A 72,089-nucleotide genomic window follows, 5' to 3' on the forward strand; every position below is an offset into this window, starting at 1 on the left:
CCAGAGTGAGGGATATCCTGAGTGAATGTGTATTATCCATAAGGACACAGGCATGACAAAGAGCCCTTGGAAACTGGCAAAGCCTTTCTTAGTTCATGCTTGAGATCGGCAAAACATTCTTCCTGTGGTCCAAGCATGAGCTTTTACAGATAATAGATCAGTGTGTGCATATAATAGCACTTCTGCTTCCTTCTTCTAGATGTTTACAATCCAAAGCTGCTTACCTACAGAGACCTCTGATTGAAACCAGCTGACTCCTCTCCCTGTGCTGTGCATCATAAATTCACTAAGGTTCCTGGTTGTGAGGATAGCATTTACCGTTCCATTAGAGCACACACAGCCCAATTGACCCCAACTTTTCCTTATGTGTGTGTCTGTCCTTTCTTCATTCCCTTGCTGCCCTTAGTGTTCTTCCTCCAACAAACCCCCCATTATTCTATGCTGTAGTGACAGCTGCACAGAACACAACAAGACACAACACCTTGCTCTTACCTTGGTGCTGGCGTCTGAACTCGGGACCACGTAATTGCAGAGGAGCTCTTTTACTCCCTGAGCCGTCTCTCAAGCTGAGAAACAGTTGGAACTATACAGTATGCAAAAGAGAGGCACACATGGAAGGAAAATTTAGCAGAGATTCTCACATGGAGTGCACAAAATAAAATTTTAACAGTAGTAGTTGAATAAAATGCATTTGGTGGAAAAGAGAGAAACACTTGTCTCAAGGTGGCTGTCAAATTCGGAGATCCAGGCACTAAAGGGAAGCCCATAGTTTTCCACAGTGTGCTTGACTTGAAGAATACATATTTTCACATATTCTAACAAGCTATAGTTTATATAAGACCCTTACAGTCCATTTAAAGATTATTTTTTCCCTATAAAGTATGGATAGTAAAATGAAGAAAACCTTGCTGGCATTTAAAGTTCGCTGTTATCTGTGACCAGTTTTGCTCCTCTCTTTACTTTCTTTCCTTGGTTTATTCCTTCCATCCTCTTGCTTTCAGTATCTGTGATAACTTTTTAGTAAAAGAAAACAAATGAATATTTTTCAGACCAGATTTCTCATTTACATACCGAATTTGCAAGCCCAAATTCATATTTAGCACCTTTTCATAAATGTCTCATTGCATGATTTACAAAGAGAGATCCCATGATTCTGCCACCATCAGGTCAGAACTGTTTCTTCTTATTCATTTCATTAAATTGTACCTTCATCCATCCCGTGGCAGGATGTAAATTTCTAAATTGTAGCAGGCTTTCTTGGACTGTCAGCCCCCAAATCATGGCATCAAGACTTATTACTAAGTTTGAATGCTTGACCTTGTTTCAAACTAGCTTTTTTTAAAAACTTAAATGAACACATTTTTATTAACTTATGTGCTGCCTGAGGCTCACACCTCATCTGCATACTACCCATCCTGCTTTTTCTGTGTCTGGTTAACTAGGGCTCTGGCTGGCTCCTGTTCTTCTCTCTGCCTGACAGACCTGCCTATCCCTCCTCTGCCTGGCTATTAGTTGTTCAGCTCTAAATTAGACCAATCAAGTGCCTTAGGCAGGCAAAGTGAAACAGAAACAGATCTTTACACAGTTAAACAAATGTAGCATAAACAAAAACAACACAGCTTTACATAGCTAATTATTCTGTACTATAATACTAAATTTCTATTTTGAACACTATATTAAATTCACCTTCAAACCACAATCCTAATATGGGCTACAGTAAACTCTTGATTTCCTCTGAGCACACTTCTTCCAAAATTTTCCTCAGCCCAAATGAACACACCTGTCTTAGTCACCTGTTTGTTCGCACAGGCTGAAAGCAATGAAGTCATGCTAGTTCCTCCTCTTTCTGAATGCTATTGATGCCATCCATTCTGCATGCTGCATGGTATCCTCTCAGAATACATGACAAATTAACTTATTCTTGTCCATCTCCAATCACTTCTGCCCTGCTCTGGAGATATGGACTCTAAACATCACACAGCATCTCTGTTTCAACCATGTAGTCTATTGTCCACGGAGTTAATGCAAACACGGCTGTCTGTGTGAATGTGAAATTCAAAATTCATTCAGTGGCTTACAAAGCATCTTTCAATACCTCTGTGTCTATTTCTCTTATCCTTTCTACTTACACACCTTCTTTCTTTCATCATTACTCAGTGACATTGGATCTAGAAGCTTCTTTACAATGTTTCCTCTTCTTTTCAACTTAAAACCTCCAACATCATTTTTGTTTCCTTACTCAGTTTTTCAAAAAAATTTTAATACCAGGCTGTCTATGAGTCTAAACCAAATTCCTCATTAAAATGCTTCCTTAATGTAGTATTTCCAAGTAATATCCTCACATATCAATGTGTAAAGTATAAAGTATATTCTACTCAGTTCTATTAATAAAAAGTTATACAGTGTAGACATCAATTTTATGTAATAATAACCTTTTAAGATATAATGCCACTAAACTATTAATATTAATATTGACATGGCTTATCGTATTCTATGAGATGGTTGCAGGTCTTCTAGTCAATGAAATATTTTAAGGTAATTTCCATGAGACTTGCACAATGCAAAATGATCATGACAATTTTCTGACATACACATTCCTTCAAGTAGGTTATAACATTATTTGAGTGTGTGTGTGGTTGCAAAGATTTCAAATTAAAATCATACAAGTGCTCGAGAATTGGTAGGCAACAAAAGCCTATTTTAGTAGTCAATGTAAATAGAAAAGAAAAACAGAAGCAAAAAGCAACAAAAAAGGTATTACTAACATTTTCCTACCTTAAAGTTCTCATCAATCATTTTAATAGGTGGAATTAAAAGAATTTAATGTTATTAAAATATGATAGGAGCATATTTAAAATTATAAGACCATTGTTTAAATATATCTTGTTTTCCTTATGATGTGTTGAGATTATGGGGACATTTTAATATATGTTTTTATATTTCTTATCTTTGAGCCCAGCGTCATTGTTCTATAAGTTCTATAAGCCCTTGTATAAAATTTACTATTCTATGTACTCCAATTAATATAAATATAGTTATCATAAATTATGCACTACTGATATTATGTAAAATAAACTAAAGCCATCTGTAATATTGCAGCAGTGCAATTTCTACTTAACTGTTGGTTTTATGGATGCTTTAAGTACAGTTTCCACAGATGAGGTGACTTCAAATGGTAAGTATGTGGTCATGAAAACCTAGTGGATTTCTCAAAAAACAAGGAAAAAATTCCAAATGATAAAAATACATAACAACTATGAAATTTTATAAGACTGGAGTTCCCTGGCTGCTGTAAGCAGCACAAACATTATCCCACTTAAGTTGAACAAAGAATTCACGAGGAATCCGAGGCTTCCCATACTAAGAAAGCTTAAGCTCTTTGGCAGGTGCCAAATGCCAATCTTCCTCTGCAGAGAAGCTTTGCCTGGTTCTCAGCACAGCATGTGGAATGAGTATGAGTCAAAATACCAATTTATGAAATGACAGACATTTTGCCCATCAAATACCTCAGATTCTAGGTTATCTCGTATTTCTTTCAAAGCTAGACCTACCTTTTTAGTCTTCTGCTTCTCAGGCCCTTTCATCTTTAAAATAGCATAGTATTTCTTCCATGTTATTGTGATAAGGACACGAGAGCACATGTATATGAATACAAGAACCACAAAAGACACTTGTGCCTTTGTTAGCAGCAGGAAGGAAAGACAGCCAGAATGCATGGTATTCTTCTCTCTCTCTCTCTCTCTCTCTCTCTCTCTCTCTCACACACACACACACACACACACACACACACACATAATGTACAAATTGTGCTAGGTGACCTATGTAAATTTTTAAATGTTGATTATACCTATGGGCTGGTCTTAGTAGGTACAGGCTACAGGTAAAGAATCGAAGCCCTATGAAAGGAAATGGTACATATAAATGCTGGAAAATTAATTGACTAAACAGTAAAGCAGAACGGAGATTCAACACAGACGGCTGCCTCCAAGCCTCAGGCGTGCCTCTAGCTGGTTTGTTGATTAAACTTGAAATAGTTTATTTTTACCAAAAGAATGTTAAAATATTTTCTTTCAGAGACAGCATGATGACAAGCCCTAAAAAATGGGTTATAATTAGAATGTTTACTTTTGTTCATGCATGTATCAGTACAATTACATACATGAGTATCCACACACCAGTCTTGCAAAATTTAAAAATGAAGAAACTTTAAGTTTCACATTATGCAATGTTTAAGTTTACATTCTGAACTTTTTTAAAATGAGTCAAGAACTGTCCCACTGCAGGGAAACGAAAGCCAAAGTCCTATTGTGTATATTACAGTCTTGCAAGGTTGCTACACAGGTGCTGGGATACTCCCTATGTACAGGTTAAGAAATGTTTTCCAAAGGACACAGGTTCAGTTCCCATCACCCATGTGACTGCAGTTCCAGGGGATCTAATGCCCGCTTCTGGCATTAGACGTTATCGGGTGTGCTTTTGCAGCTCAGACTTGCATGCAGGCAAAACACCCAAATACTAAAAATAATTTTTTTAAAAAAAATCTTAAAAACGACAAATAACATGGCTAGAAGGGATTGTGATGTTGCAAGTTTTTCAAGACATTTTGTAGAATGAAAACAAGGCTTGAGGATAGACGTACAGGTTGATGCCCATTGTAGATGCTGTGGACTTTGAAGCATGCTCAGGCTCTGATACTCCAGTTTAAATTGTAACTGGGCTGCAAGGCTGCACGATATTTGCCTGTGTGGTTGGGGGACTGCATTAGTCAGATTCTGCTGGGTTGTCCTGCATATACAAACAATTTTTTAAAAAAAATCTGTCGTGGTTGACAGCACATGTTTATTAGTCACATAAATAAAATTTTCACAGACACCAGCAGCTACAGATCCACTGTGGTCTTTGACTCTGGCTGAGTCAGATTTAAATCAGCCTCTCGTGGCTTTTTTGAGAATAAGGTGGTGATGATAGCCCTCACCTTGGACACAATGGATAGAACAGAAGCCACGGTGGTGGCAGACACATGTACTGCAGAAAACATGTACTTTTCCATGTTTCTGCTGCTGTGTCCGTGTTTGAGGTATGTGTCCCATCAACTCACATTCCACTGCTAAGACAGGTCACTAGTGAGAAAGGGGTATAGAATCCTTTTGTAAGGAAAGGAGGGCTAAAATTTTTTAACCCCCCCATAAGAAATTGGGAATGGTGAATTACTGCCACTTATACGCCCAAGCAGCAAGTGGGACTGAGTTTGCCATTCCTCACTCAACACTAGGGAGCAGGTTTGCAGGGGGTTAAAGAACACAATCTTCCTTCCACCACTGCAAAACCATTTCTTCCAGTATTGGATAAAGTGGGTGGGGTCTTCTCTTGCATTTCTTTAAGTGATTAACACCCTTGATTGTTTATGAGGTCCATTGCACTTTATGAAATGAGTCAATTCATCTATTTTTTTTTACTACTATTTTCTCTTTATCTTGAGTCCAGTAGGACTGAGGGCAAAGCTGCATGAGACAGAAACACTCGTGGCTTTCTCTCTTTCTATTGTAATATGTTCATTAACTCGAGAATTTCATAAAACATATTTTGATCATGTTCACCTCCCACTGCTCACAGCTCTTCCTAGATCCAGTCCTGCTTGCCCAAGCTTTTGTCTTTTTCCTTTCTTCAGTCATTGAATCAAGTCTGGGCTGCCCATCAGCTCATGGGTAGCAGGCCATGCACTAGAGTGTAGTTAACATATCAGGGCTCACACCCTTAAAAACGGATCTTACCCTCCCCCAGAAGCCATCAATAGCCCTTCAATTAGGAATGGGAGCTAGGGAGCCTTGTCCCCTCTATGGCAGAGTATTGACTGGCTTTATATAACGCAGGGCTTGTGAAGGTAGCCACAGCTTCTGTACATTCATAAGTGTAACCCTGTTATGTCTAGAGGACAGCTTTCACTTTGGTCCTCCTTGACCTCCGACTTTTACAATCTTTTTGTCTTTTCCTCCTTGAGCCTCAGTGATGCAGATGTCCCATCTGTGGCTGAGCACTTGGATGACACTTACTCTCTGCACTTTGATGCGTTGTAAGAATTTGCAAGGTAGACCACAAAGTAAGAGGAAGCTTCCCAGGCAGTACCAACTTGATTTCTCCATTTCCTGTGACCAAAGCTGTGGTGTTCTCAGCAGTGCGGTCTGTCATATCATTAAATTCTGGTGGCTAACCAAGAGCAATGGCAACATTATGTTTTGTTTTGATGGTCACCATGACACTCCTGACTAAAAACTCAAGAGGAGGTACCTTTCATGTGCCATCGGGCTTTTGATTTGGCAGCCTATAGTTTCTGGAAGCAGAAACTGTTTAACATATATGTCAGGGATGTGTGTTTATGGTGTGTGTATGTATAGTGTGTATGTGTTCATGCATGATATGGGATTTCCCTCTATATGCGGTGAATACCATTGGTTAATAAAGAGTCTGCTTTGGGCCTAGTATAGCACAGATTAGGGAAAGAGGAATTCCCAAAGATAGAGGAAGAGACAGTAGGCAGAGTCAGGGAGATGCCATGTAGCTGTGGAAGGAGACAGACGCCCAGAGACTTGCTGGTAAACTATGGGCCTTGTGGTAAAATATAAAATAATAGAAATGGGTTAATTTAAGATAGGAGAACTAGCTATAAATTGCCTTAGTTCTGTTTGGCCAAACAGAATTAGAATTAATATAGTTTCTGTGTGATTATTTTGGGTCTGGGTGGCCGGGAAACAAACAAGCAGTCTCTGCCTACAAATTGGTATGAAACATATAAAATAGCATGTTTTCAAGGACTTTTCAAACTCTCTCTTCTGTCTTGCCCCTTTATCCTTTCCTTATTTAAACATCTCTCCCTATTATTCCTACTCCCTCTTTCACATCACCTGTGATATGTGTTCTACTATATCCCCTCTTGTAATAAAAGTTTTCTTCACCCTCACCACCTATGGTTCCTGTCTAGCCCTAGTTCTATCAGTATTCCAAAATAGACACATAAACCTAAAGATATGAAGTTAAGATCCACATACAAGTGAAAATGTGTTATTTATCTTACTAGATCTGGGTTACCTTACTAGTATTAAGTTCCCAGTTCCATCCATTTGCTTACAACTCTCCTGATTGCATTTTTCTTTGTAACTGAATAGAATTTCATTGTGTCCTGCATTTTCAGTATCTACTTATCACTGTTCTTAGCTATTATGGAAATGCGAATTGAAGCTACTTAGAGATTTCACCTTCCTTCAGTCAGAAATTGGCAAAGATAAAGACAACAAATTTTGGCAAGGATGTGGTGAACAGGAAACCTTATTGTTCCAATGAAGTGAGTAGCATTGATGGAGCCATTATAGAAAACAGTGTGGTGGTTCCTACAAAAGCTAGAAATAGATCTACTGTATGGCGAAATATACCATTCCCAGGCATATATACCTCATGGATTCTATTTCCTACTATATATGTTCTTGCTTGTCCATGTTTATAGCTCATCTACACACAGAAGCTAGGACATGTAAACACTGCCTTTATTGAATGTGAAAGTAATACAATGTGAGAATAATGTAATGTGAAAATATTGCATTTTAAAAAATACATAATTTTGTTACTTTTCTCAAAATCTGGAATGTTCTCAGAAATTTATGTTAACTTAAGTCTGTTTGCAAATGTAAAGAATTTGGAAGGCTGCAGTCCATGTAAGCATTAGGGAGAAATGCTCAGACAAGAGCAAAATATACAATAATGGAGAGAGAATTGTGTTGTGGAACCCACTAATTTACAGATTTTTTTCTGATATCCTCTTCTGTGTGAATCCTTAAAGGGTTAATTTTTCCACTAATGGGTGATTAAATTTTTTTTAGATCTTTATAGATGTTGTAGTAGGCTGCTTGTTTGTCTCGGCCACCCAGAACTGATATAATCACACAGAAACTATATTATTTAAATCACTGTTTGGCCCATTAGCTCTAATGTCTTATTGCCAACTCATGTATTAATTTAACCCATCTTCATTAATCTGTGTATCGCCATATGGCTGTGGTTTACTGGCTAAAGTTCTGGCATCTGTCTCCTGTGGGGCCAATTAGCTCCTCTCTGACCCTGCCCTTCTTTCTTCCAGCATTCACTTTAGTTTTCTCCACATAGCTCTTTCTGCCCTGCTCTGCTATAGGCTCAAAGCAGTCCTTTATTAACCAATGGTATTCACAGCATACAGAGGGTAATCCCAAATCATATATATAAATGAAAGATTAATAACCAATAAAGGAGTCAGATGTTGATGTGGTGTAATCAATGTTGAAAGCAAAGTGGAAACTCGGGTGCTAATCATTGTCTTGTCACTAAGGTGACCTGGGTCAGTGGCTCCATTGTGCGATGTTTTAGTCAATTCCTTAATTTTTAAATTGAACGGATCACTTTTGGAATTACTCAGGGGTTACTGCAAAAAACATTGGTAAAACAGATGTTCTCCTTGTGTGTTTGAGTTATTTGTTTCTTTTGGTCTTTGTAGCACATATCTATTCTGTACTTGGAATGCATTTTCTTTTACTCTAGTCTCAGTTTCTTACTTTATACATATGCCACTTTTGTCTTTTTGTCTTGATTAAGAATCTGCCAAACCACTGTTCGCTATCTCAGGAAGAGAGTGACTATTCTGTTAGTATCGGTATAAGGTGGATATTTGGGAAGACACTGACATCCAAAATAAACACCAACCTGCTCTCATTCAGTGTGTTTCATTTTGTCCATACTGTGGCATAATTTTCCCAGAGTAATAGATAAATAGATGGATGAACATATAATTATCCACATAATTATCCATAGCCATACTTTGATCTGATGGTCATTAACTTATTCTGTCAAATAAAAATAAGAGGATTATTTCTAATAAATAAAAACTAGAGTAAAGATGAAAAGCCAAGACAAATCACTCTTTGAAGATCTGAAGAATTCAATCACAATTTTATACTGAAACAATAGAACCTGGGTTAGGTAATTTAAGGAAAAGGAATCATCAATAGAATAGCCTTAAATTATACTACTTACACATACCCTATAGCATCTACATGTGTCTAGTCTACTCCAGTCTTAGCCAGGGCTCTTCAGGGTAACAGAACTGATACAATGGATATGTTTTTATGCTTATAAGGCATCCTAAAGTAGGATTCACTCAATTAGCTTCCACAATACAGTCTGAACACTCCAGCAATGGCTATCTTCACCCTGGAGAGGTTTAGAACCTAGTAGCTGCTGAGTCCATAAGGCTACATACAAGGCCTGCTACACCCCTGGAAAGCTACTAGTCTTCAGTCTATGTCAATACCCAGAGATGCTAGATCATAACAGCAAAGACACACAGCAGCAATAGCAGCAACAACACAGAGATGAACTTGCCAATGAAATAAGAAGGTAATAAAGTTTTTTTTCCCTATACCTCCTTTTATTTGGTTGTCATCTGCGAAGGTGTCACCTATATTTAGGGTGGGTTTTCCTACTTCAAATAATCTAATCAGACTAATCCCTCACAGGTGTGCCCAACAGCTTATCTCTTAGGTGAGTGCAAATCCAATTAAATTGTTAGCCAAGACTAACCTGAACAACTTCCATCTTTCTCACTTTCTCTCTTGCCAGACCCTAAGTTAGCCTACTGTTGTTCACACCCTTCTAGACACTTTATACAGAGAAGGCACTTTCAGCTTTCCCCTACACACAGGGCATTCTTTTTATCTACAACATTGCAAATGCAACGAAATCCCTCACATCTTAAAATGTGCTGTGTAGCCAGTAATTGGCGGGCACCAGCCATCTATCCTTTAGTCTGGATTATGTCTACCAACCCCAAATACCCTTATCTAGTCTCTCTCAATGCATATGGCTTTTGTGACTGAACACAAAGGATTTTTCTCTTCCCTCACCAATGTTTTCTCAGTGGTTTTTAGGTGAGTGTTTAGATGCTCTGGTGTTAGAAGAGAGAACATTCAAACTGGACCCTCTGAATGTGGCTGACAATTGGGGCAGACTGAGAAGCCAATGATAATGGCACTGGGATTTGTCTCTACTGCATGTACTGCCTTTTTGGGATCCTAGTCTATTTGGATGCACACCTTCCTAAGCCTGGATGGAGGGGGGAGGGCCTTGGAATTCCCACAGGGCAGGTTACCTTGCCCTCTCTTAGGACTGGAGTGGGAGGGAGGAGGGGGAATAGGGGAGTGGGAGGAAATTGGAGGAGGGGAGGAAGTGGACATTTTGAATGAATGATATTATTTATAAAGCAATAAAAAAGAAAAAAAGAGAGAACACGAAATAATTTTTGCTGATAATCCAAAAGTTATTATGCTTTATTTTAACCCCCAAAACAAGTCAAATGTCATATGTATTTACTTATTATGGTGGTTTGAATAGCAATGGCTCCCTTAGACTTGTGTTTGAATGCTTGACCGGTAGGAAATGACACTTTAGGAGGTGTGGCTTTATTGGAGTGGGTATGGCCTTGTTGGAGGAAGTGTGTCACTATGGGGGCTGACTTTGAGGTCTTATATGCTCAAGCTATGACCTGTGTGGTAAACAGTCTCATTTTGCTATCTGAGGCTCAAGATGTAGAATTCTCAGCTCCTTCTCTAGAACCATGCTGCCACCATGTTGATAATGGACTAGACCTCTGAAACTATAAGCCAAACCAATTAAATGTTTTTCTTTATAAAAGTTGCCATGATCCTGGTGTCTCTTCACAGCAGAAATCCTAACTAAGATAGAAGTTGGTATCAGGGATTGGGTATTGCTGTGATAGACCTCACCATGTTTGGGGGAATTTGGGTTAGAAGGTGTGGAATGTTTTAAGCATTGCTTATGGGCCATACTAGTAAGAGCATGGAAGACAATGGTGCTGAGAGTGACTTGAACTGTAGGGCCTGGTTCAAGAAGTTTCAGAGGAGAGAAATGTTAGTATGTGGCTTAGAGAACAGTCCTGTGATATTTTGGTGAAGAATATGGCTGTAGTTTTTTTCTTTTTTGGCTCTTTTTCAAAACATCTGTTTGAAGCAAAAATGATTAGTTTTGGATTAATTCCAGGGGTAAAGGGAATCTCAAAACAGCCTAGTATTGACTATGTTGTATGGTTACTGGTGTTCACTCTTATGAGGTTTTATGGAAAGGAGGAAGCTGAACAAGTAAAAATACAAAATCTATAGATGGAGGAGAAAGGGGAAACCAAAGCAGAATGGAGCAAAGTCCCATATTCAAGGAGATAAACAGATTAAAGAAAAACTGGGTGTTAAATCGAGTAAAAGGAGTGGTGACTGCAGGGAAAAATCCTACCCAGCTAAGCATCCATTCTGTGAAAGGAATTAAAGAAAAGCTCAGAGCCAGGTGTTGTGGTGCACACTTTCAACCCCAGCACTCAGAAAGCAGAGGCTGGTGGATCTCTATGTTCAAAATCAGCCTCATCTACAGAGTGAGTTCTGTGACAGCCAAGTTTATAAAGTGAAATAAACCATCCAAAACAAAGTTTGTGAAAGTGTACTTGAACAAGGAAACCATGTTCCAGCCCCAGTCAAGAGAAGAACTTGGCAACTTTGGCCAGGTGGTTTTGACATTAGAGTCAAGGATAGAAGAAAGGGGTTATGACATCTCCTTCCATGGCTAAGGAAAGCTATGAAGGTCAGGCATGTGTCAGGGGAGTTCCTGAACGAAGGACTAGAGAGGCCATTGTGTGAAGCTGTGAAGTTGAAGCCTGGATTGCCTTGGAGTCTTCAAGATGCTGGAGATCACAGAGTCAGGAGATAAATGTCAAGGAAAGATTCTTACAGAGAATGGAACAAGTCCAAGAGAAAGAAGTGTGTTTTCGTCAACAAAGAAGTTGAAGATATGAAGAGAAGTTTGACATCAGACATGGAGGTGCAGAGTTTGGAGTTTGTCCAGCTAGTTTTTGCAGTATTTCCTTATTATCTTCCCTTCCCTCCACTTCAGAATGATGACATATATCCTGTGCAATTATATGTAGTAAGTTTATGGTCTGTTTTTTTGTTTTGATTTTATGAAAGATTACATTTAAGCGATTGAATTAATCTCAGAAGAGACTTTGAACTTTTAAACATTCTTGAGATTATGATAGATATGGGAACTTTTGAAGTTGGACTAAATAGATTGCACAGTATGTTATGGCTATGGGCCTTGGGGGGGCAGGTTTGAATATTTATGCCCCCCTTAGACTCATGTGTTTGAATGCTTGCCCTATAGGGAGTGGCGCTATTGTTGGAGTAGGTGTGTTCTTGTTAGAAAAGTGTGTCTTTGTGGGGGCAGACTTTGAGGTTATATTCTCAAGTTATATGCAGTATTGTGCACAGTTTCCTTCAGTTGCCTGCAGATCAAGCAGTAGAACTCTCAGCTCCTTCTCCAGCACCATGTCTACATGCATACCACCATGCTTCCTCCAGAATAATAATGGACTAAACCTCTGAAACTAGAAGCTACCTCCAATTAAATGTTTTTCTTTATAAGAGTTTCTGTGGCCATGGTGTCTCTTTGTAGTGATAGAAACTCTAACTAAGACACTTATGCATAAAGATATTTCACTCCTAAATTATTGGATGTAAAGTGTCATTGGAATAGTATATATGTTTTCAGTTCAGGGGATTGTACTCAGAATCTTGTGCACAGTAGGGTAGAACTCTACCACTAGGCCACATCTCTATTCTTTTTTTCAGCAGTCTTGAAATTTAGTTCAAGCTAGCCTTAAACTTATGGCTCTCTTGCCTCAGCTTCCCAAGCAGCTGAAATATGGGAATATGTCACTCTGCCCCACTTAAAATACATATTTTGACAGCTTACTTTGATCACTCCTCTTGGGAAAATAAAACTCAGCCTTAATAAAGCTATAGGCAATGGAAGGAAAATAAATTAATCAAACAAATGTACAAGTGCACCTCTTCAATTACATTCAGCGGTGGACACAACACTGTAGAAACGGTGTGGAGAAGGTTTAAGTAACCTTAATGGGAAGTTTGGTACAGACAAAAAAAAATCAATTTGATGCTATTTTTAGGATTTAATTTGCTAATCATTATTCCTTATGATTTTTAATTTAATTTTTCAATTTTATTTTATTCATAAATCTATCCAATTTTAGTAATCTTAAATAGAACATAATCAATGTTAATTTCATTTGTATTCTTAATTGATCCCATCTACATATTTTTAACTCTCTGTCGAAATTGATTATTCTACTTCCATTGAAATATTTAAACATATAAGCAACTACAAGCAAAATTGTCAAGACACTTGACGTGTTTAAATCAAACTAATGGAATCTATATTGAAGTGGGACATTTTTGTTAGTGTAAATATCAAATATAGACCTAATACATTTTAAGCCTGATACCATGAGTGTAAAATTAATATTCACTGCTATTTTTTAATTTGTTTTACCTATTATGTTACCTGTTATGCTAACATGGTCAGCATTTCATAGTACTTTAAATATATTAGAATACATATGGACCTTTATTTTCCTGTTTTATTGACAAAAATTAATGTGTTACATTATAACTATAGTTACCTATAGCCCTGCTGCTTAAAAGATATAAAAGTCATTTCTGAAAAATAATCAAATTCTTTAACTGCCAAAGCTAACAATTCATAATATAATCCCAATGCCTTTGGCTATCCACTGCTTGGTACTTTATAAACTGTAGACTACAAATCACAGAATCTATCCACATTTCCATCTTATCTATGTCATCTATATTTGAATAATTCATGAATTTCCATTTTTTCTTCCTCAAAATGTAGTGTAATATTGGCAATGATCACCTTGATAACTCTGCATGTATGTTAGAGAATATTGAGATAATATGTCAGCAGGATAAGAAAAATAATATGCTGGTAAATTAGATGGAAACTATAGGACAAATTTAAAAATAAGAAGAAGCTGATCAAAGAAAGTGAGCTAGGCATACGACCGTAGGCCTTACATAGTTTAGTTTAGACGCTAGGGCAGTGGGTCTCAGCCTTCCTAATATTGCAACCCTTTAATAAAGTTCCTCATGTGGTGACCCCCCCAACCGTAAAATCATTTTCATTGCTATTGCATAACTGTCATTTTGCTACTGTTATGAATCATAATGTAAATCTCTGTGTTTTCCGAGGGTCTTAGGTGACTCCTGTAAATGGGCCATTCAACCCCTAAAGGGATCCCAACCCACAGGTTGAGAATTGCTGCTCTGGAGAATGTGCAACAGACAGCCAGAAAGAGAGGTAAGAGTTGACCAGATTTTGATGTTTCACGGTCTTGAGGGATGTACAGTCTCCAGAAAGCTAGAACTGGTAGAAGGTACTTCAATATTGTATTTGCATGCTGTTTCATTCTAGAAATTTTCGTATTAGTTTTTAACTAGAAACCTATTAAAAACGAAAAAATCTTCAGAGGACTCAGGTCCTATTTGGCAACACAGTAGCTGCCTGCCAAAATGCAATTCAACCTATCTGTCCTCACCACCAACACCCCCCCCCAAGACAGGAAATGCTGGAATGGACTCTAAAACATCCCCTGAATATCAGAAGGACAACATTAGTGGAAATGGCAAGGTATTACAAAGTTTTGAATCCCTAAGAAAAGTGTCACGAAGAGGATGGATATAATAGAGACAAATTTGAAGATGAGAGCTATGGAAATCACAAAAGTAAATCAAGTAAAAATTCCAGAACTAGGAAGTATGATGACTGAAACAAAAGTCAGGCTGTTTAACAAAAGCTTGGCATTGGAGAAGGAAACCACGCTATTTGGAGCACAGTAGGAATCACTCAAATCACTTTAAATCCAGTGAGAATAAATAGCTAAAATAGTTATTTACTAATCTGCAGAATAAAAAGTAGTAATCTCACACATTGTATACATCGTATTCTTCCATGCATATGTGTGTGAGGAGGAACTGGGATTTGGGGGTATTTGAAATATTGCAAGCTGGGGGATAAGTTGCAATGAAATCACTTCCCGTATTCTCTCTTGTGTACTTTCCTTCTGGCCTGTGATCACCTTTTCTTACCTGTAGAATGCTCCCTCTTTGGTTATATGAATCAAAAATATTAGCACCCATAGAGGGAGAATTTCACTTTCTCTGTCTCCCTTTTATTTTTTGTCACCTAGATCCTTAGATGCAGCTCAGTTCATAATTTGTTCCCTTTTTGGTACATTTAAGTTCATGGTCTAGAATATCAAAGTAAACAACAGTCACCATCAGATTAACTTTAAAACAGTGTTCATAAATAATTTTCATTTCAAAAGACTTACGTGTCTTGAGCTCTTTGAATGGCAAACTCTACTGTGTTAAACCAGGAATTTTTGTCTGTGCCTTTTGTCTGGGGGGTCATTAATTTTGGTGAGACATCATACACACAGAGTTGTGCTTGATTTGATATTTCTATGAATAATATAGCAGTTTAAGTACACACACAAATACACACACACACACACACACACACACACACACACACGCATGCATATATATGCCCTTAATCTGTCAGTTCTGAAAAGCAACAAAAAAATTCTACTAATTGCTGAGAATACTTCATCTCCAAGCTCACGAATAGAGAACTGAACCTTAGAACGCATTTGCCATGATTTGAGTTTATTGGCTTTGGTTCAGACTCCAGATAATCCTCAGAAGCTCAACTCTGTAGCTGAGCGCAAACATTCACGATCCTCAGGAGTGAACAGTACCTCAGGTCCATGACCCACTAATTTCTGCCAACCCTAGGAATTTTCTTTGTTCTCAGTGTAGCATTGCCAGATAAATCAGTCCGGAGGATGCTTGAGGGACGATTCACTTAGATTATTGTTGCTTCTCTTCGAGTTACTTGATTTAAGTACCATTTTGTGAGCTAAGAATTGATGACAGGAAGGGGCCACAAAGTCCCCTACTTTGGTTCCTTTCTTGGGACTTTTAGCAGGTGCCTTTTTCCTTAGCGAGTGAAGGCAGATTGTAGTACACCCCCCCCCCCCCACACACACACACCTCTTTATAAACCCTGGAGACTTTGTAGGCAACTGTTGTTGTATGCCATTCTGACCAATCTGCTGAGTGGAACCACGATGCCGTTGTCCTCTCGAGCTCATCTTCAACGACTATCTCACCATTATCACGCAGCATTGCGGGCATCTCATGTTCTGGTTGAATCAACTATAGAATCCAGCAAAGGATTCTTAATCTCAATTCTTCAAAGAAAACAGCTGGCGCCTCTTCTCTCTGAAGATCTGCATAGGGGGTGGAGCCGAGAGGGGGTGGAGCCAAGGAGGCTTTTTGTTTGTTTGTTTCTTTTTGTGTGTGTTTTTTTTTTTTTTGTTTTTGTTTTCCCCCATCATTTAAGAGTGAAACCAACCAGCTGCGGAGGTGGTGCGCTCTTTTAATCGAAGCACTTGGGAGACAGAGACCGGTGGATCTCAGATCTCTGTGAGTTCGAGGCCAGCCTGGTCTATGAATTGAGATCCAGGACAGTCAAAATTGTTACACAGAGAAACCCTGTCCTCTCCACCCCACCCCTACCCCCGGCCCCAGAAAGAGAACGAAAGCACTAAAGCCTCTGGTTCCTTTTGAACATTGCTGCAATGAATGACCGATCTCCAGAATGCCTAGCATGATCTTCTAAATAAGACAAAATTAGCAAATAATCCAACCTCCTCACAGCTGTGCGACTGGATTCCTGGCAAGCACATCAAATGATACAGTCGGATTTAAAATTGCTCCTGCCTTCCCCATTCTCTCACCTCAGAGCTAATTCTTGCCTGCGTTCCCCAGAGACTTGCCTATATAGATCAGCAGAACCTTACATTTCTTTCCTAAAGGTCTGACACCGCCCATTAGACTGAGCAACTCCACATTTTCCCTTCTGTCTTAAAGTCACAATGTGTCAAAAATCTGCAGATTTACACAAATGTGCAGCTATAAATGGAAACTGTTTTTCTCACACGATTTTATGGGCTTGGTCTGGATATCCAAGGAATCAAATCATAATCACTGCCAAGTATGTGTTTGGTGCAACATTTATGGCTTCATTTTCACAGTTATTAATTGAATATTTGACCTTGACATTGCTACACATGTTAAGAGCTATTATTTTTCATTATGTAAACAATATAATCACCATTTATCAATTTTTCATGTTTTTATTTTTCCCTGTAGTAAAAAAAAGATTTACTAGCGAATGAAATTGTTCCAACGTTTTCTTGCTCAGATGACAAAGTTCATCTGAGGGGGAGAGGAAAGTTTCCCTTCCCCCACTCCCTAGTGCACCTTCCTGCCTTAGTCCAGAGGAAAAAATCTGAGCCTGCTTCAAATGCGATGTGGGTTACAGTGCTCCAATCCCACACTTTCCCAAACCTGTATCCCACCCCGTGTGGACACTCTGTTCTCATAGACAGAAGCATGCATTGTTCATAAAAAGCACCATTGTTTCCTGTTTCTTTCCCTTGCTGTATAATGTTACCGGGCTTTATACCACCATAGCAAATACTTGAGGTAATTAGCTTAGAAAATACTCAGCCGGCCTCATGGTTAGGGAGGGCCAGGCCTTGATTGATTGGCTTCATTTCTTCCAGATCCACACCAGGCAGCATGCCACTATGGGAATACACGGCAGAGAAAACCTGCTTACTCCTTGGGTAGGAAGCAAAGAAGGAGAGACGAAGAACAGGGTCTTGAGAGAACCCCTGAATCTCAAAATAGGCCACACCCCGTCAGTCAAGACCATTTCCCCAACATGTTAAACCAAAAGCCAAACCTTCAACTCCTAAGTCATTGGGGATAACAGTATCTACTACATGAGCACATATAATGCCAATCAATTTCTTCTGTGGGTGGTAGAACCTGTTCACCTCTAATGAGCTCACATTCAGACGTCTCATAACCAATAAGAGCGTCATAACACAGTTATTTTTGTGAGCACCCAAGTACAGCTTACTAGGGTCCTGCTCACCTACAGATCCTGAGATCTGCTTCCTTCTTGCTTCGGAAGCATAATTCACTGTGGCACATGGATACCACAGACCTCGTTAGGCTGAGGATTCTGCCTGGCCCATTGATTCCAGAGTCAGACTCCTCTTCTCTCTGCTCTACTTAGTGCTACAAGAAAGTAGCTCTGGTGGCTACACAGGAGCTTCCCTGATGCTCATCCTTGGACGTTTTCACCTGTGGAGGAGTTGGGGCGGTTTATAGAAGACTGGAGTGGAGGGCAGGGAGAGACCAGACTTTCTCTTGCCATGTTTCTGGGGATGGGCAGATGTGCCAGGTCTGCAACCCCTATCTTCTTGTCCCCACTTAGCACAGTGGAAGTCCCCAGGCTTTGGTAATACAACATCCCATCCTTAAGCATCTAAACCAGTGGTTCTCAACCTGTGTGGTATGACCATTTTGGGGTTGTCTAAGACCATCTGAAAACATAGGTATTAACGTTATGACTCATAATAGTAGCCAAATTACAGTTATGAAGTTGCAATGAAAATAATTTTATGGTTAGGGGCTACCATAACAGGAGAAATTGTATTAAGAGGTTGCAGCATTGGGAAGATTGAGAACCACTGCTCCAGGTCAAAAGGCAATGACATTTTCTCCCATTTGCGGATGTCTGTCTGCTTAAAAGTACCTGATTGGTTCATTCATCCTTCACAGGCCTCCACCAGTCTCTTACTCCTCCCATGGTGCTCTGGTTTTAGCATTCTCTTTCCGGATTGCCTTTGTTCTGCTCTGGTTTGAGGTCCAACTTCTACTGAAATGAACTTCCCGTGTAGCACTTTCCTAAGGAAGCGGCTTTAACCACTTAGCTCCTGGCTTCCACTATGGAGCAATTCTTAATTTATTATTTATTATTTAGCCTTTGGAGGAAGGCTAATAAAAAACGAAGCTGTGATCATTATAGCTTCCCTCAAAGTAAGAAGTTTTTCTCTTGACAAGCAAAATTATATGTGACTTCATTTTTCAAAATAACAACTCATAATTTTAACATATATCTTTACAAGCTTAATTTGTGTTTCATCAATTTAATTTTTTATCTTCCCAGTGTTGAATTATATGAAACTAGTCAAACTTTTAATGTTTTATTGAATTTGTTGATGATATTCTAAAGTTTACACCACTGAACTATATAAAACTTTCTTCTTCCTCATCCTCCCACTCCTTTTTTTTTTTTGCATGTGTGTGGGCACACACGTGTGTGTGTGTTCATGCATGTCGAGGTCAGGAGTCAACCTCAGGTGTCAGATGTCCTTGTTTCAGACAAAGTTTCTGGTGTTTGTTTTTGTTGTTGTCATTTTAGGGTTTTGTTTATTTATTTATTTAGGCATTTCCTCAAGCTGCTGCTTACACTAGGTTAGCTGGCCTGTGAGTTTCTGGAGACTAGTTCTCCTGTTTCTCTCTTTGATATTTCTCTAGGATTGCTACATAGCAAGGCACTATTTTCTAAAATGTGTGTGTGTGTTTGTGCGTTTATGATAAAATGTGAAGTCATTTTTCATATCAAATAAATAAATCAATTGTTCTGCATTGGTTGGCCATTAAATATATAAAAATAATTTTCACTATCTATAGCAGTTTAAGTGGAAATACATACGGTTACTGATTGAGTTTCAAAACTAGAGCAGTATCCCAAGACATATCAAAATCAAGTAAACATAGTATCAAAACATAAGGACAGATGTTGCCATATGATTGCACTCAACTGGAGTGTGGTTATTTGAATAGGAATGACCCCCTTAGGATCATGTGTTTGAGATGCTTGGCCCATAGGAACTGGCACTATTAGGAGGTGTGACCTTGTTGGAGGAAGTGTGTCACGGTGGGGCGGGCTTTGAGGTCTCATATGCTCAAGCTTGACCCCGTGTACACACAGTCTCTTTCTGCTGCCTGTGGATCAAGATGTCGGACCCTCAGATCCTTCTCTTGCACCATGTCTGCCTGTGTGCGGCCATGCTTTCCCCCATGACAACAATGGATTAAACCTCTGAAGCTGTAAGTCACCTCATTAAATGTTTTCATTTATAAGAGCTGCCATGGTCATGTGTCACTTTCACAGCAACAGAAACCTTAACCAAGACATGGAATCAATTGATCGTAACTCTTTGTCATCTTGCATAGTGTAAAGAGGAGCTGGATTCCTGCAGTGTGTGGTCAATAACTTATATGAAGAATGAAAAAAGAGAAATGTATACTAGCAAAAGAGGAGAACTATTTTAAACAAGAGATGCAGAAAGACCCCTCTGAAGAGCTGCCATTTTTGCTGAAATCTGGAGGAATGGCAGAAGCGGCCTTAACAGTGGTGCACAGGGCATTCTGTAAAGAATATCTGAATAAATAAATCACCACAGTGAAATTTGGGTTCCTTTGAGACTGGGATAGTATGGTTGGGCAGACAGCTTGAAGTAGGTGACTAACATTATGAAAAGGGAAATTGGGTCATAGCTTTGACCATTAGAGCCTTGACAGCCACGCATTTTATGTGCAGATATTTTATGTGGTTACGTATTGCTGACCATAATATTTGTCCTGCTTAAGTTATTTTTAACAGGTACATGCATGAGTCGCCCAGGTAGACCAGGAGAGGAAGCCAAGGCCCCTGGAACTGAATTTGTGGGAGGTCATGATCTGCCTGATATGTGTGCTGGGAATCAACCAAGCCTGGGTTCTCTGTTAGAGCAGCATTTGTTACTAACGACTCAGGCATCTCCCCAGCTTTTTGTCCTGTTCTTGCTCAGATGGAAAGACAGACCACTCTTCTCACGTTCTAAAGCAAGACAAGTGTCTCCTACTGTCAAACCTATGCCATGTGTTTTATCTCATTCCATTTTTCTCCACTACCTCTTCAAACTGTTTAGTCTGGCACCTTTACCATTAGAATTCTCTTGGAGACAGATCTGTTCACAAATGATGGTGCATAAAGTTCGGGGCCCAGTTCTGACCTTTTGCACAAATTTTGTTTCCTTCTTCCAGATTAAATTCCTTCATAGCGAAAAAGTACCTTATCCTTGTGTGCCTTTCCACGCGGCAGCCTCCATTGTCAGAGCTGTCCCTGACTACTCTTCAGTTGTTCTTATTCTTTTGGGTTACTTGAAATTCTACATTAAAAAAGTCTATCTTTTATTTCCAGCCAAGGTAATTCTTCTGAGTGCTGGGCTAATGTATCTTACTTTGACAAATCTTCATAAATACTGCATAAGCGTCTAAAATTTTGCATATTCGTGTTTGATCTTGCTTCTCCCCTAGCCCTCAACTTGACTTCTCTGAATTGCCTACCTCAGAAAAAGATGCTAGCACAGGCTGCTCTGTGCCAGGGCCGCTTGCAGCTGCTTTGCTCTAAGACAACCTGCTACTGTGTATTGTGTGTTTATGTGTGTGTGTGTGTGTGTGTGTGTGTGTGTGTGTGTGTGTGTGTGGTGTGTCTCTGTGTGTGAAATCTTAATTCTTCAGTGAGGCAGCATCCCAGGAAGCCTAGAAGGAAGCTTTGGGAGGCAAAACCCTCATGGAAAAGGTGGATGCCTTTCTCATAGAAATGAGCTGACGGTTGAGCAAGTAGGGTCCTTTCCTCTTCCTCCTGTGTGGCTTTTTTTTTTTTGCTTTTTCTGAGCTCCACTCCATTCTAAAGCAGCAAAGAGAACCTCACTAGAAAAGGCCTCTGGATCTTGGACCACCTAGGACACATCCCTTAAAGAGCATCTTAACTTGAATAATTTTCTCCTGCTTGCATGCTCAGTTAATGTCACCAGAAGCAGACAAGACACTCTCTAAGAAAGAAACAACTGGGACATTCCTTCAACACCGTCATCAGGCCTGACCCAGAAAGCCTCTGCTTTCTTCTCCTGTGTTGCTTTCCTCACAATCCTGCCTGCTTCTTCCTTCGCTACTATAATAAGTCACTAATTGATTCACCTGATTACAGAATCGCTTCCCTCCACTTCCCAGAAAGAAGAGAGCATATACCGCAGTGCCTTTTCTCTGGAGGCACCAGCAATCAAACACAGCAGGGTTTCTACTCACATGCAGCTCTTCTCTTTAGCTGATTCAAAATTTATTCAATCGCACAATTAATTCAAAGAGAAAGGCACCACAAGGCTGAAATTTCAGCTGAGAAGACAAGCATCCTGTGGTCCTGGAACCATGTAAACATTTCTACTCTTCTGGGTTTTTTTGGTTGTTGTTGATTTCCCCCCTTTGTTTTCTTGAGAGCTTGCAGCACTGTCTCAAACAGCTTTGAAAGAAAAGTATTCAAAAGGTTTGTAACTCAGCCTGGTGGTGGTGGTGCATGGCTTTAATCTCAGCACTGAGAAGGCAGAGGCAGATCTCTGTGAGTTCAAGGCCAGTCTGGTCTACAAAGAAGAAAAGGTTCCTAATTTATCCATTTCACTTTGATTCTGGAAACAATAAAATGTTTGGGGAGAAGAAAGTAACAAAGTTTTGTATTTCCATTTTTTCTTGTCATAAATTTTTACTCTGCTGTTTGTATATATAAAATTGTCAGGAAACAAGAAAGGAAAAACAAAGATCTTTTGCATGGGGCATCACTTATAAAATTAGAAAATTCAAGTGTATATTTCTTTGCTGCTAACCCATTATCTGGATCCAATACATTTAAAATCTTCACCACAACCAAATTGCAATAAATAAAAATTTCAAGGATGAAACCTTTAATCAGAATATAATATAAAAGGGTATGATGTTTTTTTAAAAATTTTATGTGCATGAGTGTTTCACCTGCATATACATCTATGCACTATGCATAGGCAGTGCCCATAGAGGCCAGAAGGGGGCATCATGTGCACTGGAGCTAGAGTCACAGATAGTCGTGCCTACCAAGTGGATGCTGGAAATTAAACCCAGGTGCTCTGGAAGAGCACCCAGTGATCTTAATCCCAGAGTCGTCTCTCCAGCCCAAGGATATGATTTGTGGAGATAAACTGATATGACTTTGAAGTTATCTTTCCCAGTGCAGGAAGTTTCATGTGATGGGAGACATAGCCTTGGCTTCTGTTTTGTGAAACTGTAAAAAGTGGTGTCTTATTGGCTCTCTAGTATCAGCTGACTGAGAACTCGTTACTTTTACAAGTATTAGAAGACTGCAAATATCACAAATGGTTTGAAAACAGATTCTGTTTAGACCAGTGACTTGGCCCATGGTATACCCGTAAGTCCCACATTCTAACCCGATTTCCTCTTAGAGTTAAGCTACAGCAAGGTAGAAAGAAATCTATCATTCTATGCCCCAAGGACAAGCTTGTGTGTCGCCGTAGATTATGAGGTACTTTCCTCTTTGTATCATTCATCTCTCTCCAACCTTCTCGAAAAATCTTTCTCAGCTAATATTTTGAATTCACATCAACGTTTCCGGGCTGTAGCTTCTAGAACCCTTTTCACTATTTGCCCTCCACGAAATGTCGTATGATGGACAGTTTTCCCTCTGTTTGGAAACATCGCTGCCCTCCTGAAATCCTTCCCGAGTTTCTGGTGCCATGCTCCAAGAGATATTTTGGTATGTTTATGGATAATTCTTTTGATCCTAAAAGTTTGAATTTGGTTAAAGCAGAAATAATTCCTTTCTGCATTGTCATAATACTTTGCAAACTCCAATTCCCTTTTACCGAAACCATCGGCCTTTTCTGGACGGAAGATAGACTGAAATGATGAGCTTCAAAAGAAAACCCAAAAAGAATACAGACTTCCATCAAACTCCCTCTCCAAGTGCTTTGGAGCAGTTGAAATTCAATGTATGAAAACTACCTATGGGCTTTGCTGACTTTTTCTTCATGAAAATTATGCAGCAATAGTAGACAACTCTAAGTTAAGCCCATAAATATTACGGTATACTTTTCAGCTTTTTAAAAGTCACAAACGTCTGATTTTATAGGATACATAACCGTATTTTCAAGAATGCAGCATTAACAGAGAGAGAGAGAGAGAGAAAGAGAGAGAGAGAGAGAGCACAAACGCTGTGGGATACACATTAATCAGTAATTTGTGATTCTTTCCCATCCCCCACACAATGAAAACCTGAGATTTATTTCCCTCCTTGCTTGGGAGAGGTGAGGGATGTGGCGCCTCAGCAGGGCAGGCTGGGGGTGAATGTTTCCTTTCACTGCTTAGTAAAGCTACATATTAAATTTAACCACCTCATCTTCTTGCTACAGTTGCTACATGATAGAGTTTCAACAGCTTTTTTTTCCCTTCTCCTGCTCATTATGGAACAGATATTATAAGGGCTAAAAGGGGTCGTACATTAACTGGATGAGATCCAATTATGGGAAAAACCAGAGCAGTACTCCTGGGCAATCTGGAAGCTGCACAGAAGTGATCACGTGACTGCACATTAAGAAGCCTGAACGTTCACTTTTTTCAAGGTAATTTAATATATATACATATTTCAGCAAATGAGTAATGAGTATCTATTTGATAGATGTAAATACAAAGTGACTAGACTTTGTGGAAAAAAGAAACAATTCCTGCCAGTCAGAAAGCCATTTCCTAATGGATATTTGCTACTGTGTCTTTACTTAAATCGCTTTAGAAGTGTGCAAGCGTGAAATGGAGAACTGAATTATTTATTTGAAAATAAAGAATGCTTTTGGCTTTCCTCTTACTTCTAAAATATGTTATTTTCAGTTAGTATTGCTAGAATGATAAGGCTGTGTTCTCATGTAAACTGTTCGACACCCTGAATTCACAGTTTTCAAATACAGAAACCATGCATCTTTCTAGGAAGGAGCATTAATGACATTTCTTATCTCTGTGGCCAAATATTTGACAAAAAAAACCTCAATATCTTAATAGAGAAGTTTGGGGTCCGTAGGGGCAGGGATGGGAATGAGATTGCAGGGGACTGGGACATTGCGTCTCCAGCCACAAAGTAAACAACTGCAGTTATGACCAGAATATCAGACCCAAGCTCTCCCCACCTTTCTCCAGGAAGGTTTGCCTCTTAAAGGTTCATCAGCTTTCAAAACACTACCACCTGATGCAACTAAGTGTTCCAATGCAGAAGCTGAGAGGGTTCGTATTTAAAGCACACAAGTATTAAGGGCTGTGCCCCAACTGGGGTTCAACTGGGGGGACAGTCAGACCATTGTTTAACTTTCGGTTTTGAAAGTAAATAGACATGGAACATATTATTTCAAATATACACTTTTGACATTAAATGATACTTTATACAAATCTCAGGAAGTCATAAGTTAAGTCTGCACAATACCACTGGAGCCCCTTTATTATCTTTAGAGGGTTTTTTTTCCTCCAGAATTTCATATTCTGATAAATAAAACAGTTGCAAGTGAATATTGCAGGGACACTGCACAGAAATTTATTTAAGCACTGTTTCTGTTATAAGTCAGAATACCATAAATACTACCAAATATCACAAACCTTACCTCCTAATTATTTCACTTGTTAGCTTTATGCACAGGGAAGTATTTCACCACATATCCAAATCTCTTGCAAATACTTAACGAGATAAGCAAAGATTCAGAGCCAGAGCCGGATCCAGTAAGCGACAGGAATGTAGAATACTTTTCACATGGATAGAATTGACAAATGGAACTCTCTCCTCACACTGAGGGAACCTGAAGCTAAACATGGCTCTACTGGATGTGTAGATGAACACAGACTCATCCCCCAGTAGTAAGACAGGCCAACACACGTGCCTACAAATGAAAACAAGGTTGTTCCGTCCTTCATTATGAGTCCAGTATTCAGTTGAGTGAATCCACGGTCAAAGATAGCATCTGTCCCACAAAAATAGAGGTCCAGTTCTTACTGAGTAGGTGAAGTAAATTGGGGGAAACAGTGAGAAAAAAGACAACACCTGCTTCAACATTTATTGTCAGCCAATCAGTCCTTATGATCTATATTAATTGCCCTCATTTGAGCTAAAATTAAACACATAAGCAGAGAATATTACAACATGATTGTTCCTCTCCCCAGCTTTATTAAGGTAAAAATGACAGAAATTATATATATATATTTAAAGTACAAACATGACATTTGATATAAGTAGGTACTATGAAATAATCAATAAAATCAAGCCAGTTAGCATACTATAACCTCAGATAGTCTGTGTTGGGGGAGGCATGTGTATACATGTGGTCAGAATACTAAAGACTCTCTTAATTTAATTTAATTTTGTTATATAATAGGTTGTTATTAAATACACTATTGGTGGAACTTACTCATCTATTCCTGAAATTCTTCTCATTTCCACACCTCCAACTCCTTAAAATTACTATCACATTTTGTCTCTGTAGCTTCAAGTTCCTGGATTCCATATATAAGTGATGCAAAGCAAGAATCATCATCCTACGTCTACCTTGCTTGACATAATTCTTCCTAGTTTACATGTTTGTGTGAGGACTTCTACTTGTGTGACAGAGGAACTTGGAAAGGAAAGGGTTCATTTCAAACCTGCAGTTCTACATCAAGATCCATGATTGAAGAAAGGCAGGGCAGGAAATCAGAAGCAGGTGCTGATGCAGAGGCCATGGAAGAGCGCTGCTTACTGACTTGCTCCTGGTGGCTTGTTCAGCCTGCTTTCTTATAGAACCCAGGACCACCAGCCCAGGCCTATAGTAAAGTGAACACTCAGATTTCAATTGAGGAAAGGCACCACAGATTCATCCACGGTCCAATCTAGCGGGGACAGTTTTTCCCATGTGAGGTTGCCTCTTTGCAAATGACTCTAGCTTGTTGACATAAAACCAGCCAGCACAATATCCTTGCAAATGTCAGGATAATGCATGTTGTGAATAGGCTGTGATGAACAGAGGGTAGGTATATCAAAGATACTAATTTCATCATAGATGCTTCTATGGATCCAGAAGAGAAGCTGTTGCTGTGTTTTTAATTTTAAAAGAACTACCATATTGTTTACCGCAATGGCAGTGCCCATTGGCATTCTCTTCAATGAAGCTCAAGAGTTCCCTTGCCACATACCCTCAGCAGGCACTGTCTTTCAGCAGCACACGCCGTAATGGTCACACTACTAGTAGTGACTTTCTGTCTCATTATGGCTGTGGTTTGCAGTTCTCCAACTGTCCTTGGCAGTGAATGCCTGGAGGAATGGGTGTCTGGGTCTTGGGGCAATTTTTAAATTAAGTTAGGATATTTTCTTAGTGTGAAATATGTCACTGATTTTTGCTTTTCAGTGGTGCTTGTGGAAGCTCTAACTTTATGAGCTTCACTGTTTTTCATCATTTTTGATGGATTTTTAGGTTTTCAATCTATAAAATCATATCATTTCCTAGCATGCATAAGTTTCATAGTTGATTAAATGTATGGCTTTATATACATTTAGCAAACGTTCAGATAGGTTCAAAATCAGTATTACTGGGCCAACAGCCAGCTGCATTAGGGTTTTCAGGAGGTTGTCTGATGCTGCTTCCTTGGCAACTGATGGTGATCCTTAACTTGTCACCAAGTCACTTCAGTCTCTACCCTGCCTGCATATTGTCTCCCCTTTGTGTGTATATGTTCTTCTGTGGTTTTCAAATACCCCTGTGATTGTCCTTGCTAGGGACACGTGATTACATTTGGACCCACCTGGATAATCAGGACTGCCTTCTTATCTCAAAACCCTACATCACATCTTTTCCTAGGCAAAGCTCTGTTCAAGGCATCCAGGTGCTATTGCTCACCCTCAGTCTAATGCATCACCCATCGCCTTTGCCCAAAGCCTAAATATTTGTAGAATCCCCTCTAAGGAAGACTAGGCATTTCAGTCTGCTTTTGTGACAGGAGCCAGGTCACCCAGTATCGCTCAGCAACACTCAGAGACAGCCACAGCCAAGTTCCAAGCAGTTGTCTTATTAATATTTATAGCTCAGCTCACTTCACTTATTTTTTAATTACATATGATGTTTCTGTTACTTTAAAGTTTGGTGTATACAAAATGCTTACTTTGTTCAAAACTATGGTACAATAATCAGGTTATTTTTTTTAAGAGTTAGACTATTCATTGATGCAACATTTTTTCCACTGTCCACTGTGAGTTAAGCACTTTTAAAGTTTCACGTGAATATTTTATAGCAGGTGTTCCTAATTATGGACATTTCCATAACTTCCAGCAAAAATGAATCAAATAGATTTACCCAAATTCCTTATGGCTATGGCTTGAATTAGCACATTCCGGCGAAAATGTTTTATAGAATGCTAAGTATGTTCTTAGTGTTTTACCATATTCTTTGAAAAATAGAAAGCATAAACTATTGTCAAGGAATTATAGAGTCTTAAGGAAACAGGAAAGTGATGCAGTATGAATAGACACAGAGTCTCGGGCAGCCCAGCAGGCGTAAAGCCAAGCATACGATCATGTGGTTCGCATTATTTCATCCCGCCTGCATTTCATTTCATACATGGAATTTAACATTCAATGGAGAAATTATTGCTATGAAGTATGGTGTTTCTTAGAGAGGTGGACACAAGGCCTTGGATTCTGCGGCCATTGGTTGCTTTCATGGCTCTAGCCTCTGTGTGAGTGAACAGGTCATTTGTACTCTGTGTTGGTGCCGAGATACAGTGAGCCTCTAGGTGTGTAAAAGCTACCATTAATACAGACAACTGAAGCAGGAAAATCAGAATAAAACCTAAGCTATGTGGCTATGTGTGCCACTGTGTGCAAGACATTTTTAAAGAAATACAAAGGCTATTTTGGAGATACTTAGAAACAAAGTCAGAAAGGCGGGCCTTCAGTCTTTAAGAAATGAAGAAACAGAAGAAATGAGTAGAAAAGTCGACACACAAACACCCACCCACATACATACATAGAGACATGCACACATACACACACATTCATACATGCACTACATGCATAGACACACACACACACTCAGTGGACAAGGATGTACGAGGGAAGAACTGGCCAAGGATACAGTGAGTGAAACTAGCATGATATTTTTTGTGTAACTGTGAGTCACCATCCTGGTTACATTAGAGAATGCTACATAAAACTGGAAAATAATGTTATGTGACTAGAGGAGGTACACAGAACTATAGGCATTGAAAAAATCAGATAAAAATGCTAAATTCAATATGACAAGAGATGGGAAATCACCGAAGTGCTTTGAGCAGAAGAAATGACATGATGGTGATAGATGGTAATTAGCATACATAGCATAAGATTTAAAGAATACTAATCAAATGAAATTGGAAACTGAGAAAAATATAGCTTCTGAAATAGACAATCTAATGGAAAATTGTGACAGTACCCAAACAAATAACATAACAAGAAAAAGGCTTTGCAGGATATTGATTGAATGCGTCACTTATGCAAGAGAATATCTCAAATGTGCATTATGCACGCTCTAGTTCTTTGTACCTTGGACAGCTTATCTATTTACCTCCCTCCAAAGAACAGACACACTTTTCTGCATGAATTGTTTGTTTATGATGTATAGACTTGAGCGGTATGATGAACTGCACCTCAAAGGAATGTGGCACCTTTAGAAGTTACTCCTTCTTCACGACACATGGCTTAGAATATCATGAATAGAAATGACTAAAATTAAACTTGGACCAGCAGTAGATAACTGCCATCATCACCATTTGTTGAAAACTTATCGCTGACAAAGAAATCCCTTCAGTATGCACAAAAGTTTGTAAATTGCAATTTGACCCCATTGTATAAATTTCAATAGTCATCTGAAACATTGAAAGAACCCATTCAAAATAATTATGTGGATTCTGAATTGTGTACTCAAATGCTGCATTCAGTTTAGTCTGGGCACAGGACAAGAATATATGCCATAAAAACAAGAAGAAAAGTTGAAGATAGCTATCAAGAAAATGGTTAATTTGAAGATATAGGTAAAGAAATTTTACCTCTTTGAACATAGTAAAAATATTTTAAAGACAAAAAATGGTGTGATTATATCCATATATCATGTGTAAAATTAGACTTCATTGTATGGAAAGCTGTGTAGAAATCTTTGAAGATAGAGAAATAAATGTCACTCCACATTAAAATGAAGTAAATGCCTTATTTGGGCAAGACAGCATGCATAATTTAATTAGATGCCCTAATATTCTGGAAAATGTCAGGAAAAGACTGCTTAGATATGTGTAACAAGTCCGAGTTTCAGAGGCATTCTAGCTAAATAGTGTCTGCTCTTGCAGCACGTGTTGCAATCCCTCAACATGGCTGCAAAGTCTGCGCAAATTTCTAATCCTTTAAAGCTACAAAACACAGCAGGCACAGGGTGGCTGTGTATGAAAGCTGAGAGGCAGGGAACAAGTTGGGTGAACTTCCTAATGGTGATCTGAGCACACCAGGGTTTGCAGTGATCTGGAAATGCTAAGGGCTGCAAAGGCAGTGACTTTGAGGCATTGCGATGGAAGGGGAACCGTCCTTGCAACTGAGATTTTCCATGGGGATGTGATGTTTGATCTCACTGCTTCCTTCATGGATGTTAGCGAATAAGAAGAGTGGCCTCTCTTTCTTTGCAAAGCTCTGTATACTTATGCAAAGCCCCTTTTTAGGTGGAAGTTAGAATCTATTGAAGAACAATAGTACACTTGAGCTGCCCTCTCCTCTTAGGGAGTTGTTATGACTTTAAATCAAAGAGACAATCTGGATGGGAAATGATAAACGATATAGACAGATTGAAAACACTGATTGAAAGGCTGATCTAAGGACCTTAATAAACATCAGACAATTCACAGGCACTAGGGAACATAAAACATCAAAGGGACACAGTCATAAGAAATATACTCAGAGCAATATTCTAGACAGCTGGGGTATTATGTTCAATGAAGTTTTTTCCTTCTAAATATGAGAGGTTGTTTCCTTTATTATAGCCTCATATACCCAGTATTTTAAACAGAGTAATTACATATATGCACATACATATATTTACACTTTAATATAATATATTAAATCCGAGGAATTAATAATGTTTGTCATTTTACATGCATTGCTTCTGTGTTTAGTCACACAACCTCATCTCTTCCTATAACATCAGAAAAGAACGTTATTCTCATTTTTGTTTTTTTCATTGATGATACCAGTAAATTGTACATTATCAAACTATGTGTGGACTGACTGGTTCTATCTCACTATTCATACTACAGATAAAATTATTTAGAACTCATATGGTACCTTTGACCAAAATGAGACATGTTTCAGTTCTCTCAGGAAGCTGGGCTGACACTGAAGGAAGATTGTCTTTCTCTATTAAATACCACACGCTAACTATTTGAGGGAGGCACTGGGCCCCTTTTACTCATGGTGTGAAGGAGGGGGTAGAAAAGTAGTCTGGATGTCTATTTCTGTATCCAGCAGGTGTCCGTTCTAAATCCATAGGACTGATTTCTTTGGGGCTTGAGAAACAGCTGTCAGGACATACAAGATCCAAAACATAATTTGTCATTAAACCAATATCCGAAGGTATCACCACAGACAACTGGAGAGTTATCATTTGTATATCTCTGCGTTCCGCATCACTTTCTTTTTGCTGAAGACTGACATAGATTTTACTCCATTCTTATGGAGCATAACATGGACTTTCCTTCCTCTTCAGTCTGTACTCTGAACCCACCCTCTTAGTTATAACTTGCCATTTCTAAGACAGGAATTGGATGAACTGACTTTTGGCCGAGGACAAAACCTGGATCATGGAAGACTGGATCTTGCACGGCCTGGGAAATGCTTCAGGGGGATTTCCCATAAGACAGATCTCTAGGGATCTGAAAGGACCACAGCATCCGCCAATGTTGAGCTGATCGCACAAGCAGTGACCCAAATGAGAGGATACTGACATGCTCTTCCGTGTTTCAGTGCCTGTAGCTTTCCGGATGCCCTTCATGAGACTGAACGGTGGGCTTCTATTTCTCTCACACATTTTATCTTAAAGGGTAGTCCTATGAGCTCACCGCTCAACTTTCAATCAACCCGTGTTTGTTTTTATTTTTCTCCCATCCAGACCTGAACCTCGGGTTCCATCATCCTTCAAACCAGATTGTGTCCGCTGAGGTTCTTTTCATAGTTTTTCATGATGGGGACCAGTGGTTAGACAAGCACAACAATCATCTCCTGAGGCAGCCAATTAGTGGTAGAGTTTTCATTGCCTCCCCCTCCACTGCTTTTGACTAAGGCACATGGGAAAAAAAAAAAACAGTTTGGGTTTGTATATGTGGAGGGCCATGGGCATGATTCTACCTTTTGAAACCTTTGAGGTAAGGTTTTCATTTCTCCCTTTGTGTAGCACTCTGAAAAATCCTAACTGGGAATTTTCTCCCCTGCTCCTGAGACCAATGTTAAACTACTATATCCTACACCACTTTTTTCCCATCTCCTATTTGCACTGCTTACACTAAAGCTTTAAAATTTTAAACTTTACTGGTGGAACTTTCTACTTAAATTATTAATCCAATTTAATTTAAATTTTCATAAGTTATTAAAGTAGATTCCATGTGAATAGCTGATTTTCAGATTTGGCGAGTCCTAATTCAAGACAGAGCTAATGCGCAGCCTTTGGGTATTAGCTTTCCTTAAGTAATGGATAAAATAATTTCTCTCATCCAAGACGAAATGTGAATAGCAGATGCTTTTCCTGGGGTTTAATTAATTATCTCAACATTAGACCACCCAGGAGCTGGAAGTGAAGTTGGAGTTGATTATATAGATGATTCTCAGACGTGTATTGCTATCTGCTAAGCTGAATACTTTTCATAATCTAAACTTTGACAAATACTTACTGTGTCCACAATGCCATGGGCATATCCAGGTTAAGAAGTTAGAGTTTCAGAATAAAACACTGTGGCTTATGTCTTCTGCAGTTTTACTTATTTTCGGAGTCAGCAACTAATGTCTTAAAGTTTGTAGACTGTTAGATGCTGGCTACCATTAAAAAACTTCAAGTCGGTTGTTATCATAACCTCAGGAATGTTTCCTAAGACAAATAAGAAACACAAAAGAGCTCCCAATAGAACAGCTCCACTGTCTCAGTGGGTGGGTGCACCCCTCGTGGTCCTGACTTCTTTGCTCATGTTCTCCCTCCTTCTGCTCCTCATTGGGACCTTGGGAGCTCAGTCCAGTGCTCCAGTGTGGGTCTCTGTCTCCATCCATCACCAGATGAAGGTTCTATGGTGATATGCAAGATATTCATCAATATGGCTATAGGATAGGGTCATTTCAGGTTCCCTATCCTCAGCTGCCCCAAGAACTAACTGGGGACATCGCCTAGGGCTCCTGAGAGCCACTCTAGGTTCAAGTCTCTTGCCAACCCTAAGGTGACTCCCTTAACTAAGAATTGTGCTTCCGTGCTCCCCTATCCAACCTTCCTTTATCCCAATCACCCTTTTCCCCCAAGTTTCCCCCATTGCCAGCTGGACTGTGACTGAAAAAGCATGGGATAAAACCGGATGCTCTGAACATGACGAACAATGAGGGCTGATGAGAAGCCAAGGACAATGGCACGGGGTTTTGATCCTACTTAATGTGCTGGCTTTGTGGGAGCCTAGCCAGTTTGGAGGCTCACCTTCCTAGACATGGACGGAGAGGGGAGGACCTAGGACTTACCACAGGGCAGGGAACCCTGACTGCTCTTTGGACTGGAGAGGGAGGGGGAGAGGAGTGGGGAGAGGGGGAGAAGGGTGGGAGGAGGGGGAGAAGGGTGGGAGGAGGGGGAGAAGGGTGGGAGGAGGGGGAGGGAAATGGGAGGCTGGGAGGAGGTGGAAACTTGTTTTTTTTCTCAATAAAAAAAAGTGTAAAAAAATACCCTTTCAAAACAAAACAAACAAACAAAAAAAGAAACACAAAAGAAACCTTTGTCAAGTAAAAACCCTAAAAGTCTAAAACTGTTCATCTGAACTTTCCATAAATATACATAGCTTCCAAGCAGTGTTTCAAATATTTCAGCCTTAGCTGGGCAGTGGTGGTGCACGCCTTTAATACCAGCACTCAGGAGGCAGAGGCAGGCGGATCTCCGAGAGTTAGAGGCCAGCCTGGTGTACAAGATCTAGTTCCAGGACAGGTTCCAAAACTTCAGAAAAAAAAAAAACTGTCTCGAAAATCCAAAAAGAAATAAAGGAAATAAAGATTTCAGCTTTGCTATGTCATTGTATCAAAAACACATGAACATCCTTAGACACTGAAAATGTGGGCCATCAGAGTCAATCACACCTGTGGTGTCAGAAGAAAGGCGAATACCCAGAGCAGAAGGAAGTAATGAGGCATGCCGTGGCACTAAGTTGAGAAACAAAATGATTTTACTCTGATCAAAAATAACTTTTTTTCTCTCCAATGTCACATTGCCTACCATTTTCCCACTGGCTACACAAATGAGTAAATATTTTATCTGATTGTACTTACCTGAAAGGGTACTGTCTAGAAAGACAACACTTGTAGGGGTTGTTCTTGAACTCAACCAGTCTAGCAGAACACCACAGAAATATTTCAAAAGAGCAACAAATCCAGTTTTTGCAAAACAACAATATCACACCAAAAATTAAAAGCACACACAAATAAAGAAAGCCCCAAGTGCCAGTTATTGAGAAAGAAGAAACAAACAACTCAATATGTCATTTACTGTAGCCCCAGTTGAAGTTGTAAATCAAAACCAAGCAGGATGAGCAGAAGAGGACAAATAGAGTAGCTACTCTGAAAGCAGAGGTGCATGTTGGGGTAGTGTGTGGAGTGGGGGAGCTGAATTTTATTGACTCAATTTGCTGCTGTGTGAAGGATGAAGGGGTGAAGCTTTCTGGGACCTTTCCAAAGGTATCCCTTGAAGTTCAGCATGTGAATGAGACACATTGTATGCCATACTTTGAGAACAAGTTGTGGCACACAGCAAGGGGAAATGGCTACAGTTGGGAAAGGGGAACAGAAACAAACAGGAAGGCTAAGAAAGGTTCTGCTCTTAGGGTGACTATTACACCACCAGCAAGGTGCTGGTTTTTAATGTTATGACCTAATCGAAGAGTCAAGACTACGCATGAGGGAAGCCAGTTGACCAGAGGCATCAGCGGTACTCAGGCTTTTACTATGAACTGTCTAAGACCATACTTCAGAGCATCCTAAAAACAACCTGCATTTTAACAAGGCCTCAACACTTTCATACACTCAATGATTTGCATCATTTCTGTTTTGTGTGCAAATATCAAAGCATGATGTATTGAAAAGTGAAAAGCAAACTCTCAAAAAGTCATGGCTCTTTTGTTTAGCTATAAGTGTGTTATAATCTGACTAGGCAGCGATGTCACTTTGTGTTGGTCCACTTTATTCTAAACACAGAGGATCTGTCTATGTAACTGCTTTCCTACAATTAAAGGAAAACAGAGAATAAACTTTGTCTCTAAATTAGCTGATGGTTTGGAATTGAAAGATTAACATACCACTTGGTCATATTGCTGATTTTCCCATTTTTTACCTGATGCCAATCAGTCACATGAAAAATGAAAAATGAAAAATCAAAATATTGAGTTATTAGCTCTGCCCTGTATAAACCATGTGTATACTTGGCTAATTTTATTGTGTAAATTATTTATCTTTTGTTTACTTGTAAGAAATGTAGTTTTCACACTCTAGAGAAAATAATAATTAAAAAAATTAAAAGTATTTCAGCCATTTCAAGGTAAAAAAAAAAATCTAAGTTCCCCAGAAGATTAAAATTTGTCTTTCAGCATTTAGCAGAAATTAAGAGGGTTTGTCTGTGGTGTGTTTGGCTCATCTCTCTGTAATCTGGCCACACTTCCCAATGTGTGCTTATTGCAAATTCAGAATGGCTGAGAAACTTCCTGTTCAGATTGCTCATTTTCATCTGATCCCAATTTTCCCACCCAAGGCTCAGACCACCCATGGCAAATAAACACAATTACCACCAAGGGCTAATTTTGTAATGCAAACAACTTGAACACAAATGTGTGAAAGCAGAAACTTCTGTCAATCCTTTCCTTTCCAATGGAAGTTTGAGCCACGACTCAATTCCTAATCTAATCATTTGTTTGCATGTACAAGACGGAGATCATTGTGTCCTCACTGTAGCTCTAAATGTCGGGGGTGCAGAGATACAGAGCTGTTCCCGTTGTGATTTCTAGACATCATAGCATTTCCTGCGCTTCAGTCTTCTTGTGTTAATAGGGGAACACTTATCTCTCTTCTTGATTTCTTATATTATGAATATCGTTGATAAATATGATAAATAGAAAAGATTCTTGAGATGTGATCACTGTTGTATAAATATAATGGATTGTTATTGAAAATTGTGTGTTCTTGGAGGCATTTTGGGATTCATAGCTTGTTCTGTATCTGGACTTACCTAGGAGCATGCCACTTAGCATGTGCAATCCTGCCATCAGCAACTTTCATCTCCCAGGAGATTTCTTTCTGAGTGGTGAAAGCAGGAATTATTACTTTTTACTTCTAACCCAAACATCTTTACAGGACTAAGAGTTTTTGAAACGTTCAGCAGGGTACATTTTAAAGCATATCCATTGCAACTCTGAAAATTTGAGGAAAATACACCATCATTAAATGAATTTATTGATATTATTTCTATTTTCATTGCTACCAGGAGAAAAGGGAGTGGAGTTCCACAAGTCTTTGAATAAGAGAGAAGATCTAATCCTAAGTAGGATGTGCTAGTTCATCCTAGTTCAGAACACTCATCAGGAATGGAACAGAGGAAATCAAGAGTTGTGTGGGGTATTCTAATTATCTAGCTATAAAGGCCTCGGGAGAAGAAAGATTTTTATCTTTCTCCCGTATTTCCTTTGGTTTCTAGAAGACAGTGAAACGCTCAGTGAGTTATTGCACAGTGTGAGGAAGAAACAGTGACTTTGATATTGAAAGTGTTGTGTTTGGAGGACTGAGACTTCCAAAGTAAAAGGTGTTGTACAGTCTACAAGATACACAACTTTGGCATCCAGATGGGGTGGGGCAAATGGAAACAGATCTGCAGTATCCAGGTGTAATTGACACGGTGCAGAAGGGGAAGCAGAGCTGTCCCTCTAGGTCTTCGTCCTATTCTTGCCCTCAGTCTGCTTTAGTTCAGCATTCAGAAGTGTAATCTGCTCGCATATAAAATCTGTGGAGTAAAAAGTGAAGTCATATAGGATACTATAAAACACAGATCTGTAAAGAAACCTGAGGAAACACAGGACAAGAAATGAACAACAACAACAACAAAGCCCTGGAAAGGCAGGAAGAAAACTAAGAAAATAGAAGACCAAAAGGAGGCACACTTCCAAAACCAGGGAGCAGGAGCTTCACAAATAGTGCAGAGAAGCTGGCTTCTTTGGTGACTGAAATTTATAGGTAAGGTTTACTGGCACAGTGGCATTTAATTGTCATATTTAAAAGAGAACAAGGAAGGAAGGGCAGGATCCTGAATTTCCCAGATTGAGATGTACCAGACCCTTTGACCCTCATTTTGAAAGGTTCTAGATCTTGTTCTGCTAATTGATGAGTTTCAGAATTTGGACCAGTTCTAGTGCTTCTGATGCCCAAAATGACACTCTGGGAAATGTTCAAGCTCTTATGGCCATAAGATACAGTGTGAACCTGTTGGGGAACTCTGATGTAAATATGATTGCTCAGCTGTGCCTTAACTGTATTTTCAGTCTCTTACGGGCCACACTACACTCTATTCTGAATTTTAACCTAACATACACTGGGGATAGGAGTGAATAACCTATACCTAGGTCTCAATATCCAAATATGTTGCACCTGGAAGGGAATAATCAAGGTAAACGGTGCTTACGGACACCTCCTGAGAATTCTTGCGTTCTCTATGTAAAAAAGACGAGAGTTATACATGTGAATGAACAAGAATCACAGGGCACCAGCTCCCAGCTACAGGACCTTGAACATCTTGAACCTCATTTCCTCTTCTGTGAAGTGTGGGTAATAACAACAGCTGACAACTCCTGGGCACCCAGAAGTCAGTTGTTATTTTTCAGGGTGTGGCTGCCGGTAGGTCAGCTGCGCTGTAGTGGTTGTCCCCAGACCAGTGGGCAAATTGGACTAGATGGGCTATTTAAGGAGAAGGAAACAAAAGAGGATACAAATGGGGAGGGGAGTTGGAAGTAGATTTGTGGGGAGCAAGGTGGAGGAGCCAGAGTGTGAATATGACAAAACTATGTGCTAAGAATTTCTCAAAATATTAATAAGATATATTAAAATAAAGAAACACCTCAGTTACGGTCATAAGAATGATATGAAGATGTGTTCTTGATATATCCCTGGCATAAAGCACAGTATCCAGAAATACCCATAATTATGGGAGGCATGAAAAAGGAGGTATGAACAATGAGTTAAAAAATGAAAGGCAGCATTGTGGCAAAGTGTGAGCCTCTCCTGGAGAAATAAAAGTAATGAAACGGACCCCATGGGTCACCCTGAAGACTGAACAAACGAGAGTGGCTGGCTCCATAGAGGCTCTGTCAGCAAGGACAGGGTGCTGTTCTAGCAAGATGCCTTTCCTTTGACACAACTCTGCATTAGTGACATAAGGCAGCCATTTTTTTGGTCAGACACACCCAGATCACCTTCACTATGGGGAGGGTGGGATTTGATGATCTTTAAGGGACTTTAACCTTCAGATCTTGACAAATACCTCAGGTGTTTTAAGAAATCTGGTACACAAATGTTCCCAGACTACCTGGAAAACGCAGTCTCCGAGTCTCGTGGACATTTTATTTACTTAAAGAAGTCATTAAAGATGGGCTTTGAGTGGAAAGAATGCTTTTCCTCATTAACCCAGTTAGTTCGAGTCCCTGATTTAATTGCTTTGGCATTTTGCCTTTTGATATTTTCCAGCGTTATTTTTCCCTTGGTCTTCTCCCAAATGAAATGAAGATTCAAAAACTTAATTCTGTCGCTGGCGTCACTAATGAATAATTTAGCATGTTGGTTTAATAATGCACCTAAGTCTCCTTAGTGCTCAAAATAAAATTAGGGAACTCATCATTGGGAGACCTTGATTCTGGGCTCCCCTATATAAGGAATTCTGCAAAGGAATGTAAGGATAATTTGTTTCTGTCCTCTCTGAAGCTGAGGGAAGAGCAGCAACAACATTTCCTTAAAGGCAAATCACACACAAAATTTCAGGTCAAGGGGATGAAAAGGAAAAAAAAAATCTTGCAAAAGCTGAACTTCCCGCCCCCTCACACAGTTCCTGGGAGGGGTGACTTCGGTGGCTGCTAACTGATTCTGTCACTGTAAAATCCTAGTCATTCTTCCACACATAAAGGACAAATAGGCAGAAGAGGAGGACCTTGGTGCTTTCAGTTTTAACTCTTCACCAATAGTGGAAAAGGCAGAATGCCTAAGCCGTGGCTCTGTGACCAATAGGATGGCTGTGTGTCTCTCACATGACCGCCTGCCCCTGCCTTTCGCATGGGCTCTAATTTAGTTCAATTCAGAACTGCAGATAGTACGGTTTCCACAGGAGCAGGGATGCCTGAGCACAAGTGGCTGAGTTCCGAAGGACTTTAGGAAATGCTTCTCTGGCTTCCTGGGCGTGCAAACGGGACGCTGCACCTGTACCACAGCCAGTCTGGGGAGAAGCTCCTGCTCTGCCTGCGGGGACGAGGGACGACAGCAAGAAGCGGCTTTTGGAAATTGTAAGTATACATTTCTTTCCGTCAAGTGTGCTGATTAAAATAGTTTTCTGTCAGAAGCATAAAATATTCGAAGATTCGTCAAGGAACGCTTTTGTGTGTAGCTTGAAAGGTAGCCAAAGGGCAGGGAAGTATTCCAGGAGCATTTGTTGCATGCTTTCTTAAGTGAAAAGATAAAGAATTAAAGCAGAAAAGTCAGGCTTTCTGCAGAGTAGCTGCGGGAGGCTTCACTGGGACATCGCTTCAGCTTGCTGCTTTGTTCATAGGGGAAAATGAAGGCACACACATATGTACTTAGTTCTTCTTTTCCCTCTTTATGTCTAATCAGATTTGATCTGTCCCCAGGAACAATAAAAGACAAACTTTGCTGACTCCACTGACTAGGGCACCCCACACTTTCCAGACATCTGACAGTTAGTATAATTAGCCATGAAAGACTGCTAAAGACACTTGGAGGCAAATAGCTCTTAAATCGGAACAATGGCTTCAAGCCAGGGCTTTCTTTTGATTCATTTTTGAAGTGTTTTAAATTCTACAGTAATGACAAGAGATTGAACTAGGTTTTGGGTTTTGTCCACAAAATGTGAAATGAGGTCCGAGCCCGAGTGACGGCTGCTGGAAGTGGCCAGTGTGGAGAAGGAAAAGACAGCTTTCCGTCTTAGGAGCCCGGCCTCCATCGAAAGATTTTTTTTTTTTAAATTCCTAATAGGGTGGGGTGAGGATGTGGGGGTGGGGAGGAAGCATGCTGAAGCTTCTTCATAGAAGAATCTTCAAAGAATAAGCTAATTTAGGATGTCTTCCTACCGGAGGGGCAAAGCTTTAGCTAACATCTAAGTTGCATTTGTGCTAATTTTTTTTTTTTTTGGATGCAGTTTTAAAACAGAAGTGACATTCAAAGCAGTGTTTTTTTTAAAATTATACAATAATTGGAAACAAATGGTAGAAAACGTTCCTGTTAACTGCCTTCTTTTCATATTCAGCCAGAGTAATCCAGCAAATGCATTATGTCTTTCTTTCTAGAATCATCCAAATCCTTAAAAAGTTCTAAGTTTAGTCTCATAAGAAATGAAACTGCAAATCAAATCCGTGTGATCATGACTGATGAGGATTTGGAACAACAAAGCCTCTGCCCGAAAGAGAGTTTATAAGAACACCCTGCCCTCCCCATTTTGAAAAGAGAATATTAACTCCATCAATTATTGAAAGGAATTATTCAAAGGCTCCAGACATAACTAATTATGGCTTAGAGAGGTGCCAGAGCTGAGCCTGGGCTGTAATTACAAAAGTCCAAGACATTAGGAATCATCTTTTTTAAAGGAGGCTTGAGCACGAATTTGCACATAATCTTTTAAAAATACACCAGTTTTTCTTTGTCTGCTCTCACGTTATCTACACCTCCCCCACCGCCGCCCACTGTGTGCTGAGACACCTGAAGGCTAGACATAATGATCAACAGAGCTCCAGCCTGTCTGGACTCCAGCCAGGTTTTTTTTTTTGCCCTCCCCCCCCCCCCCACCCGCCCTTTCTACAATCAAGGAGCTTGCACGCAATGCATGCCGAGCCTATTCCACCGCTATGTGCAGATCCGGGATGGAAGTCGTACACATACTGCGGAAAGATTAAAGACAACAATATCCCCTTTCTCCTACCCTAGACAGACTCAATTTTTAACCCTTTCGTTACCTGTAAAACCAAGATGTCTCAAGCACTCGAAGGCAGGTCTCCGGGGACTCTGCAACTCCTGCACCATTTCACGTAGAAGCACACGCCTCATTTGGTGTGGAAATCCCAACTCCACGGCTCCTGGCAGAATGTTTGAGGATTCACAGTGTGTTAACTAAACGAAAAGGAATTTGCTTGTGCGGGGAAAGCATTTTTGAACAAACTTAAGCTCTATAAGATCGCGGGGTGGCGGGGGAGAAGGGGCAAAAGTCGGAGGTCTACGGGGAGGTTCGCAAGCTTTGTAGAGGGCTGCAGAGGGTTTCTGAGGGCGCTGTGCTATAATCATCCTTCTGTTTGCCTCGGTGCCTTCCTCTCATTCTCTCACACACACTTAAGACGTACAAGTCATCCAGACAAATACATGACTCTATCACAGCGAACCCAGGTTCGCTGGTGATGTCATCATAGATAAAATTTCGCCTTTGTGGGCAACATTTTCGATCACCTAGACGCCAGCGACTGCTGGGTGTGTGCCCATAGGAAGTTCAAGTGTTTGTGGGGTTAACCGACACCCACAGGAAAGCAGTCTTTTTATTCGGAGCTCTCTCTCTCTCTCTCTTGAAGATGTGTTTACGGGGCAGTATGGGTGTGCTTATGGTAATATATGCAGTCAGGCAGAGTTCTCTGGTTCTAGGACGCCTTATTAATAAGCTGACTGAACATGTCAGGGGTGACTGAATTTCAATATGAATAGGTGTAGACATAAAAAGCATTTTAAAATCATTTGACTCAAAATTTTACAGTAATAGTCGTTATGAATCAGTATTCGTCATTTGCTATTAATTCTGGTGACTTTTAAATGATTTTTACTATTAAAATTCCTCAAGGAAAGGTTAATTTATACAAATGATTCTGAAATGTTGTTCGTTCTTATGCCTTTGCGAGTAACACTGTGGATTAGATGAACCTTGCATGCAGTTTTTGTGCCAACGTTCACTTTATTTTTCAATTTGACTTTGTGGGTCTTGCCCCAGAGAACCACCCACCAAACATGTGCTCAGATCTTTAAGGTATACGATACTATTTTATTTTTCTTGTATCAAGTAGAAGAGAAATAATTACTTTTCCTACACTATATGACTGGATTTGAGATGCAAATGGAGAAAAATTATGGATATATACTCCACCTGAGCTATCAAGTTTTGAACTGTAACTTATGAGTGATATAGGATGGTGGGGTATTTGCCAGCTCAGATGGGTTTGGTGTTTGATATACAGTTTCGTAAGTTCTGAAATTCATTCTCTGTACTTCTAATTTAGAAAGGCTTTTGAAGCACATGTCTGTGAACGGTTCCACTAAAGCATCAGCACGTCAACAAATTGGTTTGCCAATGCATTACGCTATTGTTTCAAAAAAGGGACTTAAAAAATGATTGCTTCACTTGCTTTTTGTTCAGAAAAGCATATAGTTGAAAAACGGACACACTTTGTATTGAGAAAAAGCAATCTAGACAAGCTGAGTGATGTTCATGGTGCAGGGCTTCACTGTAAACAAGTAAACAGCTTTTTGTGAGGCATGACTTTCTAGTTTTACATAAACAATCCCTTCCAACACATACTGGCATTTAGGCTTGATGAAAAGAATAATTTAATTTCTTTATCAAAGAGAGAAAGTGAAGAAACAGTTTTATTTAGAGTCCACCTACTTTCTCAACGCCAGGCCCGCCATTGCCCTCTGGGGATACAGGTTACTAGAAAGGAATCTCTCAAAGACAAGAAGATACTGGGCTTGATTGAAATAGTTGGAGTACGTAAGACCAATTCAAGAATAAATGGTTTTTCAGAGCATAATAAAGAAAAAAAACAATATCTTATAGTTTATTCTCCTGCCACAATGGCAATGATTTATTGGAAATGGCAGAGCAAATAATAGATAGATGTACCCGAACACAAAACAGCCAGAGGTGTTTTGATGTATCAAGACTCGTGACTCACAGAGAATATTCTTTCTGGATATGCGCCTCAGCATTAGCTGGGGTTGTGACCGCATCCACATTATGTTTAACAGATGCATTGACATACAGTCTTCTGACCACAAATCACTCTTTTTGTTATTATATTTTATGAGTGTTTGAAATGTTGTAGAGTGTGATGTATTTCTATACAATAAGATTTGGTTACCAACACCAACTGGTTATGGTTTTTCTAAGTGGGAGTCATGCTCAGGTATTAAATAGAGGAGTTTATTGATGAAATCATTATTATGGGTACTTCACACACAAAAAAAAAAAAAACCCAACTTTGATCAACCCCAAAACTTTAGTCTTAATTTGATGAACAGAGCAAAAATTCCTACAAAACCAAACAGTTTTTGAGCACTTGGATGATTCCTAAAAGTAGACTCAGCTGTCATAATCTCTCTTCATGAAGAGAGAGAGTGGCGTTTTCAGCCTCGCGTGTGGACTGGAGGCCTGGCAAGATTGTGCACAGAAGCCCAAGCCCCGCTCAGAGAGCACACAGGAAACTCTGGCTGTGAGAAGCAAAGAAGGGAAGCTGGTCTGGCTGCTTTATGCTCCAAATTTTATTCCTCCAATCTGGGTGCGTGCTACACTCAAACTTAATGTGAGTGAAGACTATCAAAGTTATTCTTGTAACTTACAAAAGAGCCACTGTTTTGTTAGCTGCCCCATGAAGGAGGAGAGTTCGGAGGTGATTGACTAACCCTCTGCTTGCAACCCCACTCAGGCTCAGGGAGGCGCTGGGGTCAGATGGGCTCAAGAATCACAGATAGGAAATGAACCAAATGCATATTTGGAGGTTTTAAAAGAGATATTTGAGACATTTTTTTTCTTTTTTCTTTTTTTTTCTTCTGTAGACAGATTTTGGGTTGATTTTTGGCACATCTTTTAAAACACCAATTCTTATTTCAGCTGAAACAACTTTTTATACGTATAGCTAAGGCCAGATGGCCGCATGCTCCTTTCTTATTTAGATGAGATTCTTCCTTTCAATAACATCTTTCTTCCTGACCTGCTTAAAAATTCCAGCGAATGAAATCAGCACAGGATTTTCAATTCTAATTGACCATGTGCAGAGGAAGGGCCAGGACAGAAATCAGTGGAGGCATTGTAAGCCTCAGTTCTGTCTTTGTACTTTACCCTTACTAGCAATCTAAACTAACTGAAAACATATAAAAATTTTAACATTCTCCAGTGAGAATTATTTGATTGATATCATTCTCTCATTTCATCATAAAAACAAAAAAGTTATCAAGCACGTTCACAGTTTGATTTTCCTGGGTTAAAAAGTACATTAAAATATTAGCATGATAGTTGAACTGAGATGAAAGATTGGAATACTATATTTATTTTTCTCATCACTTAAATAAATCATTATTAGAACATATGTATGCATTTTCAATTTTCCATGGAAATGTCAATTGTCAATTTTTGGTTTATTATGTATATGAAAAAAAGAAAAATATTTTTCTGGAAGTTTATTCATACTTTTACTAGCAAATGTATTAGAAATAAAAGATGAGATGTATACATATATATGACATAACATGTAGTACAGTAAATTATGTACTTTATATATATATATATATAAATATGATATACAATTCAGTTAGCTATATATGCTTTGAAATGGACATCTACTTTGGTACGCATCCAATTTTGTTGTTACCATATTCATTTTAGGGTTGTGGCAGTGCTGAGATTTGAACTCAAAGCCCAGCATGTGTTAAACACCCCTTCTACCACTGAGCTGTATCTCAGGCCCTCTTTGGGATAAACTCTTAATTCACATCGTTATCTTTATATTTGTTTTTGCAGTTAGACACGCTCTGTTCTAAAAGTGTATTTTTGGAATGGCAAACCTGTGAGAATCTGACATTATTCTGACATACAAAATTACAAGGAGAGTTGAACAAACTTACAAGAAATGGTGCACATTTCAAAAACAGGGAGAAATAAAGAAAATCATGATCAATTATCAATGCCTGTGAGAAATCCTGAAGATGGCTTCCAGCAGTTCAGCCCCTGACTTCATGCTTACATCTCGTCTGAAGCAAGCACACCAAATGTTCCAAAGGACTTGCTTTATTGCAGGCACACTCAAGCAAATGTTTGAAAATATATCTCAGGATTGGAAACACACATTAGACTATTTTTCTGCATCAAAATTATACAAAACTTCAAGTAGACTGCCCATGGAATTTACAATTCTGAAGGTCATTCTCCAAGTCACTAATCCATTAAGTCAATTCTTTACAAAGCTTGGGGAAATTAAAGTTCTGAGATTTTATATATATATATATATATATATATATATATATATATATATATATACATATATATATATATACACACACACACACACATCTTTCTGAGTCAACTTCTTCTATGTGTTAGTGTGAGAACTGTCGTCATGTCTTTAAACATTTTCTTTAATTGCTATTCTCATATTAAATGATTTTTTTAACAACCTAGAATTTAAAAAGGCAATTACAAAAGTAAATTGATAGCTGTGATATAACCAAACCTTGTTTCCCCTAAGTTATTGTGTATAAAGTCCTAAGAGGTCAAAATTATGAACTGAATGACAATAAATTGGCATCTAAGATATTAATTTATAAGTAGGTAAACTCAGCTTAACCTTCAGAATCACAGAGTTTATATAGTCATGAATTGTAACTGGAATATAGAAGATGATGAGAAATGGAATCGTGAAAATTATTAAATTGAATTGGTATTGAAATTTTTGCTTGTTCTTACTAAATAATCAAAAATAGATTTAAATAAGAAGGATGACTCTAGGCCTCCTCCATTTTCTTCTTTTTTTGTGGTATGATTGGCAAGTCTTGACTCTGAGGGGTCAAGTCTGATCACAAATATTTAATATAACTCTAACTCTTTACACCTCCCTAAGTGAGTGTTAGAATGTTTCATTTCTGTAGGTTTGTGATTGGGATTCTTACTCTTTTTTGCTTCATGGATCCTAGTTTTCATTTAGGTAAAAAAAAAAATCCAGGAAAAATCACAATCAGTTATGAAATCTTTGCAGCTGTACAAAATGTCTGCCCTCACTGTGGCCCCTTTCCTGTCCTGTGAAAGTGTGGGAATGACTGAGATAGACAGCCATGGGGAACTCAGGCCCCCTTCTGCTCTCCCTGAACACCATTTGCAGTTTTCCTTTATTAGGACCATTCCCCAGCCTAAACTCTCCTGTCCAACAGTCAACACCTCCCATCCAGTGGGATGTGCACTCAGCCATTGGTGCTCAGGGAGCTTTTGCCTCATTCTCCATTGGGAGAGTCACGAATCACGCACACCTAGTATTCTCTTGTGCTGCTTTCTAATTTTGTATTCTTAACTGCACAGGAAACGGGTCTATCTGGATAGATGTGAGGATAAATATAGGGGCCCACACAGATGTCTTTGGCATTCTGAAAATCTGCAGTGTCGTAAATAACAAGCCACCAAATTTGCCTTGGCAGCTCTCACTCCTAGCTTCTGCAATGAGCCCACCTCCAAGGGGAAGGGTTCTCTCATTTAATAAGCTCAAGGTGGAGGCCCAGTTTATTTTTGTGTTCCCCGTACATAAGTACAGTTCCTGGAAGAAAAATGCTGTTTGAAAGGAGCAAATTGCATTTCTCTTTTTAGCAAAGGTTAAAGGAAAGAACCAAAAGACAAGTGTAGAAACAGAGATTATACCAATAAAACGATCAGAGGACAAATGGTGTCACTTAACCCGAAATTAGAAGAGTTTCAAAATTTGGACATTTTCAGCACTCATAGTCACATATAGAAACTCATATGTAAATTTAGCTTCTTTTTGATAGTAAGTGGGAGAGAGACGATTCCTTTTAAGGTTTGAAGTGTTCATTTAAGTCTACCACAGTGGAAATATTCATGAAAGAGACACGTTCTGCTGATAGTGTAGTTGTTTGATTGTCTTGATCTATTAGTCATTTACCAGAATTTTGTTGAAAACATTTTAGGAGAAAAGGAAGTCCTCAGCCAGTCCTCTGTCTTAGGAAACACTTGAAGTGTCTCTTGTCCTGGAAAGAGTCTTGTGTGTATGCGAAGAGTGGCAATCTTTGGTTAAGAAGGGGATGCGAAAGGGTTACATTTAAAAATCTTTGTGAAGAGGGAGCAGGGTGGAGACAGGGTTGAGGGAGTCTCTCGAAGATAAAAACTAAACCAAAACCAAAGCTAAGTTGCCTGTGATTTGGTTGTATTTATGGATTATATCACATGTTGACAAGAGAAAAATCCGACGTAAGAAAACACTGCAGGGGGTGTCTGGACTTTTCACTGATGATAAAGTCTGTTTAGTCAACGCCTATTAAGGCTTGATTTTGACCTTTGCCCTCTTCAGTCCTCCCTGTTCCAGGTGCAACATTTGTGCAAGTGTTTGGCCATTATTGGGTATTCTGAGCAGCCTTCCAGTCCTGAATGAACAGACTATGTTGAACATACAAAAACTGCATAGACTTTGTGTTGGGCACATTTTTTAAGGCTTCTGTGAATTAGGCCCATTTCCATTATAATTCATAAGCAGTGGATATGACTTTTCTTTAAGCTATAACTTACATCTAAAGCACATTAATATATTGATATTGTAATATTTCTGTGAGAATATCTAACATAGTTACTTCTACCCAAACTAAGTCTCTTTCTAGGGAGTGTATTTTTGCATAAATATTTCTTTCAAAACTTTGTACTTTATGTATATTCTAATTAAGTATACTCTTACATTACCCATTCTAAAAAGATTAATTCTATTTTATTAATGTAACTGAGCGAGAAAAGGACCAGAAACAATAGTATTTTCTAAAGCCTTTGGAAAACTTTTTGCAATGAGGTCTTATATATCATATTTGTGTATTTATATAGTAGTTTATAAGTGTTGGCAGTTTAAGTAAAGCAGCCAGACTCATGCCTGTAAAATCTGATGATAAATTGTGTACACAAAGCATGAGGAGGCAGAAAACCTTTGAACACAAGTGAGAGGGAAAGTTAGACAGTTACTAAACAACTCTAAAAAGACTGGGGATTTTTCTCTAATTTAAATGTGTTTCTGAATTTCAAGGAAAATTGAATCTCTGACTTTTGACCAAAAACACGATTTTAAAATTTCACTGGTGGAGTCATATACAAACACTTTTTTGTGACTAGAAAAATATAGAGAAAACTTTTTATTAATTTTAAACTATTTCAAACTATATAGAAAATTAAAGGCTAAATAATATTTTGATCCCTGTCTTTACTATCAAAATTTATAATTTTTAATATTTTGCTATATTTATTCCAAATAATTAAAAACAATTGAAATACAGCTAAAAACCCCCAAACTACTATGCCCTCATTTCCCTCTGACTATAAAATGAAGACCTGTCCTGTATTTGGTTGGTCATGTTTCATAGCTATAGTCTCACAGCTTGATATGTCAAAAACTATTAAAAATGAGAAATAAAGGGTAAAATTCCTAATTAGCTGACTTAAAACTCATCTTAAAACCAAGGAAGGGTGGGGTCAAAATGATTTCTATTAGCTCTTATTTACCTGTACAATTTGGTGGCTGTTGTGGCAATAAATGCAAAGACATTAAGAGAGGTTATTTTTTGAATGGCAGAAATTGAGAAAACCTATATCTAACTTCGCTTCATGCAGAGCCTTTACCACTCGGCCTCTTCAACTATGTTTTTGGGTTGCATAAGGCATGGATAAGCAGGCTACAACATCACACTTTAGCATTATACTTGTTTATCACATTCTTTTAAAGGGTCATGTATTCAAGTTATTTTCATGCGTCAATGCATTCACCTTCCTTACTCTCCTAGATGACTGTAAGGATGCTTTATTTTAAATTTTTCTGAAGAACTCCCAGAATTACATTCAACTTGGTTTGTGACGGATGACCGAAATTATGTAATATCTTACATAGTTATAGGAACATACACTGACATTGGGATACTATTTTGGCTTCTTCATTTGGAGTGAAATGTCCACCTTAAGAAGAAGAATGTAATGCGTTCTTGGAAAAGTGTCTTGTTTGTGTGTGTTGTCACTACAGATGGGCATTAGCCGTGTGGTGATGTCTTCTGATGCAGACTCGGTCAGGAATCTTTCTGCACCCGGGCATTAGAGTCTCTATCACCACTCTCTATCAACACTCCATGTATTATCTTAAACAAAATCTAAGAAAGAAAACTTTAATAAACATGGGTAAGATGAATGGCTTGACTTTATAGATTCCCTGGTAATTAAATTACTTGCACAAAGTCTAAGAAAAGACATCTGTAGTAATTTACAACCTAAGCCAAATACCATGTCACTTGAATGGAAGAGACCTAACTGAGGTCCCGGGATAAGATACTTAAAGGCAGGTATTCGTGTGAACTCTGTTTGCAAACTACATGTTATCTCAAGATTGGGTAATTAGAATCCAGTAATAAATGTTGACTCGAGACAATGACCTAACATGACCCAAAGATGATAACTGAGGAGTATAAAAGACTTCATTTCTTTTCCTATCTTCTGTTCAGAAGTTTATACCAAGCCTAAATAAAAATAAATACTGATCATTTTATTTTTGATGTATAAGAAAATTAGTATGATGGTTTCAACTGCAGTGTTTCCTTAAAAACATATTATTGTTGGCCAGCTAATTTTAGATTATTTTTCAGACATATTTTGTAGACAAAGCCATTTCTTCAGACATCATATTTTCATTATAGCGTCCATTAAAGAGTAGGACTTTCATCTTATGACTTTATCCTAAGAATTACAGACATATGTACTAGTATTTTAGTGAGTTTTTTTTCTTTGTTTTGCTATCTTTGGCAGTTTATATCCATTAACCTACCTATAGTCTGTCGCTTCAGGTAACAGTATAGTCAGCATCACACTCTTGGCCATTTTTCCATTGGCCAATTCATTAACAGTTGTTCAAAATCCTTATGCTTGCTTCTCCTTATGCTCATTCAACAAATAAGAAACACCTTGGTAAGGACCAAAAATGGATACCTCTCTGGAAATGTGATGACTCTCTATGGACCTGCAGTGTAATGATTCTCTAGGGACCTCAGGCTTCCTATCAGTGACTGACAAAGGTTGGTTTAAGGGGATCTCTGAGAAGGTGGGCATATCTCTATGCCAGCACAGTTAGACCATATTGACTTATGAATTCTGAGTTCTAAATTACTCTATATGTGATACAAGTATTTCATTCTTTTAAAATGTTGACTCAGCTTTATACAACATTCTCCTTTTTTATTTGTTTTTCTCTTTACAATGACACTGGGCCTGAATTTTTATTCCTGTGTGTCTCTTCTGGGGAGCAGCATTCACCTGACCCCACTGCTTTCCTGAGGAAAAGTGTCATCTGTGAAAGATCTCATACCAAAACGGGTCAGATAATTCTGGTGATAAACATGTGAAGTGAGGGAAGCTTACCATTCAGCCATAAAGATTCTCCTGAGTGAGAATCACTCTCCAAGACTCGGTGGTCTTCCTGGAATACTCAAAGCTTAGAAACAGGGGATAGGGCTCAACTGCTACCCTTGGAATGCCATGATTTGACCCAGGGATTCCCAGGCACTGACCTAGATGTTAATAGGAAGAACAAAATAATGGGCATTTTTGGTGTATTATGAAATGTACTAAGTTTTAATTTGACATTGTCACCATTTTTATTACAAGGAAATTAATACTTGAGAGAGTGTTGAGGACTTTATTAATGTTTCTACTCTGAATTTTAGCAATGCAAGCTTGCTCAGATTTCTTATTTGTGAACAACCTACCTTGTAAATTCTCCTACTAGTTCCAGACTCTGCTCCAGTTTAACCCAACTTACAACTGTAATGAAGAAATGCTTTCTCATACTAGGAATGACCATAGAGATTTGAACTTAGAGTTTCAAATGTCAGACAAAGAAATAATATCAAAAATCAGGACTTTAGCATAAGTAATGGGAACTTATGGAGGAAAATATTACATCAAATGATTTTAATAATAAGTGTCATATTCATTTCAGTAGTTATCAACATATAAAAGTTTTGACTTATGTTGAAATTATTTTTCTAGTGTGGTTCATATGAAAGATTTTACTTGTTCATTTAAGAAATGGTAATCAAACAACCATTCACAACATGCCATGAATCTGGCAGCAACAAATTTCTTAAATCTATTTGTGTGCCCAAACTATCTCTGTTTCTAAAGTAGTCTACAAACATAGAATAGATGCAAATTGAATGGCTTTTGTAAAATCGCAAATGCATACAATACATCGTTAATGATTGCGTTTGGACTTGAATCCCATTGCTTCTGTCACTTGTGAGTGTATAGGTCTTAATCCTCTTACAAGACAATTTTAAATGGAATGTTAAGCTAAAGAAAGAACTGAATTGGACTAGAAATTGTCAATGCCTACAAAATATGCATTAAATATAACATTTGGTTAATCAAAATAAGAGTTATTTTTTTAACTGAAGGTCAGTCGTTTAAAGGAAAAATTGAGTGCTCAAGAGACTTAGTAAGTGAAATGATGTAATATTATTTTTCATCAAAAAATTCAAGAGATTACAAGAGGATTAAAAAACTGAATACAAGCAGGGCAGTGGTGGCACATGCCTTTAACCCCAGTACTTGGAAGGTAAAGGGAGGCAGATCTGTGAGTTTAAGGACAGTCTAGTCTACTTAGTGAGTTCCACAACAGCCAGGGCTACCCATAGAAATAATGTCTCAAAAAAAAAACGATAAAAAAAATTGAATGTGAGGCAAAGAGATGGCTCAGGGGTTAAAAGCAGATACTGCTCTTGAGTAGGACCTGAGTTTGATTTTTTTTTTTTTTTTTTTTTGTATCATACACTTCCAGGATCCTCCCCAGAAAATCTCCAAGTCTCTGATATCAATTTGGGAAATTTCTAGGGTGCATGAAGAATCCGTCCGTCTGCCTCAAATTATCATTAAGGTGAATTGCAAATGAATAAAAGACAGAATAAAGCACTCCTCATGAGTAGAGTATACAAGGGGAAAGTAGAGGGACAGTGCTAGTGAAATTGGTAGAATACAGGAGTGTAACGACAAAAGCAATGATCTAGGAACCATAAGAAGTAAGCAAGAACTCATTGAGAATCAGGTGACCAGCTTCCCCAAGTCAATAACCCTAAAAACTACTGAGAACCACACTCCACACAATTCAGTGTTTATTGTGTAATTCTAGGATTTGGGTATAATTCCAGGATATTTATTCATTTGGTCACCCTTAGGAATTTCAATTATTTGGCACATGTTGAAACATCTTGAGAATGTCTTTTCTTGACATTTCTATTCATTTAGGGTTATATATGTGGTAAGCTTAAGTTCTTAAATTCAAGACTTTAACAAATAAAAAGGTACATAAACATAGAGAATACATAAACATGGGTTTATTTCTTAAAACTTGACAAAGAAACCCATGACCGTAATAACATGTGCATGAATAAAAATTCTATAGTGTGTTTATTATCCAACCCAGAATCAAGATAGTTTAGAAAGATGAGAGAATTGAGAAGAAAATGTTCAGGCAAATTGACTTCTATGCCTTCTCCAAGAGAGAAGCTGATTTGAGCCACAGCTTCACATTTGGAAGCATTAAGTTGAAAGCTTGAGAAGCCACAAGGGAGATCTTACAGTTCACACCAAATTTCTGAGTAAACCAAAATTGGTGGTGGGGGGGGGGGGGGGGGATTAAATCAAATAAATCAAGAGTTTTGAAAATTCTACATTCCTAGTTACCTAGTTTAATCCCAGAAAAGAACCCATGAAATCACTAAGGAGAATATTAATAACATAGCTTTGGGATAATGAGAGCCTTGATTAAATAAATTCCCTTTGTCTTACTCAATAAGTATTTTTTTTTATTGAGCACTTAGATTCATTTTGGCCATTTGTAAGTGATTCCTTTCATTTGAATAGAAATCACTGTGGGATGGACTTCTGTGAATGCCTTAGAGAGAGGCATAATACAGTTGAAAATGGCAAACATTTCTAATATACCTTTTAGAGGTACTTTATTAGTTTTGATGCATTAATAGAATATTGCATATTGAGTAGGTGAAGGAGATTTTAAAAGCCAGAAAACTGATGAATGGTGAGGAAATATGAATGACATCAAATGGTCTGCTTGAAACAAATGTAGCTGCTGTAAAAATGAATTGTGTATTTAGAACCAGAGAAAGAAGCAGTTGTTGCCTTTACTTTTGTACCCCGGGTAGTCCCAATCCAATAGTTGCACAGATGGCCCTGGTAAAAACAAATGAGTCACGCAAAACATCAGAAGTTGTGAATCTGGGGAAAGGACAGGTAGGGGAAGAGGAGGTGACAGGAATGGAAGGAAGAGAAGAGGAGGTGGTGGAGGGAAAGAGCAGCCAAATGCATTCCATACTCATGAAATTGTAAAGAACTAACTTAATAAAAAAAAAGAATGGAACATTATCCACAGAGGCCATGCTTTATTATTGTGTGCATTGCGAGAGATTGGTATACAGAGAAAATAACAAGTATGGTAAATCGACTTTTCTATGATATTTTAACATGTTCCTTCTCTGTCTTACCTGTAATGGAACTCATTAGAGATCTGACCCCACATCCAAATATTGATTACCCATAATTCTGTGAGGCAGCACTGCATCCTTTTTAGAATGAGTTGCCAGCTCACATTTGAAAACGCTTTACCGCCTTGATGTTTCCCCAACCTCCCAATGACAAAAACAAAAATGGAAGAAAGTGAATCATTTAGATGCATAAATATGAGTCTTTGTTACTTCACATTCCAGACGAAGCCCTTAAGTATGGCATAGCTTGTGGATTATCACTTAGTCACTATTTAAAAGTTGCTTCATCTTTTCAAATGAGGTTAACAATAGGATTTATCTGAAGACAGTCTGGATGAAACCTATATACATGATTGCTTCAGTGTGCACTTAAAGAATGTCTGAGCACAGATGTGAAACAACAGCTAATAGATAGGTGAATCTGTAGGAAGTTTGGTCCTTCATCTCAAAACAGACCTTCTGAGTTCTTCTGCAGAACTTTTATCAAGGCTGATGTTTGCGGCCAGATGAGTTCATGCGTCCCTTATATAGAGGTTAAGTCCATGTGAGTGCAGTTACCCATGAAGGCCAGAGAGGTTGGATGCTCTGGAGCTACGTTTGTAAGCAGTTCTGAGTCACCCAGTGAGAACCACTGCAAAGATTTTGAGCTAAACTCAGCTTCCTGGCTGAAATACATGACATCGTTTTATAAAGGAAATAAAAGTTTAGGTTGACAGCAAGCAAATGAGATGGAGGCCAGATGAGGGACATTCTGACTTGGAAATATGCACGGAGCTCCTGGGCATTTAGGAACAAAAACTACATAGTTAATAGGTAATAGAGAGAGTCGGGTGCACAATGCTAGCCGTAGAGTGATTTCAAGGGCCACAACAAGCGTTCTCTGCCATTCTGCACGTTTCTCTCATTTCTGGGGAAACGACACTTCAGTAGGTTTCCCAATAGCGATCATCACAGCCACAATGATGCGCTCTCTGGAGTGTGTTCTCCCTTCCTGACAGCATAGTTGATTTTCCCTAATGAGCCTTTTGGTGTCAATGTGGCTCTTTATTAGTCATCCCTGAACTTGTTAGGTCTTTATGTCCTCAGATTATGGGTTTTTTTTTTTTTTTTTTCTGTATTGTTGTGTTTCTTTGACTTAATGCAACCAGTTTCAAGAGACTGACTAACTGGCCATAGCCTTTGTGTGAATAAGTGTCAAATGGCGGTATGGAGTAGAGGCTCTGTTACTACTGAGAGGGTAGTGAAAAGAAGGTTTTTGTTTGTTTGTTTGTTTGTTTATTTATTTATTTATTCATTCATTCATTCATTCATTCATTCATTCATTATTTATTCTTTAATTTAACCAAAAGCCTTGGCCATGCAAGCTGAGCTGTGCCCAGGAAGGGAGATTATATACTTCTCTTGATTTTTATGTGTTTGTCTTACTGGAAAGAAATGTCATCTCTGAATTAATAAGAACACTCAGGGAAGGAGAAATCATCGTATAGGACCAGAGCAAGAATCATCAGCATCTACCTTGGTGCCTGGTTTATTTTAAAATAATAAAGAAGCTAAAAGATGCCGTAGCAATAGCATTCACAAAAATTAGTAAAGTATAAGAAAAAGAAAGTCATTGAAGGCATTTGATTTTTTTTTGTTTGTTTTTTTCGAGACAGGGTTTCTCTGTGGCCTGGAGCCTGTCCTGGAACTAGCTCTGTAGACCAGGTTGGTCTCGAACTCACTGAGATCCGCCTGCCTCTGCCTCCCGAGTGCTGGGATTAAAGGCGTGCGCCACCACCGCCCGGCTGGCATTTGATTTGTTTATAGTCAAGTTTAAATTCCCTAATGGATCAGGGGAAGGTGCAATACATGTGTTTTCATTGCATGTCTTAATATACGTTTATGTGACATATTTCCATAATTTTCATAGATATTATCATTTTCTTTAGAAGAATTAATTATCAGTGGATCTAATCAGGGTTATTAAGAGAGAAAATTAAATAATTTGCCAAATTAGCCACTACTATACATATATTATTGAATAGGTTTTTAAAGTGGGGCATGACAGTAAGCTAATGAGGTATATACACTGCTTTCTTGCTTTCTGCTGGCAATACGAGCTCCTGTGCAGAGAAGCAACCTATGTATTGTTTGAAGCCCCTGGGCTTCTTGAGGCAATAAATTAGATCCTTCTTCTCCTCTCAAGCTCTGGAACAATGTGGAAAAAAAAATACAATGAGTGGAAATAGACAACTACCATTGTTCAGGCTCCAACCAGCTATTTGGTCAAATGTGACCCTTACCTTCAGGCATCTGGACTGAAAACTTGCACTGTGGACAGGACAACCCAAGACCATACACACCTGGGAGACAGATCAGTTCCTTGGTGAGAGGAAAGAGAAAACAAGGATGGAGAGAGACACAAAGACAGGCTTAGAAGAGAGAGAGAGGAAAGGAGATATGGAAACTGTCATGTTCATGGGCCCAGTGTTTCATTCCAAACTTCTTTATTACGAAAAAAATAGAGTGTGGAAACAGAGTGAATGGAAGAGCTAAGGATGTTGGGTTGGTGGAGTTTATTACTCATGAAAAGTCAGGAGTAAGAAACATTTCTTCATAAAAATATTTATCAAATTTAAAAGACAGACATAACGTATAAAAAGACAGTTTTAAAAGGGAAAAACAAAATAGAAAAACAGAAATATAAACTTCAATTCTTTATTGATATTATAAATATATCTAACAAACAATATTTACATGTATACACACACACACATACACACACACACACACACACACACACACACACACACACATAGTGATAAAGGGTTGAAGTGGTTCCCAAAAAATTAATCATAGTTAAAGAACCACTAAAATTTCTATTAGAGACCCAGACCGCCTTTTCCAAGAAATGGCACTGTGAATTGCAGAGACCAAACAAATTGGTCCTCCCACCACACCAGCTTCTGCGGGATTGCTCCTTCGACTACTCTTCATCTCTATAAAAACAAAAGAAAGAAACAAAAAGCTAGCTTCCTGGCCTCATCAGCAGAATCAACATAACCTTTAAATATACTCTTCCATCCAACACACCAACAGGGGGGTCCTATGAAAATTGTCTAACACAGATGCTTAAAATAATAAAATATGGAGAAATGTCTAGGAAAATGTTTGGCCATGAAAAATCTTCTTCAGAGTCACCATTCAAATGGTGAAAGGGGTTTCATTCCCTAATCCTGGAAGTAGAACCTCTCCAGCCAAGTCCATTTTACTAAATCATATTTCTTAGTTTGCAGAAGATGGAAATAATTGCTGTTGAGGAACCTTGATTTGGTTGTGAAGTATTTCATGCCTTTTGTCCATTCTTTTCTGTTCTTGGCTCTTCCACTAATATTAGTCTCCTGCCATTCAGGGCAGCTAACAGCAGATGGGCCATGGCATACAGATGAAATAAATTTCAACATGGCTACGGTTCAGAGCACTTTTAAGAGATGTTTTATTGAGCACTAGGAAGACTAGCTTTATAAGGTGGACTGATTTTAGTATAAGAATATAGATACATTCAACAGAGTTCTATAGGCTTAGTTCTAAACTAAGTTTAAGAAGTCTGGGACAGATTGGCTAAGGTTCGCAAAAATCTAAAGAAGCTTGTCAGTATTTAGACAGCCCCTTCAAGACACAGATGATTCTTGCATTCATATTTTTTTTAGGGAACAAATTAAGCAAATTTTAATTGGGGTGGGGCTACGGAAATGGATCAAAGGTGCTGACAAGACCAGAATCTGTGGGTAGTCAGAGGTAGGCTGAGTATCAGGAAGAGCTGCAGTCTGAGTGTACAACCAGCCTGTCTTCTAACTTCTCATAACACATGTATCCACAGAGACGTTTGCGCAGTAACTCCCCTCAAAATGAAACTTAGCAAATATGCGGAGCCTTTTCTTCTGGGAATCCCCTCTAACTCAGCTACTGCCTATGACTCATTTGCACGATCCTGTTTCCCAAGCACTTGTATTAAGCATTTGACAGCCATTTGAAGATTACAAACCAAAGTAGGGAAGGATGAAGCATGCCTTTTAGAAGGATGGGTCAGGGATTCATTCACATGAATTACTTCAAATTTCCTGAAAGGAGGACTCTGAAATTTGAGTATTCACTCATGAAAGAATTCAAAATATGGAGCTATTTTCCCTCTTTAGCCTTGTCCTTACTGGCAAATCTCTTAGCGGGGTTTCAGACTAAATACAATGCTAGCTATAAGTATAGAACACACCTGTAGTCTACATGGGAATACAATGCTAGCTATAAGTATAGAACACACCTGTAGTCTACATGGGAATACAATGCTATTGTCTGTAAGTATAGAACACACCTGTAGTCTACATGGGAATACAATGCTAGCTATAAGTATAGAACACACCTGTAGTCTACATGGGAATACAATGCTAGCTATAAGTATAGAACACACCTGTAGTCTACATGGGAATACAATGCTATTGTCTGTAAGTATAGAACACACCTGTAGTCTACATGGGAATACAATGCTATTGTCTGTAAGTATAGAACACACCTGTAGTCTACATGGGAATACAATGCTATTGTCTGTAAGTATAGAACACACCTGTAGTCTACGTGGGAATACAATGCTAGCTATAAGTATAGAACACACCTGTAGTCTACGTGGGAATACAATGCTAGCTATAAGTATAGAACACACCTGTAGTCTACATGGGAATACAATGCTATTGTCTGTAAGTATAGAACACACCTGTAGTCTACATGGGAATACAATGCTATTGTCTGTAAGTATAGAACACACCTGTAGTCTACATGGGAATACAATGCTATTGTCTGTAAGTATAGAACACACCTGTAGTCTACATGGGAATACAATGCTATTGTCTGTAAGTATAGAACACACCTGTAGTCTACATGGGAATACAATGCTATTGTCTATAAGTATAGAACACACTTGTAGTCTACGTGGGAATACAATGCTATTGTCTGTAAGTATAGAATACACCTGTAGTCTACTTGGGAAGAGCTCTGACTAGTCATCTTTGGCTTTTTGGGAACCTACACCCTAAAGGGCTGAGGATGCTGGGAACTCTCAACCACTCACCCAGGTGTTCTGCCTTGCCAAGGATCCAGTTTCCACAAGAACATTTTAAAAAAAGCAACCAACAAGGAAGGCATTGTGCTTTCGGTGTGTAGCACATGGTGCTGGCACTCTAGTTCACAGTGTGCTCCTTTCTTATGCTATCCATCTTGACAGCTCAAGAAACTTACAGTGAAGTCACAATTATTTGCACGCGAAGATAAAATGTTGGTTTTTCACTAGAAATGCCAAAAAAGAGAAACGGTTTTCTGCAAGGATCTTTAGCCAATTCTCCAGGCTTGTATTCACTGGGTGTGCAAAAGTAAAGAGGTAAGTGCTTCCATTAGTGCACAGCTACGCATCTCACTGTAGAAGCCAAGTCCTGATAACTTTAACACATTTAAGACGTGACAGTGTATCTGACTCATATCCTGATTGCAGCAAATGCAAAGAATAGTTTAAAGATTATGTCACTTCTACCTGCAAGGGCTCAAAGCTGGAAATGAGACCACTATTTGCAGTTGTCTGTATTTCTTAGTGACTTCTTTGCTTGACCTAGGTCTTTGGGAATTCATTTTGGTTTTTAAATTGTAAACCAGAGAAAACAGTAGGAATCTTCGCATTTCAAGTGTGTATCTCCACTGTATATGCAAGTGTATTGAGCTTTTATAGAAGAGTTAGAACCCTCTTCCATAGAGAGTATAAACATATAAACAACCACAGCCCAAGGTTTCCTATCATTATGTGGAGCTATTGTTGTGTTTCCATATACCTCTCAAGTTTGCTTACGCTATTTCCTCTGATTGAAATTATTTTTCCATACTCCTTTTTGAACACTTAAATGCAGTTCAACTGAGATGGAATCGTTCTAGGTATATCACCCCTATCCATCCTTACCCAATGGAATTCCCTTCTTTTCACTCCAATAATTTTATAGCTCTATCCTGTCCTGGGTACTTACATTTTTTTTCCTTTTGTCATATCTCTTCATCTTTTGAAGACTATTCTGTAAATGGAGTTTTCAATCACTCAGCAGTATGCTCTTGATATAGTAAATGCCAATTGAATATTTATTGAAATATTGAATTAATGGTGCAAGATTAAGGGAAAAATCTCTGTAGACATCAAAGAGGCAATCCTATGAATGAACTATCTCTAGAAATTTAAAGAGTACCCAGTTCTTTCTGCCTGAGTGATAGCATTCAAACAGTCTTATTTATTTCAACTGTCTGAATAAAAATTTCCTTTGTGATTGAAAATCAGACAGGAGTTGTTTGATTCCTATTATATAAATTGCATTTTCCTTAATTCCCATGACTTTATAAGTCTGTGTTCAACAAATGGCCAGTATTGAAGACAATGGTATCAATCATTGCAAAGTACAAGTGATGAGCTCATCAAATAAACCATGTGAAACAAACAGGCTTTTAAAAAAAGAAGTGCCATTATATGAACAGGAGAAGAGATGCCCGTGGAATTCAAGAAATAAATAAGCCAAAGAAGTCTTGTGGTGCATGTAATTCTGTATCTGGTTGCTGGTTATTCTTTTTCATCCAACAAATATTGATCATACACTTAACTCCCAGCTTTCTTGTTGCTGCTGAAGAGACAATGGTAAGTGGATGGTTAGCATCTTCATAGTTCACCATAAACACACACTAGAATATAATCTCACATGCCAGAAATACTAAGAAGAGAAATCAAAGAATGGTGAATTCGAACTGTGAAGTTATACACAAATGTATCAAGAAATACGTACCTAAGAGGTATTTGACCTAAGTCTTAAATGAAAGGATATGGGCAGGAGCTCTTTCCAGACCAGTGACAGAACAGTGTAAAGGTCCTGTAACACAAATATCAATAAAGAGGCCATCATAGTCAAAAAGAGTGACTGTGCTGGGCAAACAGGATGGAAAGAAATTCAGTGAAGAGCTTGGGGTGGCAGACCATGCAGGGTGCTTATAGCTATGGGGTTAAGATTTGGGGTTTTTAGAGCCACTAAAGAGTATGAACAGGAGTCTGTGTGATTTCTCTTCAGTGTCAACAGACATCACCACTTCTTCCTGAAGAGCAGGTCCAGAGGGATTAAATAAGGGTCTAGCATAGAGCCCTAAAACAGTGTGCTTCCCCAGGAAGAGTAGCAATGGAGATGGTAAGAAGTAGCTAGAGCCTGGATAGAGTTAAATTGTCAGCAAGCTTTTATTTTACCCCAAGACTTGTACTTCGTAAGATTCAACCTGATGTGGATTTTAAAAGTGTCCTTATGTGAGAATTTGATTGTATTATATTCACAGGATAATTATTCTCCAACTTACTCTCCAGAGAGCTCAATGTCAGGAGTCAGCCAGCTCTCTCAGCGGCCTGGGTGACATGCATTGTGTCATAAGTCAAGCTAGATCCCAGAGCCCAAGGCAACTGTTCTGTCCACCAAATTTTATGTTTTTTTTATTCTACATATCCCTAAAGGGATTTGATTTAATATTTATTTTTAGCAGAATTAGAAAAAATGCTTGAATTTTAAGAACTGTTAATTTGTTTTGAGAAGATGAGCACAGTGATTTTCAGCTGTGTTTTGGGTTCTATAGACAGAAAACCAACCCACAGCAAGTCAGTTTGAGAGTCTTTAGCATGTATTCTGTATGAGGGCATGCTTGGTCACCATGAGCTCTGTTTTCTATGATACTTGGATTTTAAAAATGTTCATTTCAAATTTACATAGTCATAAAAGAGTACCCAAAGATACACTTAACTCTGTCAAATATAAAGTTAAATGCTAAAATGTAAGCTTCTTCCTAGTCCTGGTTATCCACATGTTTGCTTATTCTGATACATTAACCAAGGAAGTATCTTTTCAAAATATCCTTTTGATCAATCATGCCTGTATTCAAAAAATTAATAAACTCCATAATAGATTTCATTATAATGACCCTATTATACTAAAGAATGCATATTATCAGAACTACAGAGCTCCAGCCTCTTCTTTTATAATATTATTGAATAAAATTTTAATAACGCTTAGACACATTGGTATTTAGCATACTAGAACATGACGTAGCTACTCAGTTTTAACCAGGAAATATGGATACTAATAGTAAAGTCTTCCCCTCACATATGTGTGAGCCACTTTTCCTCCACAGTGTTCCCCTCATATACTCCAGTAGGCTCACATCTGACTCATGTAGACTCTGCCTCCTGGTCAAATGCTCATTTTTTTTGCCTCTTCTGGAAACTCAATGCACCACGCACCACTCACAGCCTTTGAGTGCTTGGTTGGGAAGGAATAATAACAAAGAGTTGGTCACAAACCTTGCTTTCTAAATAATCAGCTAAGTTCAATCTAATCAGGCAAAAAACCCTTTCCATTAGTGACGGGAAGCTAAATAATTGATTATCTAATGATGTCTACCAGTGGCTTATTCTTAAAGTAAATGAAGTGAGACTCTTTTAAGTGTTTAAAGATAATTTTAACCCCTTCACTACCCTAGTAATGATGTGCTTTGTTTTCCTCTTCATTTTAGTTATAGGCAGAGACTGCTTGTTTGTTTCCCAGCTGCTCAGACCCATTTAATACAGAAACTGTATTAATTATAATATTGTTTGGCCCATTAGCTCAGGCTTCTTATTAACTGACTCTTATATCTTTTTTTTTTTGTTTTTTTTTTTTTCGAGATAGGGTTTCTCTGTGGCTTTGGAGCCTGTCCTGGAACTAGCTCTATAGACCAGGTTGGTCTCCAACTCACAGAGATCCGCCTACCTCTGCCTCCCGAGTGCTGGGATTAAAGGCGTGCGCCACCATCGCCCGGCCTGACTCTTACATCTTAAACTAACCCATTTCTATTAATTTGTGTATCACCATGAGGCTGTGGCCTACCAGTAAGGTTCTGGGGCATCTCTTTCCTTTGGCATCTCCCTGACTCTGCCTATTCTCTTTTTCTCTATCTCTTCCAACCTGGCTATATTTTTCCCTTCCATAGGCCAAATCATCTTTATTCATTAACCAATAAAACTAATACATATGCAGAAGGACCTTCCACATCACTTACTTTTTTTTAAAAGACAAATACTCTTCTTATAGTTTGAATCTTCATTAGAGGAAGTAAGTGTGGGAGACAGAAGAGTGTGAGGAATGGAAAGTTCTTATTTTCTTCTGCTTATGGTTATTTGTGTTTAGTGGAATGGGGAAGGACTACCATGGAATAGGAAGGGAACTTCATCAGTTGAGGAATGCAACCTCACCTTGGAGAGCCAAGCGCACACTGAGTATTTTCTGTGAGCACTATCATTGGTTGCAAGTTGTTTAGTTTTTTTCCAATGAAATAGTTTCCCACTGCTGTTTCATATTGAATTGATGGAGATGCATACTTTTTCTCACTGTAGAGAGACTACAGTGGAAGCATACAAACCTGCTGAAATGTGTGTTCTAAAAACTTGTTCTGTCAAAGTTATTGATGTTCAATTCTGTCTTTTTATAGATAATATTCATGAAATTCGGGCACACTTAAGGACTGTTGCAAACTTTGTATGATTTGAAGAGCTTATAGAAGAACTAAATTTTTTTCCTGTCCTGATTTCAGGGAGTCCAGGGAGGATGATAATAGAATGTAGTAACATTCTTAGGGCTCAGGGCCCAGCACGTTCCAATCCTATTCAAACATTCTGTCTCTTAAAACCACAAATATTTTAATTATTTACGTTTAAGTTTACTAAGCTTATAACAAGCCTAGAAGATATTTTCTCACAGGATGTCAAGCCATGAGCAAATACTTCTTAGACTGCAGTTGGGAAACTAGTAATTTGAAAATATAAAATACATATAAAATGAAACTATAACATGAAATTAAAGAAATTCTTTGTAAACGTATTTTGTTAATCACTACAGTAATCCACAGTATTAATAAAAATTGCCTTTTAAAAGATATTGGTGCATGATGAATGATAAAAAGTTATGACTAAAATAAAAAAGTAATGGTTTTGCTTTAAACATTGTTAACAAAGTAATTTTTACTTTAGAATTGTAGGACTCACACTAATACAGTGATTTTGGCCTTATCACTCTGTCCCACCAAAGAATTATAGGAAAAAAGTTTACAATAAACCAGAAAGAGAAGACAAATTTTTTCCTCCCAATAAATCTTTCCTCCTAGATACAGCTAACTAAAATTGACTGTCCCTACCCTATGAAATGGGATATCCCACGAAGTAGGATTTGCCAAATAAATAGGCTCATAGCCTGTTATAAGTGCAACCGGTACTTAGGCAGGGAATGAGGGAGCTCTAGAAGCAGGCAGAGCTGATTTGCCTGTTAGTTTCTAGATGGGAGTAGGCATGCCACTCTTACCCTGAAAGGGGGAACTGAAAACTCAGCACAGCTGCATCCCACGCAGAATGGTGCAGCGCCCATTCCATTCACGAGCCGCCAGGGCATTCTCTCATTTTCTGCTGAGGGAAACGAATGCTCGTGTGAGAAGACACTTTCAATAAATCATTTACCAGGTGGCAAGTAGAATTGGAGATGAATCATCTGCTCTTGAATTTTCTGCGAGCTCTTCAGAGAACCCAGAGGTTATTAACGTTGGGACTTTTTCCGAACAGCATTCATGTTTCTTACTTACATAAAAAAAAGAAAGGAAGAAAGAGAGAGAGAGAAAGAAAGAAAGAAAGAAAGAAAAGAAAGCACAGTTTGTAGTTAAGATGGCTTTCTGAAGTAGTCATAGACTTTTGTAAAAAAAAAAAATCCAAAAGTCTAATTAACATTTTTAAACGTATTAAGGGTAGGGGATGTTATGAATATCTGTTAAGACACTGAGAAAATTTTGCTGCCTAAAATTAAAATTTATAAACTTATTTGTGTGTGTGTGGCAGAGTGGATTTGATTTTCTTTGTAAATGGTGGGAAAGAGGAAGCAGAAAAAATGATTGGTAACAATGATAGTCACTGTCTGGCTCTGATTATAAGGCAGAAAAATTTTAAAAATATATCTTGAGTAGATTCTGTTATTTATCACGGGAAAAATCAGTGATATTCTGGTATTTAATGACATGATATGTGCCCATTCCTGACCTATAATTATACTGCCCATAAAATTTTAATTGTTACTTCAACATAGGCCATTACAACCATCACTGACTTATGATTGAAAAGATGTTACAGATTGCTCCTCGATCTTAATAATTTCTGCTGCTAGCACATTATTAACAAAATAACATGTTTTCTTCCTGGAGGCTCAGTTGATATTACAGGTTACAGTGTTTAGAAAACGACAATGGCAGGAAATGTATAGGGATGTGGTCACTAAAGTACACAAAAACGCAAGACAAAGCCATCTCCAGAATTTGAAAGGACATTCCTATTTGAGGAACTGTGAGGTAATCTGAGATGTTTGCTTGACGATAAGGAATCTTCAGAAGGAACAGGAAGGGACAGTCCAAGTTGCTGGATTATCTGGAAGGAATACACCAAGCCTGTAACTGGTCCTCTGCTCTTTCATGAGTTCTGTTAATGAGGGTCTCCCAGCACCCAGTTCATAGCTGCCAAACTGCACAAGCCTTCCAGCTTGCACTCCAAACTCATTCCGTACCAGATATACTACATGGTTCCTAGAGTTAATTTTGCCAGCCTCCATCTATACTCAAGCATTTTTTAATCTCTTTCAAATACCTGAACCCTGACTGCTCATCGGACTGGAAAGGGAGGGGGAGAGGAGTGGGGGGAGGAGGAGAAGAGTGGGTGGAGGGGGAGAGAAATGGGAGGCTGGGAGGAGGCGGGAATTTCTTTTTTTTTCTTTCAATAAAAAAATAATCTACTATAAATGATCCTAATATAAAGAAAACTCATATTTTTCCCACAGAGGCATTAGTATTTAAAAAATTTCAATTATTAAATTCAAGATTTTGTGCTGTACTACAGAATTAAAGAATAAGTCTCCCCCCCCCAACAAATAAAAAAAAAAAGAAAATTTGTCCGTGACCAAATAGCAGAGACAAAACTCAGGAAGCAGATTCTCAGTGTTTTTGAGACAGGTTACCAAAAAACAAATGAAGATTAGAAGAAAAAATAGAAAACAAGACCGAAAAACCATCTGTCACTCACTGGTAGCATGAACAAACAGGACAGTGAAACTCTTGTGTCCATATTGTTTGTGACTGTGCAAAGAGATCATTTCCCCAGACCTAACCTTGGTCTTTGCTTCATGGATCTCAGTTCTTCCATCAAGGATCTTGCATGTCCTAGCCAACCATCCCTGAGCTATGCCCACAGCCCCTTTGGATGTAAATATTTGTCTAGGTCCAGGGGAATAGATAACATTTCAGTTCACATCTTTAGGGTATTGTTTTCTTCTACGTATTGTTTTCAAGAAGTAAAGCCAACGTTTTTTGCTGTTTTGTGTTCTGGGACAGATTCTCACTATGTGGCTCAGACTGGCCTGGAACTCACCTGGAAATGAAACTCATTTCCAGAACTGATAATGCTCTCTGCCTTGGATCCCTAGTGCTGGGATCACAGCCATAGCCAGCACTAAATTCTTAATAGCTTCCTACACGGGCAAGGTGATTTGCTGATTGTATGACAGTTATGCACCGGGCTCTTTATTGCTCTTTTTTTTAAAATACACCAAATTTTCCCCATTAGCCTCTCCTAGGGACTAGCCATTATGCTCGGATGCAGCCAATGAAAGGAAGCAACTGTTCGTCCTCACACTCATCAATGAGTCTAGACAACCTGAGAAACCAGCCCAACCAGGTCTCAGAGGCTCTGACTACTCCACTAGCTCACAGCACCTACACACTCCTTAAGACAGATCATTTTCACAAATGAGCATCTTTAAATATCACAGCATGAGAATATAGTAGCATGAGTTAGCCTGCAAAACTAACTTAAAAATCCTTCTTCTCCCTCTGTTCTCTCCCTCCCTTCCTCTTCTTCACCAACCTTCGAGTATTCAAATGCAGACATACTCAGTAGTCCACCTAGCTACACCTACAGCTCTCATTTGCTTTCATGTAAAAATTACATTTAATAGTTAACTAATAAATTATAAGTCCTATATTTTTTTGTAAAAAACTTCCAAAATCTTTACTTTAAAAACAGATGGGGCATATTTTATGCTTTCTAAAACATCAACTTATAAGTAGCATGAATCTGACTTTTCTGTATCTGTCTATAGATATCGAAAAGAATGCTACTCCATTGGAATTTTCTTAACAATCAATAGTATATACCATGCATCTTTTCCTTAACATACACCTTAACTATAATCACTTGAATTTTTGCATGGTTTTCTTAACTCTAGTTTCTCTCCAAAATGTTACAGTTTAGAAAATTTTATTTTATCTTGGAATTAACAAAACTATACTTTTATTTCTTCCAACTTAACTGTTTTTTAAATACCCATCTCTTTGCTTACAAGTTAATGTAGATCCTAGAGAGATAAAGTAAGACATATTCACTTTTCTTCATCTGTATGCACACACACACACACACACACACACACACACTAATTAGGCCTGGCTAACTTTCAGCACTATTTCTCTCCCTTATTTATATAATTACTGAAGGTTTAGCTAAGATAACATGGTTTTGAATTCCAGCGTCAGCTACGTGCATATGCATTACACATGTCCTGCCTTGCAGAACCTGGTCTAGTTTCATCTTCCTGGAGGTAAGGCCTGGTTTACCGAGAGCAACCAACAGAGCACATGGCTACAGCTCCGTAGCACCATAAAGATGTGTTTCTGCTGTGATAGAATGGCCAACATGCATTTTTCATTTGCAATACATGACTTAATAAATGAAGCTGCCCCTTATTTTTGATAATACTGCTTATTCTTCTGTTCACTTTACAAAATCAGAAACATGTCTTGGATAGAACTGAGCCTCATTGTTAACATTTTTAGCGCAAATCCCCTTTCTCTTACAGGGTTTAGTATTTTAAATTTTTTTGCATAAGGGATGAAACACCTCAGCATGAAAATTAAATATAAAGTAAATAGCTAATTCTGCTTTTGAAACTTCAGACTTGGAGGTTGAATTCCACATTTTTTTAGACTAGGAACATCACACATCACTTCAGTTTGCTGCTGTCAAGGTCATGACTGGGATCAGACAGTCCCCATTTTTGATACAATTAGAAGATAAAGACTTGTCAATTCTCAGAGAGCTTAGCCCAGAGCTCTGAGCAGAAGTGGGTCAATCGCCCTGCCCTGTTATCTGCCTAATTAATGATGCATTTAGTTCACGACTCTCCAATCTACTCACTCACTTCCCTAAACACTTTACATGGACATAAATTCCCCTACTAGGTATTACCATTTCCAAAAAGGTACAGTAAGGATGGACCTTAAAAAAAAATCACAAAATAGTACTTTTAAAATATATTGTCTTCCTCCATAATTACATGTAATTTTTTTTTTTGCCTAACTGTTAACCATGTTAGTTTCCTGAAATCACTCGCAGACATTATACTGTAGAAGAAATGATCACACAGGCCAAGCAAGCGTTTGAACAGATAGGGATGGAGAATGAACACTCAGTGTCTCCCAAGAATTGTGTGAATGCACATCTCAAAGTTCTTCTGTGCTGAGCCACTTGAGTAGCACATGCTGCAGTTGCTTCTTTCCCAGTTTCTTTTAATGTTACTGTGCGGCATTTACTTGTAGGCAAGAGTCTGTTTACCAGCTTCCCGTTAATTATGGGAAGCAGATTTTCTGAAAATGTCAGGGACACTCTTTTAATTCTTGTTCAGATACTTCCGAGAAGATACCCTCCAGCCCTTTACTGTGTCTACACAGCAGCAGGCTCAGTTGAAACACATTTGTTTTCTCTTTTGTACAACTTCTGGTCTCTTCCTGAAATGAAAAGATTGAAAAGGTAGAAACAGCTTCTACCCAGTTATGAGACTCTGAGCTTTGGTTGTCTTCAGATGACCCATGTGAATTCTGAACTCTGTTCACTGAAATGAGTTTCAAAATTCAGCTGAAATAGTAAAGGGCTAAGAGACAAAATGTATTCTAGTGTAAACCTACAAAGAGGAAAAACGCTGTCTGATACTTGATGTGTTACCAAGCTTTCTTATAGAAACATCTGGATAGTCCATCTAGCCTCTCTCTGTATGTGCTCCCCTATCCCTTGGTGTGTGGGTGTGGGTGTCCCACCTCCCCCTTGTTTCCCCTTCTCTAAAATATGAGCAAATATATTTGCATACATTAAAATCATAAAGAACCCAAAACATCTGGAAATTTTAGACGCAAAGCAAAATAGTCAGGGGAGAAAAATCCAATTTTAAAATGCAGATGTTTAATTGTGCTGTCAGTTTTTGGTACAAAGGAGAAAGAACAGAAATAACCAGAAGCTACCAGAGGAAAATTAAAATAACTTTCTTGAGTTCTCACCGTGGTAAAAGCCTTGGAATTGGGAACGGAATATGGACGGGGCCTTTCTAGATTGGGGCCTGAAAATGTTACCCTGTTTAATTTCATAAATTAGCCATTTCCAAAAAGCACAATAAAAGTTTTTCATCCTCTCCCCTTCCCTTCGGTCATCAACGTCAGGCAGTTATTCGGGGGTTTGGCTTTCATCAATGACAAGCTCCTTCCCCCACCCTCCGCGCCCCCTTTCTAAGACCCTCTGATAGTGCTGAGTGGCCAGAAATTACAGATGCAGGACTGCAGACAAATGACTGCCAGGCCCCTCCCCCAGGGCCTTGGCAGTCCCTGCTCCTGCCAGAACACGCCTGAGCACAGCGCGCCTTCCAGACAAAGACACAAAGATTCCATTTTCTCAAGGAAAATAGATTTCATGTGTAAAACACTGGTGAGAAAAACTGAAAGCTGACACATATGTGCGGCCTCCAAGAGGCGGGGCTGGGTCTCTCTGAAGATTGAAATTTCACTTGATTGCATCAAAGCCTAACAAATGTTATTTGACCTAAAAGTGTTTCAATCTGTATAAATGACATCCAATCGTAAGATGTTTTATTTGTTTAAGCATGTGGTTAAGAAGATAGACGAATTTAAAGCTTAGTAAGGGAATATTGATCATAGACGACGGTTGGGTAAGGAGAAATCGACGCTTGCTCAAATCACAGGGTCTACAAAGCAAGAGGGAATTTTTTTTAATTAAAGCCTTATTGAATCAAAGGGTTTAGCAAGAGAGCATTAAATTCTTATGAGTATGTTTCCTGTGAAAAGAATCTCCTCCCAGCAGCCCCAGGATATCATTACTGGAGAGGCAGCGAGTACTTTATTAGAGATGAAACCTTGACGTGTCCGCCTTGCCAAGCACGCAGGTTTCATCTGGTGGGCTCCGGGCCCGAGCTTCCATAGCGAAGGCCATCTGCTTGGCCCCCCGTTCATGCCAGGCAGTGTTTAGGTGCAAAGGCCGAGACGGGGAGACAAAGAAAGGCTATCTCCTGAGAAAGATTATGCTTGCCTTCTAGTCTGCCTGGACGCCCACCGGCACTCCTCAGAATGAGTTCAGGATTTGCAGAAAACAGAGATTAATATGCCTAAGAAGGTGAACCCTTCACAGATTAAAATATAATGAAGAGTTGCTGTCAGGGGTAATAGACCAAGAAATTGCACCGAGGATGTTTTAATTTTTCTAAAGTTGTACAATAAATTAAGTAGCAAACAAATGAACACATTTTGTATTTTTCTGTACCTTTTCCAAGATCCTGCAATTCTTAAATTTCCTTAGCCTGCAGAAACATCAGAGTAAGAGGAAAAGAGAGAGAGACAGATAGACAAACAAGTGGAGAGAGAGAGAGAGAGAGAGAGAGAGAGATTACAAAACATTTTTAGAATCCCAAAAGGGGCATCGTGGAGGATAATGAGACTATTAGGTAAACCTTATGACTGTTAAAATATTTTATATAAACTCTTCATTCACAATAGCTATCATGCCCAATCTAGGGGTGGGGAGATACTAGCATTTAAAAAGAAATTTCTAATATTAGGTAGAAAAAGTGATGCTTCATGTACGGTATTGAAATACTCCACCCAGCCAGGCTGAAGACATCAATACGCTTGTTGGAAACAAACACCAGTTTGGCTGCAAGCATGATTTTTCTTCTCAGTTCAGTCATGCTGCAACCTTCCTTAGCTGGCAGCTCAGTTGCCCTGCCTAGGATACAAAGGACTTTGCAAGTTGTAGATAACTTTGGAGATGAATTGTTGGAAGAAACTTTCTCTTCTAAATGCACACCTATGTGATGAGGCCAAAGGATGTGAGGTATTTACAGTTTTAAAAGCTTAAACGCACCGCATACTAAGCAGCCTCCGTCTCTTTCATGCATTTGTTGACTAAAGTCAGTCCAGAGCTCTGTATCATGAACGCCGCCTTGCTGACGGGTGTGTGCGCTTTTCCCAATATTCCAATATCTCTGCAACCTGAAGTGCAAAGCTCTGCTTTAAATGTTCTTAATGTGTACGCCACATGTTTACTCTTACATAGGGACTCTTTCTGTTCTCCCGTGACCTCTACCAACCTCTGTGATGCAGGATGAGGTAGAATCACGTGATAGGATACTTCCCAACCAGAAAACAGACCTTTTCAGCCCCCTCCCACTCCAGAGAGCCTCTGTCGGGAGGACATGTGGAGTGGTTGGTACTCTTCCTCACAGGGCCATTCTCTCCTCTTTAACTGAATCCTAAGAGGCCCCAGAGCTCAGCTCCAGAAGACAGTGAAAACAGACTAGCCTGGGAAGAAGACAGGCTGTGAGATTAAAAAATAAAAATTATAATACCTGAAGAAAGTCAGCCATAGGCATTGGAAGAAAAGTAATAAAAATATATTTAAATAAAAAAATACATAATGACCTATGAAATCAACAAACAGAAATAAGAAACAGTGATTTTTTGGGGGGAGGTGGGAGGTTGGGGGATTATCTTTCCTTTGTTTTCTAATTTGCTAGGATTTTGTAAATCAATATTGGAAGGAAACACTATTATGTTCACTTGTCTGCCTCTAGCCCAGTTAAGAGAATAAATCACATTACTGAATCGCAATATCTCTTTTCTGAGAACTTAGAACTTCAACAATAATCACAGGTTGCACAAGGATAAAAATAGCATGATATTACTAGGTAAGCGCATCTCTTCCGAGAAATGAGATCATAAAATTATAACTAATATATTTAAGATATTTTAGAATAAGGGTAGATTTCACTAATTGAAACATT

Source organism: Microtus oregoni, unplaced genomic scaffold (genome assembly GCF_018167655.1).
Source record: "Microtus oregoni isolate MIOR12 unplaced genomic scaffold, Mior012 000003F_ref0000135, whole genome shotgun sequence".
Classification (NCBI taxonomy): Eukaryota; Metazoa; Chordata; class Mammalia; order Rodentia; family Cricetidae; genus Microtus; species Microtus oregoni.